This window comes from Eutrigla gurnardus (assembly GCF_963514095.1).
Source record: "Eutrigla gurnardus genome assembly, chromosome: 16".
In the NCBI taxonomy this organism is placed as follows: Eukaryota; Metazoa; Chordata; class Actinopteri; order Perciformes; family Triglidae; genus Eutrigla; species Eutrigla gurnardus.
In genome coordinates this window covers 7,334,404-7,401,966 of record NC_139927.1, presented here as the reverse complement: position 1 = coordinate 7,401,966, position 67,563 = coordinate 7,334,404, and the positions used below count along the sequence as shown (strand labels likewise).

At 42.7% G+C, this 67,563-nt stretch overlaps 4 protein-coding genes across 6 annotated transcripts; all 4 read right to left on the bottom strand.

The window, feature by feature from the left end:
* Positions 1-18,398: 18,398 nt before the first annotated feature.
* sox7 (SRY-box transcription factor 7) lies at positions 18,399-21,721 on the bottom strand. Its single transcript, XM_084031195.1, has 2 exons — positions 21,227-21,721; positions 18,399-20,144 (listed from the first exon to the last, which is right to left on the bottom strand). The coding sequence occupies exons 1-2, from the start codon at positions 21,456-21,458 to the stop codon at positions 19,192-19,194; spliced, it is 1,185 nt and encodes a 394-aa protein (XP_083887321.1). The 5' UTR covers positions 21,459-21,721; the 3' UTR covers positions 18,399-19,191.
* Positions 21,722-23,940: 2,219 nt separating this feature from the next.
* On the bottom strand, positions 23,941-43,174 carry pinx1 (PIN2 (TERF1) interacting telomerase inhibitor 1). Its single transcript, XM_084031333.1, has 7 exons — positions 43,100-43,174; positions 42,323-42,432; positions 42,112-42,204; positions 41,662-41,743; positions 41,157-41,249; positions 37,180-37,262; positions 23,941-25,403 (listed from the first exon to the last, which is right to left on the bottom strand). The coding sequence occupies exons 1-7, from the start codon at positions 43,167-43,169 to the stop codon at positions 24,732-24,734; spliced, it is 1,203 nt and encodes a 400-aa protein (XP_083887459.1). The 5' UTR covers positions 43,170-43,174; the 3' UTR covers positions 23,941-24,731.
* A 4,888-nt stretch (positions 43,175-48,062) lies between these two features.
* Positions 48,063-53,878, bottom strand: tdh (L-threonine dehydrogenase). Of its 2 annotated transcripts, none has more exons than XM_084030805.1 (9): positions 53,723-53,878; positions 51,813-52,007; positions 51,489-51,531; positions 51,279-51,349; positions 50,453-50,602; positions 50,168-50,340; positions 49,945-50,035; positions 49,493-49,762; positions 48,063-49,144 (listed from the first exon to the last, which is right to left on the bottom strand). In XM_084030805.1, the coding sequence occupies exons 2-9, from the start codon at positions 51,997-51,999 to the stop codon at positions 49,005-49,007; spliced, it is 1,125 nt and encodes a 374-aa protein (XP_083886931.1). In that variant the 5' UTR covers positions 52,000-52,007; positions 53,723-53,878; the 3' UTR covers positions 48,063-49,004. The 2 variants fall into 2 exon arrangements, with proteins under 2 accessions (XP_083886931.1, XP_083886932.1); XM_084030806.1 differs by lacking the exon at positions 53,723-53,878 and adding an exon at positions 52,737-52,795.
* A 2,112-nt stretch (positions 53,879-55,990) lies between these two features.
* Positions 55,991-64,833, bottom strand: mtmr9 (myotubularin related protein 9). 2 transcript variants are annotated; one of them, XR_014598582.1, is made up of 12 exons: positions 64,770-64,833; positions 64,163-64,349; positions 63,283-63,391; positions 63,059-63,184; positions 62,788-62,961; positions 62,486-62,703; positions 62,149-62,310; positions 61,900-62,041; positions 61,526-61,746; positions 60,977-61,128; positions 58,057-58,274; positions 55,991-57,501 (listed from the first exon to the last, which is right to left on the bottom strand). XR_014598582.1 is itself a non-coding variant. In XM_084031141.1 (11 exons), the coding sequence occupies exons 2-11, from the start codon at positions 64,342-64,344 to the stop codon at positions 58,111-58,113; spliced, it is 1,650 nt and encodes a 549-aa protein (XP_083887267.1). In that variant the 5' UTR covers positions 64,345-64,349; positions 64,770-64,833; the 3' UTR covers positions 55,991-58,110. The 2 variants fall into 2 exon arrangements, 1 of the variants encoding a protein (XP_083887267.1); XM_084031141.1 differs by having other exon boundaries at positions 55,991-58,274.
* Between the last annotated feature and the right edge of the window lie 2,730 nt (positions 64,834-67,563).

Below are 67,563 nucleotides of genomic sequence, written 5' to 3'. Positions count from 1 at the left end.
CCACTCCACCAACTTTGACATGGAAATGAGCGGCGGTAGTATAGAGATATGGCGACAGTTTTTTTATTTATTTTTTATTATTTTTTTTTTAATTTTTTTTTTTATTTTTTTTTAATTTTTTTTTTTATTTTTTTTTGGAGGGCGCTCGCTCATGCGCCCTCACATAGATTGCGCCCTGGGCGGTCGCCCACATTGCCCATAGCAAAAACCGGCCCTGGCTGTATATGATACATTATTAATGTGAAAGGTCATGTCCATTGATTTAAGATTAAAAATAAAATTGATACTGTACAGTTGATTAAGATAAATGTATAAAAATAGATAAAGAGATTAATAATAGATATAAAAACTGCTGCTCTATGCAGGTTTTTTTTGGTGTATGAAACGATTCTGATGGAGAACCCGAACCCGAGGAACGTGGAGCAGGACACTGGCTTACATGTAGGGATGTCCCGATCCAGCTTTTTGCACTTCCGATCCGATACCGATACTGTAGCTTTTAGTATCGGCCGAAACCGATACAGGCCGATCCAAGCATGCATTAAAGATTAAAGATATTTACTTATTTTGTTGTCAGACTCATGTTGAAAAGGGTTTTACTCTTAAGAACAACTAGCCAACTTAATTAGGTTAGTTTGAATAATCCACAATGTTTGGTAATGAGAAGCTGACCTGTTTATTCTTAACAGGGTTAAATAAACACAAAATAGACAAAATAATAAATAGTCAATTAACCACACAAACTGAATTGGCATCAGTGCTCTGCTCTTGAACAACAAGAGTGTAAACCAAGGCTTAAAAAGCCATCAGTGCATCAGTAGAAAATAAATAGTCAATTAACCACACACAAACTTCGTCTTTTAGGGTGAAATAATCCCACACAGCTGACATTTTTATCGATAACTTTAAATTCTTAGTGGGACATGCACAGACAAGTCCGTCTTGTTGTTGTTTAGGGGATGCTGGACAGGTCGCTAGGTGTGCTGGAAAATGCGGACCGGATTTTGGGGAAAAAACTGAAAAATATGGAATGGATTTCCTACATCGGTGCGCTGGAAAACACGGACCGGAGTTTTGAAAAAAAACTGGATCGGGAATCCGGATCGGGATTTTCCCGTGCAGGCCGATCCGATATCGATATCCATTTTTTTGCTAATATAAGTAGGGATGTCCCGATCCAAATATCGGATCGGGACATCCCTACTTACATGTGTGGAGGGTGTGACGTCGGAAACAGCTTGACCGTGCATCTGGAGAAAGCACATCTATCTCATCATACAGATAAGACACAAAATCACGCTACCTGGGCAGATAAACTGAGGTTTTTGAATGGTAATTTCCAGGTTGATTTAACTGGGTTTTTGATATATAGAACAAAATATAAATCCAGTCATAGCTGAACTATTTCCTCCGTTGCTATTGAAGAGTGGCTTTCTGCCAATAAAGAATATTTTTGTTACTCTTTTCAAACTGTTGTCCATGTCATATATACTCCCTGAGCGAAACTATATCTTCTGATTTTGGCCTAAGTTAAAGTACATGATAGTCACCTTAGCTCATGTACAGTAGACATCCGTTAAATCCCTTTGCTGTTAAGTGTGATGTATTTGTTTCTAAACTACAAACTTTCAACAAGATATTCAAAGGCTGTGCTGTGAAATACTGAAGGCTGTACTGTGCTTAAACATGTAGGCCTACATAGTTGAGAAAGAATGTAACGGCTGTATTTGGAAATATAATATGTTAATATCTGTTCTCCTTGCAACAGATCTCCTGACAATTTAGTATCTGGCAAATAACTGATCTGTCAGAAGTGGGATTCGAACCCACGCCTCCAGAGGAGACTGCGACCTGAACACAGCGCCTTAGACCGCTCGGCCATCCTGACGGTGAGCTAGGGTTGAGGTTTGGCCGGGTCTCTTCCCACGGGACCCGGCCAGGCACAGCCCGAATGAGCGACGTGGGCCCGCCCTCCAGTAGGTTCACCACCCGCAGGAGGGTTCAGAAGGGGCGGGTGCAATGTGTTTTGGGTGGCTGTCCTGGGCGGGTGCCCCGGCGACCCAATCCCCGGACGGTGACACTAGCCATGGGGACATGGAATGTCACCTCACTGGGGGGGAAAGAGCCTGAGCTAGTGCGGGAGGTAGAGTGTTACCGGCTAGAGATAGTCGGGCTCACCGCCACGCACAGTCTGGGCTCTGGAACCCAACTCCTCGAGAGAGGCTGGACTCTCTTCTACTCTGGAGTTGCCCGCGGTGAGAGGCGCCAAGCTGGTGTGGGTTTGCTTATAGCTCCCCACCTCAGCTGCCATGTGTTGGAGTTTTCCCCAGTAAACGAGAGGGTAGTTTCCCTGCGCCTTCGGGTCGGGGATAGGTCTCTCACTGTCGTTTCGGCCTACGGGCCAAACGGCAGTGCAGAGTACCGGGCCTTCTTGGAGTCCTTGGGAGGGGTACTGGAGAGTGCTCCAACCGGGGACTCCATTGTTTTGCTGGGGGACTTCAACGCTCACGTGGGTAACGACAGTGTTACCTGGAGGGGCGTGATTGGGAGGAACGGCCTCCCCGATCAAAAACCGAGTGGTGTTCTGTTATTGGACTTCTGTGCTAGTCACGGTTTGTCCATAACGAACACCATGTTCAAGCATGAGGGTGTCCATCAGTGCACATGGCACCAGGACACTCTAGGCCGGAGGTCAATGATCGACTTGGTGGTCGTGTCATCTGACCTCCGGCCATATGTCTTGGACACTCGGGTGAAGAGAGGGGCTGAGCTGTCAACTGATCACCACTTGGTGGTGAGTTGGATCTGCTGGCAGGGGAGGAAGCTGGACAGACTTGGCAGACCCAAACGTGTTGTGAGGGTCTGCCGGGAGCGCCTGGTGGAACCCTCTGTCAGGGAGGTCTTCAACTCCCACCTCCGGGAGAGCTTTGACCAGATCCCGAGGGAGGCTGGGGACATTGAGTCCGAATGGACCTTGTTTTCTGCTTCCATTGTGGACGCGGCTGTTCGAAGCTGTGGCCGTAAGGTCTCCGGTGCCTGTCGAGGCGGCGATCCCCGAACCCGGTGGTGGACACCGGAAGTAAGGGATGCTGTCAAGCTGAAGGAGTCCTACTGAACCTGGTTGGCCCAGGGGACTCCTGAGGCAGCTGACAGGTACCGGCAGGCGAAGTGTGCTGCAGCGTGGGCGGTTGCTGAAGCAAAGGCTTGGGTCTGGAAAGAGTTCGGGGAGGCCATGGAGGAGGACTACCGGTCGGCCTCGAGGAAATTCTGGCAAACCATCCGGTGCCTCAGGAAGGGGAAGCAGCCCTCAACCAACACTGTTTACGGTGAAGGTGGGGAGCTGTTGACTTTGACTGGGGATATTGTTGGGCAGTGGAAGGAATACTTTGAGGATCTCCTCAATCCCACTGACATGTCTTCCATAGAGGAAGCAGAGGCTGGAGACTCGGAGGTTCATCCACCCATCACCCGGGCCGAAGTCACCGAGGTAGTTAAGAAGCTCCCCGGCAAGGCACCGGGGGTGGATGAGATCCGTCCTGAGTATCTCAAGTCTCTGGATGTTGTGGGGCTGTCTTGGTTGACACGTCCCTGCAACATCGCGTGGCAGTCGGGGACAGTGGCTCTGGACTGGCAGACCGGGGTGGTGGTCCCTCTATTCAAAAAGGGGGACCGGAGGGTGTGTTCCAACTATCGGGGGATCACACTCCTCAGCCTCCCTGGGAAAGTCTATTCCAGGGTACTGGAGAGGAGAATTCGGCCGATAGTCGAACCTCAGATTCAGGAGGAACAATGTGGTTTCCGTCCTGGCCGTGGAACACTGGACCAGCTCTATACCCTCCGCCGGGTGCTTGAGGGTTCATGGGAGTTTGCTCAACCAGTGCACATGTGTTTTGTGGACCTGGAGAAGGCATTTGACCGTGTCCCTCGTGGCATTCTGTGGGAGGTACTTCGGGAGTACGGGGTCGGGGGCCCTCTGCTAAGGGCCGTTCGGTCCCTGTACGACCGGAGCAGGAGCTTGGTTCGCATTGCCGGCAGTAAGTCAGACCTGTTCCAGGTGCATCTTGGACTCCGGCAGGGCTGCCCTTTGTCACCGGTTCTGTTCATTATTTTTATGGACAGGATTTCTAGGCGCAGCCGTGGGCCGGAGGGGATCTGGTTCGGGAGCCACTGGATTTCATCCCTCCTTTTTGCAGATGATGTGGTCTTGTTGGCTCCTTCGAGCCAGGACCTCCAGCATGCCCTGGGGCGGTTTGCAGCCGAGTGTGAAGCAGCTGGGATGGGGATCAGCACCTCCAAATCTGAGGCCATGGTTCTTGACCGGAAAAAGGTGGCTTGTTCCCTCCAGGTCAGGGGAGAGTTCCTGCCTCAAGTGGAGGAGTTTAAGTATCTTGGGGTCTTGTTCACGAGTGAGGGAAGGATGGAACGTGAGATTGACAGGTGGATTGGTGCAGCGACCGCAGTAATGCGGTTGTTGTATCGGTCCGTCGTGGTAAAGAGAGAGCTGAGCCGAAAGGCGAAGCTCTCTATTTACCGGTCAATCTACGTTCCTACCCTCAACTATGGTCATGAACTTTGGGTCGTGCCCGAAAGAATAAGATCCCGGATACAAGCGGCCGAAATGAGCTTCCTCCGCAGGGTGGCGGGGCGCTAACTTAGAGATAGGGTGAGGAGCTCCGTCACGCGGGAGGAGCTCAGAGTAGAGCCGCAGCTCCTCCACATCGAGAGGAGCCAGTTGAGGTGGCTCGGGCATCTGTACAGGATGCCCCCTGGACGCCTCCCTCGGGAGGTGTTCCAGGCATGCCCCACCGGGAGGAGACCCCGAGGAAGACCCAGGACACGCTGGAGTGACTATGTCACCCGGCTGGCCTGGGAAAGTCTTGGGGTCCTCCCGGAGGTGCTAGGGGAAGTGTCCGGGGAGAGAGAAGTCTGGGCGTCCCTGCTCAGGCAGCTGCCTCCGCGACCCGGCCCCGGATAAGCGGAAGACAATGGATGGATGGATGGTTAGGGTTGATCGACTAAAGCATTAGTCAATCGGCTTATAAAAGTATTCGCCAGCTATTTTCATAAAAGATTGATTGTTAAAGAAAATGTTCCATGCAAAAATGTTGTTTTCTTTTCTGTTTTATCATATTAAACTCAATATCCTTTCAACAAGATATTCAAAGGCTTTGCTGTACATACTGAAGGCTAAATAGTGAAGGCTGTACTGTGCTTAAACATGTAGGCCTACATAGTTGAGAAAGAATGCAATGGCTGTATTTGGAAATATAATATGTTAATATATTATATATTTATATATAATATATATATAATAGCGCGACGAAAAGCGAAACCCGCTTTTTTTCATGGCCAAATAGGTCACTTGTGTGACTTGTCCAGATCCGAGGAGTTTTTATTTTTTGGGGGGGGGGGGCTTTGGGGTGAGTGAGTGAACTGCGAGCAAAACCAAATAAGTACCAACTGGGGGGGGGGGGGGACAAAAACTGTCGGCCAGTCCCGAAGGCACACCAGTGTGCTGCTGATCTATGATTGGCCATTCACCGCATCAATCGAGTCACGCGAAGACGCAGCTGAAACAAGTGATGATTGAAGACGCCGGAGCGGAGACGAATTCAGTGCTGAGATTTGGAGTACGAGTGTCGAAACATCAAAGGTAACGTTAATATTAGCTTTTTTCGTTGGCTGGCTATGCTTTGAGCATATTTAGCTTGGTTATGAACTGTCTTTTAGTCAATGAACGTTTAACCCAAAATAAAAAAAGGAATTTACCATAACCCCAACCCTAGCACTAACCGCAACCCCAGCCTTAACCCCAAACCTAGCTCACCGTCAGGATGGCCGAGCGGTCTAAGGCGCTGCGTTCAGGTCGCAGTCTCCTCTGGAGGCGTGGGTTCGAATCCCACTTCTGACAGATATTTTTTGAATGGAACATTTTCTTTAACAAACAATCTTTAATGAAAATAGTTGGTGATTACTTTTATAAGTCGATCGACTAATCCTTTAGTCAATCGGCTAATGCTTTAGTCGATCGACCCTAACCCAAAATAAAAAAAGGAATTTACCATAACCCCAACCCTAGCACTAACCCCCAACCCCAGCCTTAACCACAACCCTAACCTCAGCTCTAGCTCACCGTCAGGATGGCCGAGCGGTCTAAGGCGCTGCGTTCAGGTCGCAGTCTCCTCTGGAGGCGTGGGTTCGAATCCCACTTCTGACATATATTTTTTGCATGGAACATTTTCTTTAACAATCAATCTTTTATGAAAATAGTTGGCGATTACTTTTATAAGTCGATCGACTAATCCTTTAGTCAATTGGCTAATGCTTTAGTCGATCGACCCTAACCCAAAATAAAAAAAGGAATTTACCATAACCCAACCCTAGCACTAACCCCAACCCCAGCCTTAAGTCCAACCCTAACCTCAACCCTAGCTCACCGTCAGGATGGCCGAGCGGTCTAAGGCGCTGCGTTCAGGTCGCAGTCTCCTCTGGAGGCGTGGGTTCGAATCCCACTTCTGACATATATTTTTTGCATGGAACATTTTCTTTAACAATCAATCTTTTATGAAAATAGTTGGCGATTACTTTTATAAGTCGATTGACTAATCCTTTAGTCAATCGGCTAATGCTTTAGTCGATCGACCCTAACCCAAAATAAAAAAAGGAATTTACCATAACCCAATCCTAGCACTAACCCCAACCCCAGCCTTAAGTCCAACCCTAACCTCAACCCTAGCTCACCGTCAGGATGGCCGAGCGGTCTAAGGCGCTGCGTTCAGGTCGCAGTCTCCTCTGGAGGCGTGGGTTCGAATTCCACTTCTGACATATATTTTTTGCATGGAACATTTTCTTTAACAATCAATCTTTTATGAAAATAGTTGGCGATTACTTTTATAAGTCGATCGACTTTAACCCAAAATAAAAAAAGGAATTTACCATAACCCCAACCCCTAGCACTAACCCCAACCCCAGCTTTAAGGCCAACCCTAACTTCAGCCCTAGCTCACCGTCAGGATGGCTGAGCGGTCTAAGGCGCTGCATTCAGGTCGCAGTTTCCTCTGGAGGCGTGGGTTCGAATCCCACTTCTCACAGATACTAAATTCCCCACCAGAGACTAAATTGTAAGCGTATCTGTCAGGGATGCAAACAGGAAAAGCTAAAAAAAGAGAGAGATTTCCGAGGAGACAAATCTTCTCCTCAATATTGAGAAAAAACATCCCTAGTCTGCCTAATTTTACTTTGATCAGCATGGTAGATATATTAAACAATAAAAACTTGTTAAACTAGAAAAACTTATATTCTTAGACACCTAAGAGGTCTACCAAATCAATAAGTGACATACACAGGTTAAGTAATAAATTGTGATTAATCATTTCATAAAACTATGTACAAAAAAAATCTAGGGCTTTCCATTTACCAGTGAACTCCCAGTGGGGAAAAATTGCTTGTAGTAAGATGTGCCACAACTCCCTCTGCCAGGGTGCACAGACATTTACATTTGTTCATTTATTTTTTGTGATTTTGTGATGTTCTGCTAAGTATCATTGTGTTTTCTTTTTCTTTCTAGCCGCATTTCTTTGCTTAGTTTCATGTCTCTGCCGTGCTTCCTTCTCCTCTTCCTGTGCAGTCCTCTTGCTTTCTTGTGCATTTGCACAGGTTTTCTTGCAGCCATACTCCACCTGGAATTCAAATATTACATGATGATATTACATGATATTGACATGACTAGGCTATACAAGCATAGTCTTGTCTAAGAACAAGCTAACAACATAACATCAAGTAACAAAATAAGGCCTAATAACAAATGTTATTAATAGTGATCAATGTATGTGGTATTTGTGAACCAAGTACACAGTGTACTGTGTGTGTGTGTGTGTGTGTGTGTGTGTGTGTGTGTGTGTGTGTGTGAGTGAATAACGGAGAAAGCACTATGCGGACGGAGATCAAGGTCACTTGGTCGCCAAGACTTGCACATTAGTTCCTCTTTACTAGCTAACATTTAATGCTACCTCAAAATACATCATGACACACGAGGGCTATGCGTTTACAGGCTTATAAGGGGAAAAAAAAGATCTGTCAGAAGTGGGATTCGAACCACTTGGGGTTATGGTAAATCGCTTTTTTTATTTTGGGTTTGGGTCGATCGACTTATAAAAGTAATCACCAACTATTTTCATAAAAGATTGATTGTTAAAGAAAATGTTCCATGCAAAAAATATATGTCAGAAGTGGGATTCGAACCCACGCCTCCAGAGGAGACTGCGACCTGAACGCAGCGCCTTAGACCGCTCGGCCATCCTGACGGTGAGCAAGAGCTGAGGTTAGGGTTGGGGTTAAGGCTGGGGTTGGGGTTATGGTAAATTCCTTTTTTTATTTTGGGTTAGGGTCGATCGACTAAAGCATTATTCGATCGACTAAAGGATTAGTCGATCGACTTATAAAAGTAATCACCAACTATTTTCATAAAAGATTGATTATTAAAGAAAATGTTCCATGCAAAAAATATCTGTCAGAAGTGGGATTCGAACCCACGCCTCCAGAGGAGACTGCGACCTGAACGCAGCGCCTTAGACCGCTCGGCCATCCTGACAGTGAAGTAGAGCTGAGGTTAGGGTTGGTGTAAAGGCTGGGGTTAGTGCTAGGGTTGGGGTTATGGTAAATTCCTTTTTTTATTTTGGGTTTGGGTTGATCGACTAAAGCATTAGTCGATCATTAGATCACTAAAGCATTAGTCGATTGACTTATAAAAGTAATCGCCAACTATTTTCATAAAAGATTGATTGTTAAAGAAAATGTTCTATGCAAAAAATATCTGTCAGAAGTGGGATTCGAACCCACGCCTCCAGAGGAGACTGCGACCTGAACGCAGCGCCTTAGACCGCTCGGCCATCCTGACGGTGATCTAGTGCTGAGGTTCGGGTTGCTGTTAGTGCTAGGGTTGGGGTTATGGTAAATTCCTTTTTTTATTTTGGGTTAGGGTCGATCGACTAAAGCATTAGCCGATTGACTAAAGGATTAGTCGATCGACTTATAAAAGTAATCACCAACTCTTTTCATTAAAGATTGTTTGTTAAAGAAAATGTTCCATTCAAAAAATATCTGTCAGAAGTGGGATTCGAACCCACGCCTCCAGAGGAGACTGCGACCTGAACGCAGCGCCTTAGACCGCTCGGCCATCCTGACGGTGAGCTCAGGGCCCCAGAGTGCGACCATTTTGGTCGCAGACGAACTGCGACCAAAATCGCAGAGTGCGACCATTTTGGTCGCAGGTACTCTGAGCGCTTCGACGCTGAGCGCTTCGATTTTCTTTGAAAATGAAGAGAGGCAGAAAGCCTCGCCCCGAGACTAATTAAAAAGCCCAAAAATATGCCTTCAGACAGGACTGGTTGAAGCAATTTCCCTGGCTGATGTACGATGAAGAAAGGGACTCAATGCACTGCATTTATTGTCGGGAGTGCGGACAGCATTTGGCCGGTAATAAATAGTGCGTTTGTGGAAGAGTCAACAACATTTCGCATCGAGACATTGAAAAAGCGCAATATGTCCAAAAAGCATACTACATGCCGTGATAAGTGTGTTAATAAAGTGGCCCCTCATCCAGCTGCATTTCAGCGTCAGGCTGTATCAATCACGTCCGCTGAGGAATCTGAAATGATTATAAAATTCAACGTCGCATACAATATTGCAAAGGAGGAGTTGCCGTTCACTAAATTTAAGTCCGAAATTATTCTGATGAAAAAAATGCCGACACACTAAAGAACAAGACAGCTGCGGAGGTTGGAAACGCCACGTACACGTCATTCATGATTGACGGCGACACAGACGTCTCTACGGAGGAGTGCGTTATTGTCTACTGCTGCATTTTGCATAAAGGGAGGCCGGTCAACATGTTAATTGGACATGTCGTGTGGAGCATGGACACGCAGTGTTTGAAGGCCCACATTACAGCATGAGAGATCATGAATAGGAAATTGTATAGTAGCCTATTCCTAATATTATTATTAAAAATGAATAGCCTAAGTAAAAATATAATTAGGCTAGGCTAAGATCACATAAACAGTTTTCCATTTGCAATCTATAGACTAGTGACCTGTATGATCTGTTTATTTTTGAGGATTTTTTTCTGCCACAAAGCAAGCATTTACTGCGCTTGGGCATCAGTGTGCAGATTGGCTGGAGAAAACGGTTCCTCTGGGTGCTGATGGTGCTGCAGTTAACCTAGGCCATAAGGGGGTGTCGTTATGTAAAAGGAGAGCGATAAAAATGTGACTTTTTGGTGTTAAAGGCGACGCGATGAAAAATGTGGGTGCACCTAAATTTTGTGCTGGTGCACCTAAAAAAAAAAGTTAGGCGCACCAGTGCAACCAATGCAAAAAGTTAGTCTGGAGCCCTGGAGCTAGTGCTGAGGTTCGGGTTGGGGTTAGTGCTAGGGTTGGGGTTATGGTAAATTCCTTTTTTTATTTTGGGTTAGGGTCTTATAAAAGTAATTGCCAAATATTTTCATAAAAGATTGATTGTTAAAGAAAATGTTCCATTCAAAAAATATCTGTCAGAAGTGGGATTTAAACCCACGCCTCCAGATGAGACTGCGACCTGACGGTGACGCCAATGGCCTCGCATTATAGAATATATGGGTTAGGGTTGGGGTTTGGGTTAGTTTAACTTCCTTTTTTCATTTTGGCCAGCTTCTCGATAAAGCCTTGTGAAAGAAGTCCACTTTCAAGTTGTTTTGCAGCAACATTACCTTCTTGTTTTATCACATGAACACATAATAATGAAATTATACTTTCATATTGTTTTCTGAACTTTTTTTGTTGTTGGTACAAATACTTGATAATCAATTTCTAGATATACATGTTCATCAATTCGCCTTCTGTGTGTCCCTGAAGTCATTTTATATCCTGTTAGTTGGTAGTTTCAGGAAATTACATCATCTTTTTGGAGGGAACTCAAAGGAGTAAAGTAGGGTGAGTATAAACTTTCACACGTCTTTTTCCCTGCCCATGATCCATGATGTCATACCTTTTTGTCACACTTAAAAGTTCCACACTGTTGATGGTCGAATCAAAAACATGTTGTCTGTCTCTCTATCTATCTTAATGTATATGTCTGAGAGGCTCCACCTGTAGAATTATTATCCTACTGCTGAGCATAAATTGGTCAGCATATATTTATGGCATGAGTTAGCCTTTAAGGTCATGGGCTATTGTAATGAATAGGTTTTTATAGATTCTTAGATCCAAACACCTTGGGGAAACTGCCCTGTGAAAGTGCAAACTGTGATATTTTGAAGAAGCATAATTTACCAACTACAGGTCTACAGTCTTGCAGTGTATATACAGTGTGCTTGAGAAGATGAGAAAATATCTTTAAATAAATTGATCCTCATGTGCTGCTATTTTCAGAGCTACTGGAGCTTATATGTTATTTTTAGTCTTGTGTAACGTGGCAGCTTCTGTCTTGGAAAATAAATCGTACTCACACTGTATGTTGAGATGTTTAGCGAGCTCAGCCTCGTGGATACGTGACTTTAGCTGCTTGTATTTGCTTATCGGAGCTTTCAGCTATCAATGCTCTTAAGTATTCCGCCATCTGCAATAAACATAGACCCATCCGGTTCATATCCTGTTTTGAACCTGTCAACATGGTACTTTAGTTGAAGTGTCCGAACTCAGGGGACAACTGCGTGACTCATTTCCATGAATCTCATTTTTGATGTTGAGTCTTTAAGGAAATGGGGCCGAGCACCCAGCAGGAAAGGATTCCTACAAGCCTCAGACATCAACAACATCCCGAATATTACACCCACAACGTAAAGGTCGGAGGAATGGGAGTGAGTGTGGAAATGATGCCAGAGTGACCCGTTGCCAAGGTCAGCCGGGAGCGCTCTTACCCAGACATTCTGAGTGTAAACAGCACACATCAAGGCAGCGGAAATGCTGTGTGTCATGACTGACGCACTTTATCTGTGCATAAGCAGCTGTAATGGAGTTTGTTGTTCCTGTAGCCTATGTAGGAACTTGCATCACTGATAAGTCACCTTGCATTCCTCTTACACTGACTTAATACATTTGGGCTCACAATTAAATTGACTCTTGCCTGCTGATTATTTTCTTCGTTAATCAAGAATGATTTATATATGAGGACAGAAAATAATACCTATCAGTATTTCCTACAGCCAAAGGTGTCATCTTGAAATTGCATTATTGCCAACAGTCCGACACAAAAAGATATTTAGAATATAAAGTTGTAAGCTTATGTTTGATAATAAGTGATTGACACATGATCAAAAGATGTTGAAGAAGTTGCTGTTGATTTTCTGGAAATAATACAATAAATACATACGCGTATATTACGCTGTGACATTTTCATGAATATTTCACAAATTCAACTTTTATCTACATGCTATGACTTTTTACGACAAATTATCCTATGACCTTTAGACATACTATGCTTTTTATATTACTTTTTAGAAATACTATATGATGACTCTTTATCTACTATGACTCTTTTTGGAGATGCTATATTTTTCTGGCACACATAGAAGATTGGACCCACAGATGCAGACAGACAATGTTCAAAGCTCAGTGTCAGGTTTTAATGAACAGATCAGGTTTGGTACAGAGTTAGGCAGTCAGCGAGGGCAGTGATATATACATCCGGCAGTCAAAAACACAGAGGAGGTCAAGGCACCAACAAACTCACTGGGAAACACAAGGAAGGAACGCTGGATCTCACACTAGTGTGAGAGAAAAAAGAAAGTATTCACAAAAACAACAAGTTGTACTTATTGTTCAGAACAGAAACAATACTTTTTATGACTTCTCCCTGACATAATATAATTTGCTTTGAATTTGACTTTTTTGACATCCTATACCATGACATTTTTATAACTTTGACATACTATTCTGAGGCTGTTTTATGACTTTTGGACATGCCATAATATCGTTTTTTGAATCAGCATACTATATTACGACTTTTTTACTTTTTTTCCGACATACTGCAGTATAACTTTTGACTTTTAAACATATTGTAGTAGGACTTCTTTTGACAAATACATACTATGATATTTATATTTTTTTACTTTTTTGGACACAATACTTTTTATGCTATACAATGACCTTTTAAAAATATTTTTTCATTGTACTTTACTATGCCTTTTTCGATATATTATAGCCTACAAGGACTTTTATTGAGCTATTTTTCCCCTACATTTTTTTTCTTTACATATTATGCTACAACTTTTTACATTTTATACCATGACTCTTTGCCTTATTTTGACATACTGATTTTTTTACAATATTTTACAATGTTTTCAAGGTACGGCTTTTGATTTGTACTGTTAGGATAGGAAATTATATAAATAAATTCAACTGATTATATGATATCAAGGTTAAACAATATTTGTTAAAAATATTTCAAATTTATTGGCTCTCGAAATTTCTCACAAGCTGTCACCAGGCAGCCTGGTTTGCTTTGTCTATCCTCCAGTAGCTGTTAAAAGGGGCTCTCTCACACCGCTGAATTTATAACATCACTCATCTAAATCATTAGTGCGTCTGCTTCTCAGGATGCATGCTGAGTTAACTCTGTTGGTGCAGGACGACGGGGCCGGACCCTTGATGGCAGTATGTGGGCCCTCTAAAATGGAACAGATGGAGAGTGACTTAAGATCAAAGGCGAGTAGCCCTTGCCCTGTTCAAGAGAAATTCACTTAATGTTGTGGTATGGTACTATCTTACGTTTTCACAACCGTGAATGGGAAAGGAAGAAAACAGCATCATCGCAAAAGACAAAAAAACAATTTTAAGCTTTGCAGGAATGAGGAACATCCTTCACAGTTTAACTGCATGTCTCATCCCAGTCTTGACTAAACAAGTTTGTTAGAAAATGAAAACACTGCACTATATATTATAACTATGTCAATGAAAACAAGCCATCAAAAATGCATAATGCCATTTTATTCCCATAATATGGGATCACACCACACGGAACAGATAAGGATGTTCTTTCTCTTAAATGGAACAACCACATTGCAATTAGGAAGCACAATAGGAACATCCTCCTCCACATTGAGGTGAAGAGTTACACCACCCCAGGGAGAATCTGCAGCAGTCAAAAACAAGCCAGATAGCACTGCAGCATAGATACACCAGTGCAAGCCATGCTATTAGAGAGAGAAAGAGGGATCTATGCCGGCCAAGCGGTAAAAATAGGGCATGCACTCCAATTTTGTTTAAAAAAAAAAAAAGATATGCTAGTATTTCATAAGGTTTTATACCTCTTGACATTTCAGTCTGTTTCTTATTTGAGAAATAGAAAACCAGAAAAGTTTTAAAAGTGGGATGTTTACAGAAATGTTTTTAGAGTTTTGGAAGACATTTCTCAATCTTTTTTTTTGCACATCCTGCAGTAGTGCACAAGCTTTACCGCCTGTGCCGATTTGGTAATCAGGCCGCGCTTATGGGTAAATGGAAATCTAGCCTTCTCCTTCCCTGGATTGGCAGCCATGTGCTGGCCTCCCTCTGTGCTTTCGCTGGTCGCCTGTATCTGCTTAGAACAGGTGCCGGATGCCGTTCAGCTGCAGCATTCACAGCACAGGTACGGGTGGGAGGCCCTTGGCTGCTCGTACAGTCCCCCAAGTTTTCCAGGGGTCCCCATCTGTGTCCCCGCACATCCTCTGCCACATGGCACCTGTCCCTCGACGAGTCTGGTCCATTCTTCATCCGGCGACGTACACGCCTGCCTGCCACCCCACACTCTGCCTGTTGTTGAGCCACAATGAGATGAAGAATAGCTGCACCCATAATCCCTTGCTGTGAGATGTGTGTGTGTGTGTGTTTGTGTTTTTCTCTCCTTTTCCTCCTTTGGCCAGATTTAGGGCCAAGTACAAATTGTAAACAGGTTATTATGCTGCTGTAACACACTCCAACTGGAAATGCACTCCGACAACATTTACTGATGTAAGTGTGTCTTTATCCGTCGCACAGAGTAATTTAATTTGGTGTAAAGTTCACATTTACTGTGATGAGAATGCTGTAATGAGTTTTTTTTTCTATTTGCAAGGCTTAACAGCGAAAGATATGATTATTCCACCGGAATCACTTGAAATGATAACGTTGCTTCATCTAATTGCAAATAACGACTTGCGATAGCTGCTTGTTTGATAATTGTTAAGTGAGCCAACTTCGTGAGACAACAGCATAAGAACTCAAACACATGACACAAAGTATCTACAAGTAGGCTCAAAGGGCATCTCAGCATCAAGCATATGCCTTAGTCACGTAGTCCAAATCAGTCACTTCCTCTTGACCTACAGTTAATATGCGAATAACGTCATATTGCACAAGCGGTCAACCTCCAGATGTGACGCCATCGGACGCTCCATCGCCGACTACACAATGGATGCTGGACCAACCAGACAGTCAGCCTCCTCCTTGCCTCTGGAGGACACGATATTTAAAGTGATCACCGGCTCGCCTGGGGGGCCCCCAGCAAGCAGATGGATAATACTTAACACAGCTGTGCAAGCTATAGTACCCCATCCACACACACACACAAACACACACACAGAGCCTTACGTTGTTACCTTGACAGTTTGTGTTGAGTTAGACCGCCAAGTTGTTTGTTTGCCCAGGGAAGTGACATGACGGCAGAGGAGGAAATAGGAAACATAACAGACTACCTGACAGACTCATTCCGCGGGCTTGACCTGTGACTGGCACTGAGCCAGTCAGCAATCAGAGAGAAAATAACAAGAGGAGGCGTTTTGTTTGTTCAGCCTTTATCCTTGTATTCGCAAATATTCTCATAATAATAATAATAATCTTGCGATCCTGCAAATGTGTGATTCAATTAGTCAAATTAAAGGGATAAAGCACTCCCTTTGTACAGAATGGTAAATGGACCTGCATATATAAACACTTAGGCTTTACGCTAAGTGTCTACATTAACACATTCACTCACCAATGGCTCAGTCTTCGGATGCAATTTGGGGTTCAGTATCTTGCCAAACGAGACTCTGATTGGAAGAGCCGGGAATCAAACCATCATTCTTCTGATTGGAGGAAGACTTACTCCACCGCTGAGTCACATCCGGCCCAAGAAGGTGCTTTAAAGATAGTTCAAGTACAAAGTGTAAAGTTTTAAGCAGTTCACAACCATGTCAAGGCAGTGTTTGTTGACACGTTATTTCTCTTTTCTTTCTTGTTTGATTTATTGCAGCTAAAACAGCAGCGATGGCTGCCCCGGCTTTTCAGCAGAGGCCTCTAACTAACTAAAGGTTTGTTATTAAGATGTGTCAACTTAGTGGGAGGAAAGGATCGAGGCTGACAAGTTGAGTGTTTTGCCCTCACTTCCTGAAAACGTACAAGTCACATATCTTGCCAGATTTCTCCAGTCGGGCTCTTCTGGGCATTTTGCAGGAATATATAAACGGGTCATATGTATATACATATGTGTTTACGGTGTACAGTGAAAACCACATCTTCCTCCAATATTCATTTTGAAAATATAAGTGTTCCTTTATGGTTTCTATTTTTATTCATTGCCTAAATCTCTGTTGTGGTCATAATGGTTTTCTGAGTCATGTGGATGTGAACCACTTAAAATATCAAACTGTTAGGGAATAATATCCATCCATCCATCGTCTACCGCTTATCCTGTATTCAGGGTCGCGGGAGGGGATAATATGTGATGATAAAAACATTACTTTAATCTGCAATTTATGCTCAAGTACCATCTGTGTGTGCGTTAGTCTGGGCCTACCCTGATGATGCTGTGTTGACGCCTGAGTCTTTGTCCTTGTCCGCGCTACAGTGTCCTACCCGGAGGTGGTGGACGTGATTGTCGAGACATTGCAGTGCGTCTTTACCAAGGGGAGTCTGCAGCGGCACCCTGAGCTGACCCTCACAACTCCGGGGCCGATGGTGCACCGAAGACTGCTTTCTCACCCCGGCGTGCCTGGGGCTCCACCCGTCCAGCCCCCACATCCAAAATATGGTCGCATTAAAATGAACCCTCCACAGAGGGTTGCCCTGCAGGCACAAAAGGGTAATGATCTAACCCTGAAGAAATGGGCACGACATCAGCGAGGTGAAAACACTGGCGCTTGATAAATGTTGTCATTCTGGTCAGTTTAATCATAAGGTGTGTCGAAGGTGCACACTGATGATTGAATATAGGACATAGAGAGGTAATTTTAGGTACATATGTTCACCACAAGTGTTGTTTTGTGTTCTCAGAGTAGGAACCCTGCTCACCGCTGCGTGGATGTTTTTGGTGTGTGTGTGTGGTCAAGGTACGACAGGCCAGGTTGACAAAGCGTCTCCTGAAAAATGGTGGGTAAGTAAAGACGGGTAAGTAAGATGCTAATCAGCACAGCAGTGTTTCCTCCCGCTCGCTGAACGGCGGGTTCCCTTCCCTCTCTCTGGCTCTTTAATGCTGGGCCCAGCCAGGCCCAAACATCCTGACGGAGAGAGGCTTTTCCCTTATCAGTCAGGAAACACCGCTCCTCCGCCACATCCTCTTTACAAGAAGCACGACTCAACCGTTCCCAAAAAAAATGCAGGAAGACCAGCCAGACTCCAGGATTTGTCAAAAGCTCCCTGAATTCCTTTTATCGCAAAAAAAGAAGAATTCTAGAGAACAGAGAGGTTGAGCAGGGGGGAGGAGAAGTGGAGGGGGGGGTAACAAAAAAAAGAGAGAGAGAGAGAAAAATGAGGGTGTAAAACAGTCAACGAAGCCCCGGGATTTAATTTTTTATTTATTCTGCACAGATTACGAAAGGTCTGCATCAGCAAGATAGAACACGGGGTGAGGGGGTGGGTGGTGGTGGTGGTGGTGGAGGGGGGGTGGAAGTGGGGTCCGGAGTGCCTAAGAATGGCACCCAGAATAAGACTCCGGCAAAACAAAGGACGCTTGAGATGGAGGCGGGTGGCGACGGCTGTGCCTGTTTTACACTAATCCTCTGAAGCGGACTGAAATGAAAGCGAGAAGAGACGGATGGAGTAAGGATGATGTGATGGAGGGTGTAAAAAAAAAAAAGCAAAGCAGGGAAGTGGGTGTCAGAACGGGCCACTTGCAGCACACCAGCTAGACAGCAGCAAAACAAGAAAACGTGGTGCGACGCGGAATTTCAAAGACGGACAAATGGCACACAACATCCCCCGTTTGTGGATGAAAAACTAGTGTGTAAAAAAACATCTTTTCTTTATTTTATTCTTTTAAATCAGAAATGTGACCGTATTAATTAGGTATGTAAATGAGTAGAAATGTGTTTCATCTGCCGCCACACATTACCTTAAGCCTCAAGTGTATCAGTCACCAATACTTCACATCATTCTGTTGTTGTGGTAGGTTGTCTGTGGGCACATTATTCAAGCGGCAACCGTGTTAATATAAAAAAATTGAACTTTATTTTAAATTATTGTCTTTCACAAACCTAAATCAGCATACAGTTATAGTTACCATTATTATTTTTCATCGTAGAGGTTATGATTATATATTATTAAGTACTTGAGAAGAAGTATAAACGCCTTTTTTCTTCGTTACACACCGTTAAATTGCATAAGAAATGTCCAACTAAAACCTCATTCAATTACAACTACTGAGGTAAGACTCCCAAGCTAATGGGAGCGAGAACTTAGAGTACAAACATTCGAATGGAAAGCGTCGATAATAGCATTACAGTTAGCATTTATGCAAAACATCAAAGGGACTTAAATTAGCTCCTAAAGAGCATCTGTACATGCCGCAGTGGCAACAGTAACTGGTGACATTTACAAGTGGACGACAAGTCTTTGTTTACGATTGTTCTTCTGGTTTTTTCGAAATGTCATGACAACTGGAGGCGGCATACTATAGTGTTTTGTGTCTGCATCCCTGAGGTGTCCATCTCCCTTTCTTCATAATCCTCCGATTGCTCTTTGTTCTTTCCTCGGCTCCAAACAATCATATTGCTCAGTAATCAGTTCACGTTTTTTTGTTGTTTTTTTCCATCACGGTGGGACGATGTTGCTCATAGGTGCTAATATGGGATTTGAAATTAAAGAGGAAAGCACAGAAATGTTTCCCCTTACTGGCACCCAGGTTGCAACATCATCACCCGGAATTTCCTCACCCGTTTTTTTTTTTAAAAACCCCTGCAGTGTCTCTGGTCGGCCTCAAGTGGAATGGGTGCTGGGACCGAGTTTACGAGATGCCATAGTTGTTGTAGTAGGCGGCCGTGGCGTCGGCGAGCACCGAAATGAGGCTGGATTCCGTACTGGAAGCGGCGGCCGCAGACGCCACCTGGATGTGTCCCGTAACGGTCATGCCGCCGCCCTGCTCGGGGTGGAACCCGCCTCCAGTGGAGTTCAGGTACTGGTCAAACTCATTGCGGTCCACCTCACCCAGAAGCTCTGCCTGACTCAGCTGGTCTAGAGTCTCCAGGTGACCCTGGTTCTCTGGTGGGGGGGAGAGCTGACCCAGGTGGCCCTGGTGGTGGAGCCCGTGGTGGATCTGGGGGAAAGATGAGGTGCTGTAGTAAGACAGCGGAGGGCCGGGGATCAGTCCACCACCGGGTTGGGACATGTGAGAGATGTGGCCGATGTGTGTGCCCCCACAGTGGAGCTGGGTCTGAGGGTACTCAGTGTGGTACGGGGGCGGGCTGCCCATGTGTGTCTGATTCTGGTGGTGCTCATCTGGACAGGAGGAAGAGCAGGAGGAGCTACCGGATGTGGAATAATAAGAGGGGGGGACGTGCTCGTGGTCCATGGCATCTAAGGGGGACATCTCAGGGGGGGTGGGCAGGCCGTAAGGGTAGGTGTCAAAGCTGCTGTTGGAACCGGCTGGGTCCCTGAAGCTTCTGACGCTGGGCAGAGGACTGGGGCTGGAGAACCCGCCGCCGATACCGTTAGGTCTGCCGTCGTCTTTGTCGTGGGGGTGACAGAGGACTCGCTGGTCGGGCAGGGCGTTCTGATCAGGGGCCAGCCCGCCCAGGAGGAAGCCGGGGTCCACGCGCTTGCAGATGCGTTTCAGCTGTTTCTTCCGGCGAGGCCGATACTTGTAGTTGGGGTAGTCCTGCATGTGCTGCACCCGAAGCCTCTCCGCCTCCTCCACATAGGGCCTCTTATCAGGGGGAGTCAGGGCCTTCCAGGACTTGCCTGCAAGAAGAAAAGCTAGATTTATTTTCTAAATTTCTACAACAAATCTCGAATAAATAGATTTCAATAGATTAGTTTGATATTTATTTTTGTTTAAAAAAATAATAATACAAAAATGTAAATGTTAAAACATCAGAATAAACTAGTAGAATAATAAAAATGAAACACACACTAACATCTTCTAAAACTTATATACATAAGTATGTTCTCGATCATTTGTAAAGTTTTAGATTTATGCTTCTTATTTCCTTATTGGATAATTAAGATATTCAATTCCCTATGAATAACCTATAGGATAATAACATGTATTAACTAAATTAAACAAAGGTTAAATAGGACTATAAAACCCATATCACGGAAATAAGTCTTTCTTTAGTTTAAAACGAAAACAGATAATTGTCATTTACTTCTCAGGTGCGTGACTTTGTTTCTAAAAATGACGGAATTAACAGAAAAACTTTCACCGCAACTTTAATATTCAGCTTCCTTTCAAGTTCTTACTTGTTTTAATGGACTTTCCTTCGAGTAATACACGCCTTGTTTTAAGATAAACACAAGTGCCCTTTTTTTTATTCATTTATGAAAGCATATTTTACATGTGTCGCTGCCCTGGAATTAGCTTTAGGATTATTTCCGATGTTCGAGCGTGCCAGATTTTTAGCTTAACATTAAACGTAAATCCAACGCAAAATCATACATTTCAGTCCTTTTCTGTGTTCATAGTCTTAACGAATTTTACGGGTTTACAGAGACATTTAACTTTATTTTAATTCCGCTTAATTCTGAGGACGCGCTTCATAATATAATGGCTGTAAAGTTACGAGATGCATTTACTTTCTAACCAACTGCGATTAAACCCATTGATTTGTTGTCTTTTCTCTAACGCGTTTTTAAAATTATGATTAAATTAACTCAACTTTTTGCTGTTGGAAACAACTTCTAAACGTGCGTAAAAACAGCCGAGGCCCGAGGGGAACTACAAGTGTGAGTACGTTTAAAAAGAAGCTGTAACTACTAATGATAATACAAATATGATACTAATAAAAAAACTTGAATTACTAAGTTTAAAAACTTCATCTCACCCAACATTTTGCTGAGCTCCGCGTTGTGCAGGTCTGGATTCTGGACCGCCAGCCGCTTGCGCTCATCTTTGGCCCACACCATGAACGCGTTCATGGGCCGTCGGATGCGCGGCTCCGGCGCCTTGTCCGCGGGGGTCCTGTGCGGACCGTGTCCGTCGGCCGCGTCCCCGTCTCCTGGAGGACACTCGAAGGACTCCGGCCACGACGAGTACGCGCTGATGAGGGCAGCCATCTGCGCGCTCTCTCTCTCCTCTCCAAACTTAGGATGCGCTTCTCACTCCGTCTCTCTCGCAACTTGGAGAATCGCGACTTGGAGGCTGATTGAAAAGCTAAAAAAAAAAACTTCTACCTGAAATGTTTAAAAAAAAAAGCAGCTTGACACACTCACTAGATGTGTGGAGATACAGGAGTCAGATGCAGGTCTGATGAGAAACCCGCAGATGTGCTCAGGCAGCGTCTCCTCCTTCAGAGTTATGATTCAGTCTTTCCTGGTGGATGGGGGGAGCGCCTTATATTTGAGGAGCAGGTTCCAGGAGAAACCCCGGAGGACTCTCGGCTCCTCCTCGATTGCAAGTTGATCCCCGTGAAGAGGGAAGAGAAGGAGCGAGAGCAGCATTTCAACACCAATAACTACTTAAACTGGCCTCACAACAAAACAACACTTTCCCCCTGACGGACAAACTGAACTCATGAGTCACTGTGCAGATCCGGATTTTTTTTTAAATTTTTTATGGTAAATTGGGTTTTATTCACATGGGACCAAAGTTAATCAGACTGGAAACAAACATATATATTTTTTTTTATTTTACATGTAAGTCCATGCTGCTGAGGTGACAGAGGGATTTGGCAACATCAGGGTTTTATTTTCATAACCAACAAGGAAACTTCACCTTGGTGTTCTTATCCAACCTGTTTGGCAGTACACTCCGACATTACACATCAAACAACTGCTTGAGTGACGTTTTCAGATTTCCATTGCACTTCGAGGAATGCCAGTGTCATGGACCAATGCGAAGGAAGAGCACCTCATATTTCCACATAATTCCTACATCTAAAATCCTAAAATTAAAGGGTCCTCTTCAATGTGGAACCTCTGAACACATCTATGGACAGCAGTAAAAAAAAACACACCCACTGATCACACTCTACAAACAAATCAGTTTCCTTCTGTGGCCAGAGGCGGGTGCATATCAAATCCAGGAGTTCCTGTTGACAGGATACTCTTGGGCTGCAGCCACTGAATAGCTCACACTCACACACCGCTACTGATCTCAGGTCAGATAGTGTATCGGTTTGTAGTATTTAAAGGGAAGGGAATAACCTGAGCACAGATGGGGGGGGGGGGGGCTTTAAATCTCCTTCAACTTCCTTTCTCCAGAGTTAATCCAGAGGCAACGTGAACCTTAAATTGGAATAACATGAGTCGGTCGTGCATCCTCGACCATCAAACTGAAGTGTCAGCTGTAGCTTTGTGTGACTTTTCCCCCCTCCTCCCTCCCCACAGGAACAGGATACGACACCTGAAGCCACAGATAGTGCGTCGAGCCGACACATTGCATTTGAGATATATATATATATATTTATTATGGGGCCGTGCTGTTCTGACGTGAAGTCACTGGACCAGGAAGAGACATAACAGAAGTAGCCAGAGTGCGTTCAGTACAGCCAGACTGGCAACGCGAGAGACAAAAGTTTCACATGCTATTTGCAATTTGGATTTAAGCATGTGAAAGCTCTGAGCTGGGGGGGGTGGAGAGGGGGTTCAGAAATGACTAATAGCTCTATGTGTTAGCTGCTGTGTGGGTGGGAGCTCCGTCGGCCTGCTGTTGTTCACCCTTTCAGTGTAAAAGACATTTGGCTACTGCAGACTTGAGGAGGGGGTGTGGTGTGCTGTATATATAGAGATTTCACCACGGCAACGCAATTCCAGCAAGTATCTAAATCAGTGAATGAATGATAATAAATGTTATTTTTGGGTATTTCTCCGTCACACATATCCTGCTGTTTAAACTGCCTATGTATACTTTTGGTGTGATTTTCAAAATAAAAATGAGCAGCATTATTACGTGCAAATATGTGACTGATAGGAGAAGAAAGAAAAACATATATATTTTTTTTTTTATTGAACATAAAACATGATAGCCACATCAGTGTGAGAGTCATACGCCTGTTTGTAGGGATTTCTGATGTAAGAAGTAAAACAAACTACTGGACTTATGGATTTTGCAATAATCTCAATTGAAAACACAACTGCAAAACAACCACACCTGCACACCCGAGATGCTTACATAACAAGCCAGGGTGCGTTTGCATCAGCTGATGACGACCCAAGGTGTAATTTTTCGTAACGAGCGAATCTAAATTAGGGAGGAAGAACGCTGTGTTGCTTTGACGTGCAACACAACTTGTTTCCTTTTTCCTCCTTTGACTCATACCACCCACTCTCAGTGCTCAGCAAGACTGGTTTGTCAGTAGTTGGTCTGTCAAGTCATACCTTCATAAATCACATTTGGAAGTGGAAAAAGTGTTTTGAAAGCTATCTTATGTTTTTATCTATGTTTTTATCTATGTTGTCACCTTTTTGTTTGTACGGCTCTCACTGCTCCACGCGAGTAAACCTGTTTTTCGTAACGACTGTTTTCATTATTAACGCGTCTACACTTCACTCCACCTACGAAGGAGAAGAAACAAAATCAAACACATATGCATTGTTATTTGGGTTTATTTAAAAAGTGATTTCATCCTGTAAAAGCACCACAGTTTTCTTACAACTCATGAATGTCAGAAGTTTTTTCCCCAGAATTCTAGCAAAACATCAAATTACATCCGTTCAGATTTGTCATCTTATATCACATCAAGAAGACTTAAGTCTTCAATGTGCTGACAATGTCTCTGGGTCATTTTCAATTAAGGAAATAACTTTAAACTCACAAACTGGAATGAGATGGTCAAGTTATGGTATTTGACAAATGCATTTTTAAATCTTCGCAAAACACGCAATATTTTAAATAGTTTGGGAACATTTTAGTCCGTAAAACAGACGCATGACGTCACTCGTCCAATTTTTTTCTGAATTTGACGATTTTAAAAATACGTCAACTTATGTCTGTATGAAGACATCGTAGAGAGAAAATGATCGACCTAATGGATTAAAGGAAGAGTTATTTGCTTCTTGCCCATGGATAGATGAGCAGATCAATAGCACTACTGTCCGTCTGGATAGCTTAGCTTAGCTTCAAGATGTGTATTTCCCAAAATGTTTAACTATTTCTGTAAGCCAAGACATTTTACCATTTCAGGTTGGTGGTTTCACTGGGCAGCTTCAAGGTTTTAAACGTGTTCAAATGTCTGACCGTGTGTTCACTCGATTGTATTTATACAAGACACTTGATAGACTTGCTCATGAAGGCAATTCTTCTGTACACACGTGTCCCCATGTTTATGATAATAAAACATGAAAACTGAAGGACTGGTGGCATTGGAGGCCAATTCTATTGATGCCATCCTATTCTTGATGTTTCTTTTTCTTTTTCTTGTCCTTTTTGGATTTCTTCTCTACCAGCTCCTCGTCCGTTATTACTACCACCTCTCTGTGTTTCTTCTTCTTTTTGGGAACAGCTTCAGATTCTACCTGATCCTCAGTCGGTCCACTTAGTAGCTCAGCTTCCTGACATTGATGTTTATGCTTCTTCTTGGACGGACGTAGCTCCTCACAGTTCTGCTCCGCACCAGAGCTGGAGCTACAGTTCTCATTTGGAGCGCCTTCGCTCTCCACCATTTTCCTCTTTTTCTTCTTTTTCCCAGCAGGCTCCTGCTGTTCGTCGTCACCGTCCTCGATTACGATGATAGTGGCAGCGGTGCACTTCTCTTCTACCACTTCGAGATCATCTGCTGACTTCTTGCTCTTCTTCTTCTTTTTCTTTTTGGGGATTTCTGAGTCGATGAGGATGGGAGCGGGTTCCTCAGGTGGACCCGATGTCTCGTTGGTATCCACTGAGGGGGATGGACTCTGGTCATGCCCACGAGCCTTCTTCAACTGAGCCATTCGCTGGGCAAAATACTCCTGCATGCTGAGAGTACTTTTCACAGTGTTGGTGATGGTCTCTGTGTCCAGTTTGAAGGCCGCGGGGGTAAAAGGCACCTCCGCCTCACCGGGAGAATCACTGCTGTTGCTCTCCTAGATCCCCCAAAAACACACACGAGAAGACAGTTAGGATTTAATGCTGCATTTAGAGGAATCTACACAGAAATAGACAAGAGACACAATGGTGGACCGAGCAGCTTAAGTGATCTTCAATCATCATGCAGATTACCGTGAGTGAAAAGAGCCCAAAATAGGATGTGGAAGTAACAATAGGTGTTAAAGGATCATCTTAAAAATAAGCATCGCTGGACCTAATTGTCACACATGACATTTATCATCATCTTCTTAAAACACAATGGAGCTCCGCGGATCCAGCTGTGTGTCCTTGCATAGTCAGCTCCTTAACGGGCCGTCTTGTTCTCGGACCAGAAACGCACCTTATTTAATAAATTAACCTTGGTTCCAATTCACATTGTGACACTACAGGACTGCTTTGAGGCCGCTGAAAAGATTTACACATATTCTAGTCCAGTCTGGACACCGTCTCGTCTCTCCAGCCTTTAGGCTCCATTATTAAACATGGACCTCTTTTCAACCGTGAGGTACAACATGATTTAGTTTTTAACTCTACAGCGGGGCCAATTTGTCACCTCACCCCTGCGACCTATTTGTCTTCATTTTCCTAATGGCCTACTCAATGCATAATGATTGGTCCAGAAGAATACAGGAGCTCCTCCTGAGAATCGCGCCAAACAATGCTCCGTGTATGGCCTTAGAGATGGTGAAACGGACGGCCTTTTTTCAAACCCTACAGATTGGAGATGGATTGAAGACGCCGCGTTGTGTCGAGTCATCTCATGGTTTTGGCCTTTAAGACTTTACATTCAGATTACACTTCTTTGACCCTTTAGCACTGATTGAGATGGACAAGTTAACTGATGGGCTGGAAAAACAATGTGGATGTAGATGCGAACAGGTCTTGTGGGACCTAAACAGACATGCGGAGTGATGTTACTAAATATGCACAGGGCTTCCTCATACACTGCATCTATAGTTGTTTTTTAAGATAACAAAAAGTCCTAACCAAGCCACCGGGGACTTCAGTGAAACCCTACACGCCATTAGTCTTAACCCACTAGATCTTCATAGTCAATATATTTTCCATAAAAGAAAGAAAAAAAAACACATTTGTGGCTAAATTTATTGATTGATGATTTGACCAACTATAGGGATGGATACAGAAGTCCCACAGTCATGAACGAAGGAGGGTAAATGACAAGGCAGGTGTTCAAAAGGTCTACAAAGTTTTTTCTGCCACCTCAGACCAGAAGAAGAAAGAATCCTAACTTCTAACAAGGGGGATAAGGCCCTTCAGGTGAGGTGTCATTAAACAAAACTTTCCATCTACCCAGAGAAAATCTATACTCCCTGTTACTGCACAATGGCATCCTCTCTGCTTGGGAGAGGGGAGATGGGGCTTAGAGCTGACAGCGCCAAACAACATGTAACTGGGATTTGGGAAGATGGCTGGGGGCCACTTTAGAACTGCCTGTGAAATTACTCTCGAGAGGGAGAGGGTGAATGAGCGAGGGGGGGAAAAAAAAGAAGGGAGGAGAGTGACTGAGAGAGTAACATCTCCTTCATCAGGACAAGTGGCTGGAACTTGGTCTGTGGTTCGTCCTTTAATGCCTGGGGATCTCCATTAGACCCTGATCCGACAGAAAAAAAAACATACATGCAGTATGGGTATAAACCAGATCCAGTCAGCATTACTGGTAGCCCTGGAGATCGTTTGCTGGCGAGTGTTTTGAGGGCAGCATGTTACTAAGAAACAACTCGACAGCAATGTTTGAGATCTTCTTTCCCCGTTTCTAGGTACGTGTTATTTTATAGCCTGTTATTATCGCTCAACATTTCTGTGTGAGTGCCATACCATAAAGGAATGAGACAAAACCCTCAGACCAGAAGAAACATTCATTATATAGTATCTTGATAAACACTCCATGATAAAAAAAAACAATACAAAACAAAAGTCAAACCATATAGCAATAAATAACTTCAGGAATTTATAATATAATATGAAAAAATGGAATTAATGTTTAACTTTCTTGAAGTCTGGGTAAAAAAAAACTGTTAATGAAATTGTATTTAATAAAATTAGGTGTAACATTTTTGACAAAATAGGTATATTTTCTAGTATAAAACACTGGAGGCATGTCAACTCAACTTTTTTTTTAAATCAACATCGGATTGGTTTACTGGATTAATTGTGGCGGACCATGAAGGCCAGAGGTAGAAGCTAAGCTAACCCAGCTGGGACCTAAGGCTTCTCCACTAATCAGCCTACCCGTCTGATGTTTGGTAGGAATATAAGATGGATGATATAAGACTTCAGGTTAACCCTGAAGTCTTATTTCGGGAAGTCAGTGAAGGTTGTGTCCACATCTTTACAGAGACCTGACTCCATCCTGGCATCCTGGATCAAGCAGCAGAACAGAGCGCAGGTCTCTGATGGGACGGAAGGAGGTGGACTGTGTTTACATCAGTGATGCTTGGTGCTCAAAGATAGTCCAAGTTGATGGACAACCTTTTCCTCATGCTGAATCTTTGGTGTTTACATGCCGGGCCATGTTATCTGGCCAGGGAATTGTTTTTTGTTGCTGCTGTTTGCATTCCTCCTGATGCAAATTCAAATACTACAGGAATGCAATTTCTGTTTTGTTTTCGTCTCGTTTCTCTTGTGTAGCGATGAGTATACGACTGAATTTCACTGTGTTGCACAGTGACCAAAAAAAGTCCTTAAATCACACGTGTACATTTAGAGCATATACGACATCTTGGCCATCTCACTGCTGCAGGTGCATGCTCGGGACTTCACCAGGTTTAAGTTTGAAATTTGAAAGGGGATAAAATAATTCAATCCGTGACTGTGCAAGTCTCAGCACAAGTTTTTCACAAGCACAAGTGAACACACACACACACACACACACACACACACACACACACACACACACACACACACACACACACACACACACACACACACACACACACACACACACACACACACACACACACACACACACACACACACACACACACACACACACACACACACACACACACACACACACACACACACAATGACAGGCACACTGGCAATTGAGCAGAAGAACCACTGATGCCATGTGTTTTAGGTTTTATAGGGATGACTCCAGCGCATCTTCGATTCACAAAAGTGTTCTCAAAAATGATGAAAAACTGTTTTACCGTCCAAATCCACAATATACGACTATATAGTTCAGTCTCATCACATGTTATGAAACAAATCTCAGATTTTTACTCACTGAACTGGTTAGGTGAAGCCCCGGTTACAAAAGACTAAAGCTTTAATATACAGTGCATCGTGAAGTACGTACAACTTTCTCAATGCCAGTGGTTTACATTTATTTTCTTGCACTGCTGATCCTCAACAAAAACAAAATTAAAAACTTTTTTCTTTTTTACAAAATTTTGATGAGTAACATTTATTCCCATTAATAGTAAAGGCACTTTCAACATAATTGTTCACGAAGGGACACAACTATATTTAATGATAAAAAACTGTTTACATGATTGCTGGGACTAAGGAATGATTGAAAACGCTACAACACAGTGGGGTTGGAGAACACACCTATATCCAGTCGTGTCTACTCCTCCTCCACCTCCTCCTCCTCCTCCTCCCGGACCCAGAACACCAGGAAAAGGATGCGCTCACTGCACTGTGTGCAGTTCTGAGATAAGGCTCCTTCGGCAGAGGAGCGGTCTGGCTGGCTATCGGGCCCTTCCTGCTCCGCTCCCTCCCCTGGCGGGGGCTGGGGCTGGGCAGGGAACACAGGGAGGGCCCGCAGAGGGTCCCAGAGAAAAGGAGAGGGTGGGAAGACATTCAACAGGCCACCTCCTTCAAGACACTCCAGTTCCATCTCTCCCTGCTAATGTAGCCGATGGAAAGCCAACGGTAAGACATGTGCCAAGGTGCCAATGTACCGAGGCCAGCATATTCAGGAGGAGAGTCCATCGAGCCAGCGTAGGGATGATGGAAAGGCTTCAGGAGTGCTTGTGAAACTTTTTTGACTCAACAAGATCGGTAGAGAAATTCAATCGACAACTCACTAGGTCTGAAACCTTCACGGAATCAGTAAATCTACTTTATGTGTACTTATTTCTAAAGAGAGAATAACATTCCTGAATAAATACCTTCAGGGACATCCTTATTAAATTTTTAGCCCCTGATCCCAATCCAAGGCATCAACAATTAAGTACTAGCATACATGAAAATAGGCTTTTCTTAGTAGTAAATCAGCTTTTTTGTGACAGCTGAACGCCTTTAAAAATGTCTCCCTTTAGTTGTTTCCTGTAGTGTTTTTATATATTCTGTTGCGGCGCCTGAAATCTAGCAAAATATAACAAATCATCTTTTTGACGCTCGCAGTCAGGGTGAATTTCATTAACTAAAACTGCTGGCTGTGTTTAATTTATTTAGAACGAACAATTTCACAGCTGGAGACGCGATGGGTCATAACAAAGGACTGGACTGTGCGTTGCCAACGGGGCCACAGTACACGCCTAATATTATAAGAGGGCAGATCATGATCATATTCTCCGTGTAAAATCACGTTATTGATCTCTGTGGATTTTAACTGTTGGACAAAATAAGGAATTTGAAGACATCCATCCAACTCATGATGATCAGTTGACATGACTTAATGGTTAGTTGCAGCCCTAATTCCAGGCATTGCCAATTTAGCCATTACTAATAACACTCCCTCCAATCGTTATCAGGAACACAGGTCCTGTAAAATTGGGTAGCAAAGCATTGGTATTGTAGCCACTGATTCTCCGCTGCAACGATAAAACCAATGAATGATTGCTTACAAAATGGGAGTAAACTGGACCATATAAGTAGGTTTTATGTACAGCAGCCCAACTGACACATACGACATAACATTTCAAGGTTAAACATTTAAGGGAAAGGTCAAATAATTAACCCGCCAGATTTAAAAGAGGTGTAAGTACTTGTTGAGAGGATTACAAACATTAATGATGCAAGACAAACCCCCTCAAGGTATGGGTATGAGGTTTAAAAATAAGAAAGAAATCATGAATAATGACGGGATAAATACTGAATGTGGAGATAATGTGCATCAGTCCGGGAAAATAAATATCTAAACTTCACGCAGAGGTGTAAAATTGAGAAATGCAAACTGATTCAATTAGTTATCTTGTTCTAAGTTTTATCATAACGTTTAATACATCTACATCTGACCAATCATCTTTTCAAAAAGGTATAAAGTCACTTTCTGGCTTACGTGTTAATTAGCAGTTGACAAAGCTGCGGTTGCCCATTTATTTTCTATAAAAACTGCCCGTTTGCATAACTTGCCGGTTTTCTTTCTCCAATAATTTCTAGCCAATATCGGTTGGGTCTGTAATTGCACGAGTGTGCCCTCATTGTCCTGCCACAATAATAAATTTGGCGATACTCAAGGTCTATGGATCAGGCCCTGATTAGCCAGCTGTCTCTCCCTGATGAGCACACAAGTCCAGCAGCCCATCCTTCATGAGCCTGACGTGGGCGGACAGAAAAACAGGTAGATGCGTTATTCCCGGATAAATAAGCCAACACTTCGGTTGGTCATCAATATTTTTTCCAAGTAACGTCACCGCCTCCAATGTGATCCTCATATTCCACATCCTTTACTGCAGAAATAACCTTTCCACAACGCGACACAGTTAAAAACTATAAAATGATGGACTGTAAGCACATTAAAACGCCACACATGGAAGCTTCCACCAAGCAATACTTTTGCTAAAGGCATACTTTCTCTGCGTAGTTAAGAGAAAACACACGGGTTTGAAAAATTGCACTTTGTGCGAGAACGTTTATCATAAGTAACAAATGAAGACAACATTATGCATGCAGCATGACTGCCCTGCGCTTGTTCAACACTGCAAACGCTTGCCGACAATGCCGCCCCCCCCTCAAGAGCACAGGGTACCCCTGCCCCAACCTCAGAGAGGGAAGATGCAGTGATTATTTTTCCAGGCTGTGATTTATTAGATTAAAGAGTCAGTGATTAAACGGTAGTCGGCGGCTGTAAACAGCCGAGAGGGCTGGAAATCTTTGGGCGGTTAGCTTCACCAGGCGGTAATTACCTTGGCCCCATGTATTCGAGCTTAGGCCTGTAACTAAGAGACGGACGCCCTCTTTTTCTTTTTTGTCCTGCGCTAATCTGTAAGTGTCAGCGAGCTGGCATGGCCAGGAGGGAGCAGTCCACAGAACTGCCAGTGAGGTAGGTGGTAAATGTGTGTGTGCGTCTTTGCAGCAGGGGGTGGAGTGAGGAAGGGGAGGGGGGGGGTCGCTTGGCGGGTCTTGATATTTTCGGCGGTAGAAGCAAAAGGGTCCGTCTACAAACATGCTCGAGTAAGGGAGAGCTTTTGCTTGAGGCAATTAGATGTTATCTGAGACTGAATTAGAGCTCTTCTGCTTCACAATGAGCTCAGCACCCTGCAAGAGTGCACAGGCCCATTCAAACGGTGCCAACCACACCGCGACAACACACGTTTACACCGGCAGACCCCTTTCAACAGATTGATGCCGAGGTTGACGGACAACTGAGCCAAAAACTCTAAAACAAAATCTCCGCTTTGTTGCTGTAATTCTATTTATATTGTCAATTATACAATGGACTGGAACATGTCAAATAATCTTGTTAGCAATCAAACTTGCAGTGCAGCATAGTTAATAACACAGTTTGATCATGATTTAGAGATTAAAATTTGAGGAATGGATGATAAAAAGCAGTAAAAAATAAAAAAAAGTCAAGCTGAAATAAAACCACCATCCTAGTTTGAAATGATTATAGGAACTAAAGATATGTTAATGATGCCCAGTCACTAATAATGTTGACGCACTTCTAAAATAACAATTCAACACAACCCAACACCTGTGAAACTCATTCTCCAGTTAAAGACATTTTCTGGAGAGACATTTTGCCTCTGCGCTGTCAGCAAAGTTTCACTGCTCGACTCCGCCCATCGGCTCCAGAGCGCCTTGCCGACGCATCTGCCAAACGCTCGAGGCCACAAGCCGCGCCGCCCCTGCCCCATATTCCTTAAGATGGTGGTATCGGGGGAGCCCCCGCTGACGTGCGATCCTTCATGTGGACGACGCGTGGGCAGGGAAAACTTGCAACAGGTGCCACCCGACGAGGCCGGATTCTCAGCCCTTTGTGCTCGAGCTGGAGTGGGAGTGGGAGAGGCCGCAGGGGTCATGCTGACCCGAGAGCAGGGTGAGACATACCGACTGTCTGACTGGAGGGTTCAGACGTCAAAACAAGCCCTGAACCACATTATGCTCAATCATTTTTTTTCTCCTTTTCCTGGCATTTCAGAATGAGCAAGAGGTCAATGTTACAATTTTGAGGTTTCTAATATTCTGTCAACTGTAAAACAATTCATTATAGATATGGATGTTATTTATGTATTGTACTGATTAAGAAAATTCTGTTTGCCGATTGCATTAAGCTACAGTTAAGTTAATAATAATCCTGGGGATTCAGCATAAAATCCACATGAGAAAGACTAAATGCAAAAACCGAAATATTGAAATCTAATTTTATTTTCTCCAAAATGTATTACAATTCAATTTGAATGTCAGTATCCAACATATGGCCATTTTACAATAATAATGTAATTTTTATTAGAAAAGCTTTAACATTAGGAAAAATAACAGTAAAAAAAAAAAAAAGATCACAAATTGAACAACTAACCCCAACACCACCAAAAAGGAAAAGTCGAAGCAAATGTAGGTGGAAAAATAAAACTATGGCTTGTTTCCACTTTTCATCCGAGCTGGCGGGTTTAAAAAATGACTAACTTTTGTTGATATATGAATCGGCGGGGAGTCTATTTATCAGCAGGCCCTCTGCGGTCGCCCGCTTGGGTCCCTCAAGTCACAAGCCGCGTCGCTCCCCTTTGACTGATTAATTAGCCAATCAGAGGACATTTTTCACTGGGCGGCAGAATGGTTTATTTCAGCTAATGCCGGGCTTTCGAGCTGAGGCCCGTTGGAGCCTCGTCGGCTCTTTCGGCCTGCCTGAGTGGCCGGGCAGAGGGGCAAGGGAGATAAATCAAGCCGGGCTGGCCCTCCATGTGGCTCCCCTAACTAAACCCCCTGAGGAGGGCACGGTGGTGTAGAAGGAGGAGGAAGGAGAGGGGGACACAGGACGGCCAGGGGCACTGCTCGCCCGCCGATAAGCACGGGGAGCACAGGGCTGCCAAAGTGCCTTCATTTAGAAGTGGCCGGGGCTTTTTGATATCTCGGCAGAGAGAGCCTGTCGTTTGTCATGCTGTGAGTAATTGTGTTGAGGGGCACAAGAGGAAGGAGGGGATGGAGGGGGCTCGCGAGCGTGGGATGGGTGATGGATAACAGAGAGCCGTGTAGATGGACAGGTGCTCCACCACCACTTGATAACCCTCACTGGTCAGGGAGTGTAAATAATGGTTTTAAGCATACATTTTCAGGTGGCTACACACAGTAGAGTGGAATGAGGTTGTGGAAATGTAATTCTATATTTATAACCGAGGTTATGGTTAGTGGTGTTGTTGACCTGGACAGAATTATATTGAGGTGTTTCCATTTTTTTTTTTTTTTTTTTCCTCTCTAATTACAAACATCATGGCCAGAATTCTAGGAGCACGTCTATAATATAATGCAGTCCAGCACAACACAAACTATATAAATGATTGAACATTATCATCAACTATGAATAGTGTAAATTAACCATGAGATGCTTGCTTAGGCTTGTTCCATTTGTCAGTTTAAACCTATTGAGAGGTCGGACGTTGACGTTGTTTTTAGGGGACACAGGTAGTCTTATTTGATCATTTTCTTTTTCCTCATGCATCTATGGCTGAATATCAAAGTCTCATTACATTTTAGTTTCAATTCCAAAAGACATTGTTATACAAAATACGGCATAAATGGAAAATTTTAAATATTTGAAAGTTAACTTCAAAATAGAAAGACGGACAGTTTTACTGTCAGCCTGGTAGCTTTATACCAAAACAGACAGCAGATCACGTGAAACTCAATAATGAATGAAACTGGCAACTTGTATAGAATCGATTAATATGAAGGGGTTAATAATCTGTCTCAATTTCTCATTTGGTTTATTCAACACATCCAGTGCTGCCTTTGACGAACAGGGGCATGTGGGACAGCCGAGTGTGTGTGCGTCTGTCTGTCTGCCTTTTAGAGCGTTGTGAGCAGCGATAAGAGGCAAGCAGGAAACATCACTATGGAGGAAGGAAAACCCCAGCAGTGGGGGAATGGTGGAAGGCAGACTGGAGGGACAACGCTGGGTGAAAAGCTGGAAGATTCATGAGCGAGAAGGAGAGCAATTCAGATTTGGTTTGGGTCTCCTGGCCTCCACTTGGATGCAGATATGTGATAATGCGACTGGTGCAGACACCTGCCAATTCACTCCACCACTAAACCGCCCCTAATATAGTCACGACTTAAGAACACAACACTTTTGGGTACTGAGATTCCTGCATGTGTGTGAATTGTAGAGCACGTTCTGCGCTGTAACAGTAATGGTGGAGTACTGTAAGCACAGATCGGGGTGCACCACGGGTCACTGTGGACACACTCACAGGAGATTCTGCACAATGCCTCGAGCTTGATTGGTCCATCACCCTCTTTACCTCTTCCCAGCAACCTCAGATGTTGCTGGGCTTCAACACAAGGCCTCATGGGATGCCATTGTAATTGTGTTCAGTGTTTTCGATATGGTCAATGGTATCCCTCCTGGCTGAAAAATAACAACCCATAACCAAACGATTAGGGAGAAAATGGTGGTGTGTATTGCTTGCATTTCCAATGTTAATCAGCGAGGGAGCAGCAGCCATTGTGATGTTATGGCTCGGCACCTGCACAGGAATAGAAAAGGTTTTTCCTCGTGCAATTTATGGATTTTAAGATGCCAATTTCTTCAAGCCAAATGCTTGAGATAAACAGAGGAAGCCAGCAAGAGGCTTTTCTGTGTCTCTGCATCCAAAAGCTACATTTGTCATTGTCCTTCTGGTTCTGTATGGAGTCAGCAGAAGTTGTGACACCAAAAAAAAAAAGTTTATTAAATGAAAATGTATTAATTCATAAGAAAATACAAAGTTTTGTCTACGTGTATCATGTCTTTGTAATGAAAATCTCAGTTTTTGTTAATGAAAAAATGAATAAATCTCCAAAAAAGTATTTACAAATCTTCAGGTGGGATTATTTTGGATTTTAAATATGCTAATACTTCTTTACTTACTCATTTAACATTATTTTATTTGTTGGTATTTTTAGTTCAGTGGGGCAGGTCACCACTAAATGTGGCTCCAGTACTGTAGACTTTCTGTTAGAAAGCTCTTTCTGGCAGCATGATTTGGAGTAATTGTATTATAAAGAGTGACAAAATATGTTGAGTGGGTTAAACTCAGGACTTTCACCCAGGAGAACAGGGTTTGAAGCCTGTGGAAATAGAAACCTATTTTTACACTTGATTTATAATTTAAATTCCTTATTATTTTGTTAGCTACAGATCTCGTCTCTGCCATGATATATGGACCCGATAAGAAAAACAGCAACAATGGTTATTCTGCCTCGGCATAAAGGTATTGCGGACTTCTGACATCTGGGTACAAATAGCATTTTCCCTTAAAAATATGTGTAACTGTCTTTAGGCAACTGCAAGTTCAATTAGCAAAAACAATTCAAAAGACAACATGCAGGTTAACTAAATACTGAGTTTTTGTGCCACCTGTCTGAGGCTGTTAACTACGCTTCAAAAGCAAGAGTGTCGGCATAATGCCAAATGGCAGTGACGTTTGAAGTGACCAACCACAAATGCCAAGAGCAAAAAGAGAACTTTTTTCTGCAAGTGTCATCACTTAAGATTTGTGCACACCTCATCCCAATTTTCGATTTGCCTTTAATAATGCCCGCTGGCATTTGTAGCTACCTGATGTGAGCGCTCCAAGACAGGTAGAGGAGTGCAAAGAGCAGAATAGGGGGTTAGAGTGCAAATCCCTTAACTGGATTTAGGTGCTCTGGCCGCCATCAGTGGCCTGTTGGCGGTGTTAAAACTGCATGATGGGACATGGATAATCTAGGGCCACAGGCTGCTCAGGAGCTGGACGCTGTAGAAGCACACGGGTCACATGATACTGCAGTGATGATGAGGCCTCAGCATCAGTGGTCACCCTTAATTACCAAGACAGAGGCAGATAAGCCCGAGCCACCTGGCCAGAAGTATCTCCTTCCCCATGCGAACTTGACATTGACTGGGTTAAGAAAGATCACAGGCCAGGATATATCTCAAGAGGAAGTAATAAAATACATTTCTGTATCAATATATTGGTCCACCCCTAAGATTGACTGGATCTAATGACTATAATCTCAAATCAGTCAATAATTTGAGCACAGAAATCATTTAATCTAACATGAAGGTTTTTTTTAAATCATGCTTTAAATCACAACAATTACATTGTTTGTTTCATGCCGTTTATAGTTAGTATGTTTTGTGTTTCTGCATGTCCATGTTGGATTGATTCCATCTTTTTTGGTGATTATTTGGGTGTTTTATGTGTAGGTTGTTTTGTGACAGAAATGAAACCAAGCCAATGGGCAGTGTGGAGTGTTTTTGGATAGGATTAAAAAAAATGTTAATCTTTTAATAAAACAATGACAAAAAAGGAGATATTTTAAATGGAAATTTGGGGGAAAAAAACATTTTAATTGTGGATAATGTTATTAAAAATATGGACTCTGGATGCCTCTTACCTGCTCTTGTTGTTTGGCAGAATTTCCTCTCTTCCCAAAGATACAGTTAAGATCTGTTTCACTACGGGAGGACAAGTCTTTTCCTATAAAAGGGGGGAAACACAAAAACATATTTTCAAAATCACACAGTAATGTTGAACTCAGCTTGGCTCTATTATTAAGGCATACAGAAACAAAAGGCGATTTAAAACAGGATAAAATGTCACAGAAATTGCCATTCTGCAAATCAAAAAAACTAAATTAGGTGTTTACTTTTGTTAAGGTACCAAAAGGTGATCAGAAATGCTCCTTTGCTCACAATCCCAACAAACACCAACAAAATAAATAAATACATTTAAAATGCAGACATCTAAAGGGCACCTGTAATGGTTGCAGTTGAAAGTGTGTGTGTGTGTGTGTGTGTGTGTGTTGGGGGAGGCGCTATCTTGAGCAAAGAAAGGGGAGGTTAGCGTGGTTTACTTCTTGCTCAAGGGATAAAACGCCAAAGAAAAATAAACCAACGACAAGGTCTGCCACGCCAGGCCTCCGGATTCCAATTTTCAAGCCGGGCCTCAAAGACTCCTGGAGCACACAGTCGCCTGTCTCAAGCCGGGTCCTGTTCGTACAGCTGCATCCTCTTCCTTCAGCGGGGCTCTGATAACATTCGGTTATTTATTGCTTTTAAACCTCTATCTCCCCTACTTTGGAAGTCAGTGCACATGCAGGTCTAAGAAGTAAAACCAAGAAAGTATGTTGAAAACTAAAATAAATGTGTGTGTGTGTGTGGGGGGGGGGGGGATCTGTGGTGTTTGTCAGGTGTTGAACTCGGGTCAAAACGTAAAATTATGCCCAATCTGACCTCTCTGCTGTTCGAGTGAGGAAGTGCCTGTCAAAATTCTCAGGCTGCAAATAACAAGTTTCTGATAATAAAGGAGCTTAAACGTTCAAGAGGTGGCTGAATGCCATTACGCAGGATGTAGCGTTGGCGCTGCTGTCGTGCAGTGGAAAGTGTTAGTGGATACACGCTGGTTTCCAAGGACACCGTTGAAATGGCAACAACCGTCAGATAACTAGTCAAACCAGACCACCAGATCACCGAGGATCTAATGAGACACGCAAAGAATGTTTTCCTTGTGTCACCATTTATTACTAACTAGCATAACTGAAAGCCTAAACCAACCCCTTAGCCTTTCAGCTCGATGATATTTAGTTTATATGGTCTGACCTTTCAGATCACAGACTCTGGCTGAAATGCTGAAAACGTTTGTTTTTGTTAGAAAAGGACCTGCGATAAAGCAATGGATGGAGAGCTGTAGTTAAAATTCTGCATCAACCACTCGCGCTGCCGTGACAGGTGATAGATGGAGGTAGCAATTAAAACTGGGTTACTGGTTTATGCTGTGGGCCGCAGACCTTAGCAGCGGAGATTTTGGTGCCTTTCCCCACAAACAAAGGCCATCAATCCTCAGAGCTGGCAGTGAGGGAAGCAGCCTGAACAGGATATCAATAAAAAAGCAGGAGAGAGTAAGGAAGAGGCTACGGAGAGGGAGATGTTGGGAAGGGGCTTCTGTGGATGGATGCTTTTTTCCCCCAGAATTCATATCAAATAAACAAAAAATAAATGAGACAAGACTACTATTTAAGAAGCAATGCATTGAATTTAGTAAACTCTTATAGACTAGGCAGAACATAAAGGTCATCTCTTACGTCGTTTATGACTGGACATGGAATCACGTTTTTAAGTGGGAGATTAAAACGGTTGACCTCTGTTCATCTAGAACTACGAGTTGTGCCTGACTCTTTCAACTTCTCATGTAACGAGCTTAGCAACACTAAATCTATTACCAAGCCTTAAGTTGGCAACAGCTTCACAGGGAGGGAAAGCAGGCATCAGAGAATGCAGTGGAGGCATGCAAACAGGCGTGACTGGTTATATGTTGCCAGGTAACCTTTTTGGTTGTCCGTGCCAATCCTCGCCACAAATTGGGCAAAGAATGGCAACCGAAGGAAATGAAAAAATACAGAGAGAACTTAATTTGTTTACATTGCTTGTAAGTGTGTCTAATAACTGCAGGAGGACCATACATATTTCCTGGATAAAAAAAACTTTAATTTCAAGACTGACAGTTTCAGTCAGACTGTAGTGACAGTTTATTCCTGTCAGACCACTTAAAGAAGGCGGAGCACTCTAATCGAGTTATGAATCGTTGGACAAACAAGTAGGCCAAGCGTCCCTTCTGTTGCGCGACAACGGTTGCCGACTCTTTCGTGTAGAAACAACCGAAAGTGGTGTTATGTTACTTAAGACTTGTTTAAGATTAAATTCCAGTTCCCACCTGCCTCTCCCCTAAACCGCCTCCTGCTCTGCAGTGTCAAGTGCTACCTGCTCTTTAGCTTCCTCCGTATTTTATAAGCAGCTGGTGCTGATAATGGAAGGACTCTATTAGAATTTAAAGTCCTGCAAACTTTATTAGTTGATGTCATTAAATGTCACGTGATAAACAATAGACAAATGTGGTTGTCCAAAAGACAAAAACACTTCGGCAAGGTATTGTTTTCTGTGCTTCTCATCGGGTCAATGAGGCTGTTGGGGGATATTTAGAGATGGTCTGGATATATTCATAATCAAAGCAGCAATCGGATGCAGACTCACAATCTGGGATACCAACTGTGGCAAAGGTGCCTCTGCACGAGTTAGAAAAGTTTCAACTTGAGAAAAATGTGCAGTTATACCAAAGTGTATGACTTCAATAAAGTATGTATAGATTGTGAGGGTCAAAAGAAAAAAAAAGAACATCGGGAGTAAAATCATCACACCCTTAAAAGTCCCTGCTTTATGTCTTAAGTGTGTATGTTGCATCTGATCCACCGGGACAAAGTCTTTTTCTGGCTGTTGCCAAATTAAGCTCACAAAAACAGGGTGAGAGGGTCTGGGGAAGAGACTGAGGCCACATTTTATCTGGCAGGGTCATCTATTGGGTCACGCAGCCTCTGGGAGGTGTTGTTTTGGGGGGGGGCCAGTAAATGGACATGCCAGATGCCCCAAACAGGAAACAGGAAGTTGCTATTGAATGACGTAAAATATAAAAGGCCCTTCCAGGTGAGGCAAAAGTTGTTGCTGACCTGATGAGGCACATTTGAAGCCAATAACAAAGACGATTATAGAGTAATTACTTTAACACATAATATTTGATGAGCTTGCACTTCCTTCTTGTCAAGACAACTTTGAGAATTACTGTAATAAAAAGCACTTATATTATTTAATATAAGCTACGCATTGCGAGTCCAACATCAAAACACCATTACTAATGAATACCCGGACAATCTTATTAAGAAATTGTGCTTCCAGTCAGTCAACTATGCTCCATTAAGCAAAGCAGCTCAGCAGTAAAATATGGACTAGGGGTTATTTAATTCTGTCTTCAGTGGTCCTGAACACCAAATTCCTCCTCGTCCGTATCTGTGTACTGGCCTTGACCAGCAAATTTTGACTTCCTGACATGTGAAGGAGTAATGAAAGTAAAAGGAAGGGTTATTAATAACCTCCCCTTGCACTGACCGGGCCAAGTGACCCAGCACAACCTGACAGAGCTCTGATCAGCATCTGTGGTCTGAGCCAAGTGCACAAGGCTCAACGAGGGGTTATGGAGGCTTTCTGTCCGTCTGGGTGGATTGTATGAAAGGTGAAAATCTAAGAGTGGAGCCACACACTTGAGATGTTGTGTGCATTGATTTAAATGCTGTGCTTAAATCGGTACATGGTTTCCCTAAAACAATTTTCTCTAAAAACACATGCATTTTCAGAGAAGAATTTCTGCTACATAATGAACAGTTCATTAAACACAAAGAAAAAGAAGAAACAAATGTTGAGAATGAGAAAAAAAAATAACACAAAGAGCAAATAATGTGTACAAATAGCATGCTCTCAAGCTACGCTTATCCCTCTGATCTCTGTCTGCTGCTGTAAAGACCTGCTGGATGCCAAAAGACAAACCCACCTTTAGTGAACTTCATGTAATGGACCCTCTTTCTGGAGGTCTTGGACTTCTCTTCCAAGCTGAATCCCTTTGGCTCCTCTGGTGTTGGGGTTTCTATTGACAAAAATTACAAGAATAATATACTCAAGGAGTAGTTGCACATTTAAGATGTTCAGCACAAATGCTTAACCATCTTAGATTAAACAGTTATGCACTTTCCCACATATTCAAGAAGAGTGATATTGAAGATGTTCATTTTTACAGTAACTGCATTCAAATGTATTTCTCCCTTAAATGTTGCAGTGCAGCACCCTCTACTGTCCAAAACATGGAACAAACTAACCCAAATAGCTGCAGAGCAATTTGGTGTCATAGTGTAGTTTTGAATATTTTATTTCTATTAAATGTAACTGGTAAAATGGTTTGTGAAGAACAACATTACACAGTACCATCCTATGAAGTTGGCCATCCCCAATAAGTGCTCAACCTGTTTGTATAAACCCATTTTGATGGTGTTTGTACATACCAGCCGGGCTTTTTTGACCATGGCAGTTGTTCAGTTGAGCAAGGAGGTCATTGAAATCATCTTGGTGGGCGATCCAGTTATCCTGCAAACAAACCAGATGTCAACACAGTTGACAGCATATCTTTATAGGGTTTTAAGACAATTTAAATTGTATTAATATGGACTTTCTGCCAGTTTATTAGGTACACCTAGCTAAAAACGAATGCAGTCTAATACAACAGTACTGGCATAAATCAATCCTTCATGAAGATTATTAGATTGTAAACAACTTTTTAGAGAAACTCTGTATAATGCAAAGTAATACTATGGTGCTTAATCAGGTATTAAGAGGAAAGTAGTGGTATTGGTGAAGCAAGACTAGCTTTCATATCTGTACTGAATTAAAAATGGTGAAAAATGAACCAACTAACAACAACATTTTTTAAATCACAAAAGGTTAAATGTGCTCACCTCATGGCTGGCGTTGGTTCCAAGACCAAGGTGGTCGTTTTTAACTTTAACTTTGATATTGTCAGTGGAGCCTTGCTCGCTTCTGCCCAGGCCCTTAACACGAAAAGAGAGGACATAACATATGACACAGATGTTCACCAACTCATCCACTCACTGCCAAGTGTCTTGAGAAAGAAACTGCCGTTGACCCGACCAGGAAGTTCCAGCTCACCTTGCCCTTGGACCAGCCCATTCGCTCCATCATCTTCTGGCCGAATTTGGAGTCATCTTTGCTCCAGTTGCTGTTCCTTGGGTCAACAGACCACTTCTGTTTTCTCCGGGCTGGATAGAGAGCAGCAACGTCATTACATTACATCCAACAAGACATTACATGACGAGCAAGCGGGCTAGACCTCACGTCCCCCCCCCCCCCCACACACACACACACACACTTATTGATTATATAATTGGTTTATAGACAGTGGTACACATCAGATGCAACAGCTGTGATAGTGTCCAGTACCGTTTATCATTTAAATACACAGTACACATTTTGGAACATGATCGATCGTAGTCAATAAACCAGGTTTTGGCCGAGATTAGGAGGTGTCACGTGCATGTAAACACACTGGTCACCTACTGTCCAACCATGCTTTTAAAGAACAACATAGCAACACGTTTATTAGACAGAGAACAGACCAAAACACACAGATGTTTGCCCATAAAGGACTCTACGTTTAGCTAAGCTAAGCTAAGCTACTGACAAGTTACTGCAGATGCAGTAACAAGTTAAAACACGTGTTTACACTGACTGCTGTAGTAATGCTAATGCTAACGTGAGCTACCCGAAGAGTTTAACAAGTACGAAATACCGAAAACTTTCTGGGGAAAAAACCTCGCGACAGCTGTCGGCGGTGGTTTTTATCGAATACAAAAACACAAAAAACATGCCGTTACATTGAAAGTAAAAGTGAAATAGCCGTCAAAACTGTAGAAGAATTGTACATACGCTCAGCTAGCATGGACATCCTGGGGTCCTTAAACAGTTTGACGTAACTCACGTAGGTGTCCCAGAACATGCCTGAAGACAATATATGACCACGCTGTTTTTTGTGTAAACATATCCTGACAAAAGTATTTCCCGTGTGTCGTATTTCAATTAAATATATTCTATCATTCATTCTATTGTATCAACAATTTATATTATTGTTTTTTCATTAGTATCACTGCTAATGGTTATGTTCGCCAACAGAGAGCGCCACATGCACAGCATAAAAACATGCCACGTGTGCTGGGTCACCCAGGTTCAAGGAACCAAAACCACAGCCCAATAATATTATATATAGGCTGTATCATATTGAAAAATAGAATCATAGTATTCACCATGAACGTCATTACAATTGTATGTGAAAGACAAGCGGGCCAATCACAACATATAGGCTACAAAACGTTGCTGGAGAAAAAATGCAGACTCAAAATATGTATTGACTGCATATATATCTTCCAATAATATCAACAAAGCATTGCTTAATGTTGTGTTGCAGACAATGTCATAATGTTTCTACTGAAGTACGTTTCAGCAGTTTTTTTGGCATATGGCTGCTTCTTCTAGGCCTACTGACAGAAATAACAACTACAAGTTATAATGAATAGCTCAGTACAAGGCAGAGATTGAAGAACCTGCTTAAAATGATGGGAACAAAGAAATAGATGATAGATGAAATAGTCCTCACTTACAGCTGTTGATGATGTTGATGCCTTGGGCTTTTTTCAGCTTCCGTTTATTAACCGATGAAAACTTAAACTGTAAAAGTGAGTGTCCTTGAGCTACGTGTGGGTTATGAAAGCTTCCTGGACATTAATAAGCCCTATCAATACAGAAAACTTTAGTTGCCAATGTTAAAATGTTTCCTGTGCCTAAGCAAACTCTGCATGGAAATAATATTTATCTATGCTAAAAATCCCCGCCAAGATATTTGCTTTTTACCAAAGTTACCTTCAAAATGTGGTTTCTAAAGAAGGAGCCATTGTTCAACAGGTTTATGTCACTTAGGAAATTATTTTTTTCCCTGGGCATTCTTAAAGAGAAAATACAGTGTCAAAAGAAGGTTAAAAAGTGATTAAAGAGTGCAAAACAGTTTGCTTCACGATATCAGCAGGGACACATTGACAAATCAAAAACTGAACAAACATTACAGTACAGCAAATAATGTGCCAACCTGCAACACTCTGAATCAGCATGTCAACCGGATATATCGACTGTACTTTTAATCTCCGGCAGGAGGATTATGCTCACGTGTGTGCATGTGTGAGTGTGCAACCCTGTGTCTGTCCACGGCTAATCTTGCATAATGCTAAAGCAAACCACATAATATTTTGTGTGGTCAATTACGGCTGCATTCTAAAGGATCTTTTACGGTTGTTGTTACTGAAAACACCTTTATATGCTTGTTTTAAACTGCCACTGAATGAGTCCTCACTCTGTTAACCGGCCCCTTTTTGTTTTTTTCAAGATTTTACAAAATATCTTACATAACGACTGCTAGTCTGCATACATCGCTACACTGTCTTGAGTTTGAATGAAGGTTTATGACACTTTATAGCCGTATGAGTGTCTTGACAGGAGGTTAGCCAAATGTAGCTTGTATTCATTTAATTGCATAAAACACCTGTGGCTGTTGCAGACACACCTCCTAGTTATTTCTTTAATCAACAAATTTAGAAATAAAACAATCACTTAAATGATATTGAATATGTGAAATCCCTTATTCTTGATTTTTTTTTGTTGCCTATGTTCTACCTAAACATTTTGTTTTTTGGTTTGGAGTTTCAGCACTTAAATTGAGATGCTGTGCTTCCAAACACATCTTGAAAGTGTATCCCCTTTGAAATTAAACTGTTAAATGATAATGATTAGCATACAGTTAAACCATGCACTCTATAAGGTCAGATACAGATCTTGCATGCCACAGAACATTCTCCTGATTGCACGTCTTGACTGTTAAAATGAAGATCACCCTGTTGGTTTGTTTCTATAATGGTCATGGCTGAGTATTTTGAAGCTCTAATCTGACCCCAAATCTGTGGTTAAAATTACCGCGTCAAGCACGGGATTAAGGTGAGGTTGTGTAACTGTGCTGGAAGCCTGATCGGTGACAGAAGATACTGTCAATCTGACAGTGTGCTACAAAGAAGCCAACATCTCATCGTACTTGACAGTATCACTGCGGCCGATCTTGCTTTCTTGTTGTTTCTATTCTTCTTCTTCTTCCTCTTCCGACCAGCCTTGAAAGAGTTATCTGTATGTTACAGCCATTATACCCTGACGCATTGTAAAGGTCAGATAAGGTCAAAAACATAATTCGACGTTTCTAGTTCACTCATGGATCACTGGGTTTGTGCTCATAAATGTGGCCGTTATCCATATGTAAAAATGGATTTTCTGACCATCATAGTATCGGCCCTGCTCCAGTTATCTGGAGAGAAAAGGCCATTAAAATGGTTTGCAGATCCACATTAACAATTTAAGCAATCCGTAATAAGTGCTAAAAGGGAAATCTGGGAAACTTTGTCACACTAAGACTGTACTGTTTTGACTGGGATGAATGAAAGTCTTTAACTCTAAAGGAGTGAGATACTGTAGGTCTTTATGTTTCTCTTGAGGCTCGAGGGTGAGAGGAAGGTGGTGGCGGGGTCTTGGGCTCCATTTCCATGGCAACAGGTCTTCGTGTGGAATAACAGCTGTGGCACAGAGTGTTATGGCGTTTCTGGCCCACTGCCCAGCCTTTTCCCTCCCCCGGCCGTCTTTATGTCTCGTCCTTCACGTTCTGCCCCACGGCCAAACGTAAGCTGTTGCACACTCTCTGAATCTTATTACAGCATGACGAACAAAACACGGGGGGCCCAGGCGACCGAGGAAGCCTCCTGATTGGCCGGTGGAAGGCGGGCCTGCAAGTGTGTGTACACACCCATGGCAGACTGTGTTACATAACAGGTAAGGTTTCCCTCTTACTCGCTAGAGAACAAGAAGGAGAAAGTGAAGGTCCCCCCCCCCCCCCCTCCCTGTCACATGGCTCTTTGTTTCAAAACACACCCCCACCCTCCCCCCCATTGGAAAGCTTCATCCACAAGGCCGGCATGTTCACATTCACATCCAGGCATGCAAAACAAAATTTGCATGTTGGAATGTGTAGCTCATGTCTTGTGCATGTTTAAATTACCTCCAGTGGAGTCAACATATGTTGATTTTCCAGACTAGTCTCACTTCTTTAAGGCGGTTTCACCCGCAGGCCAAAGAAAAAGAGACATTTTTCCCTAAATAAGACGTTGGAACCATTGCAAAACAGCAAATATTGATTTTTTTCACTTGCAATTCCACATTGCTGCCAAGCGCCTGAAGGTGGACAAACTACATTCTTTCATATGAGGGAGTCTTATATAAAAAGGGACATTAACAATTCAAATGGTTAAATTACCATCATAAGCACACTGCTCGGTTCCCTGTTCATTGTCTCATCTTTCTTTGTGTTATGAATGCTACGATTAACAAAAGACTACACACAAAAAAACTCCCAACAAAACATGTTTCCATTGCTTTCAAGGACCAGTTTTGTAGTCATGCCAGTAAGTATTAAGGTCATTTGGAGTCCATTTCCATGAGGTGATAACATTCTTTTGTCTTCTCCACAAGCTGCAAACTCTATATGTATTTGCAGAACTTGGGGATGGATTTTTTTGAGGTTTGTCAAAAATCTGTGATGAGAAAACGGAGCACACCTGCTGTTTTATTGTATTGAGATCACAGTTTGGTTGAAATGACATGCTGTGTCCTCTTCAGTCTAAAGGTTTCACCATCAAGACTGATTGAAAAAAGCGCCACACCTTACTTAACATTCGAATTCAGCTGGCAGCCCGTCCCCCTCTGGGCTCCTTTGTCTCTGCAAAACAACTGCAAAACCAAACACAACAAGGTCACCCGGAGCCGTTCCAATTACTGACACGGAGAAATTGAAGAAAGGCTATCAAGCGTATAGTGAAGGACATTGCTGTCCTCAGGGTAACAGTTTATGATCCCATTCGAGGAAGAAAATACAGCAGCTTCAGTTCACTGAATGTATTGATGTGCTGAGGTGGACACTTTTCTCCTCTGGGTTCGTTTTTTTGACTATACGATGGCTTAAATATCAATATGCTTGCAATATTAACAATAAGGACCCCCTAATAAATCATTTTCATTGTATCAATACACATTATATAATTTTAAATCTGCAATGACATTCAGAATGAAGAAGAATATCACCATGACAGAATTATGGGTGCAGCCGCTCAATGATTACGGGCCAACTGTGAAAAAATAAAAATGCACCGAGAAAGACGAGCAAAGCGGGTTCACGTTGGGTTAAAAACGCTCCTGGAGGCAGAATGTTCTCTTACATACCTTCATATGTACATCCCGACTCTTGGATTTGTCTTCAAAGTCATGCATGCAATGCATCACTTTTGGTTTTGGAGAGTTATTCTCAGATTATAATTACAGGTTTTCGCTGCCAATGGCACAAGATCAAACCTTTACATAATGCAACGCAACAGCATCTGTTCCTGTTCAGAAATGCAATCTCTTTTTATTCCAATAGGGAGCTTAATAAAGGTAGAATTTGTTGTAAATTAGAAAATTGAATTCCCATCAAGATTGATGCGATGCATCGTATATGCGGTGGTTGATGCACTGCCAGTAGAGCTGTAAGGGATATCCACCCGATACTCGACAGCTTGCATAACACTAAAATAAGACTGCTTGACTTTTGGACACTATTTTAATATGAAATGAGTTCAAATCAAGAAATTTAAAACCCTTTCCGTCTTGCCTGCGAGGACATTTTGTACTCAAAAGTTTTCCACCAGCTGCAGTAAGAACAGCTGGCGGCAAAATGATGTGCTTAAGAGTAATAATGAACTTATGAAAAGGCATGGTCTGTGGGAAAAAAAAAGGTTTTATTGTGCTTGTGCAATTGAAAGAATAGACAAGACGTAGAACTCAATCATCAGCATTTCTTTAACAAAATATTGAAACACAGAAACCACCAAATGTGGCCGAACCTAAATGTGGCTCACGTTTCCCCCTTTTGTGTCAAACTAATCCCACAGAGTTAAAAATAAAAACAGAAAAGTGGACAGGAACACTTAGAAACAAGAATGCTTTCACTCGAAGCTCCCGCGTGTTTTAACGTCAACGGACAGAATAAATAATGTGTGGAATAAACAGAAGGACAATGCCTGAAATACAGATGCACCGTTTTTTGGAAATCGCCACCACAGGTGATAAGATTCCCTTACTTTATCAGTCATTTTAAGATACAAATCCGTCTAAAGTGCATCAAAGGACGCAACTTGTGTATTTGTACCCCTCTCAATACAAAATTCCCTTGATTTCAGCCCCAGGAGCTTTAAGGCCCAGAATACCTGAATTTGAAACACTTTAACCAGAAAACGATTTGGAATTCCAAAGAGAGAGAAAAAAAAAAAAAAACAGGTGGAAAAGCTTGCAAATACATCAATGCAACAGTCTCAGTTGGTTAAATCGATTTTTTGCAAGTCATCTTTTTCGATTCAAACACGTTTTTTTTTTAAACAGGCCACGTTGTTATCCCTTTCCACTGACAAACCGCTTCTTGCCGCAAATCTCCAAGCAGAAACATGAGGGAAAAGAGCCCAGCAGGGGGAGATAGACAGGAGGATTGTCTCGCCCGCACCGACTGTTACATTCTGCCGACGTGGTAGCCACAGGCAAGCAGAGCCCTTTCTGATTTTACAGAGAGAAGTGAGAGAACGACTATGTACAGGCCAAGTTTCTCTATTCTCCTTGTTAAGTCTTTACATTATGTACAAAGAATACTCGGAAAACGACGTCCCCCCCCTCAGTTGGCGTGAGCCATGCGCCTCTCCGCACTGAAGGAGTTCAGCATCGTCTGGACGAGCTCCGGGAGGTCGTAGTCGTGCTTCCAGCCCCAGTCCTTCCGTGCGTTGGAGTCGTCGAAGTTCATTGGCCAACTGTCAGCTGGAGAGAAAACAGAAGAGCGTGACATTGAATTTAACTTCTGGTTTGGATTTACGGTGCGCATCGGTTTCTGATTAAACTTCACATTTGTTTGCTATTAGCCTCCATACCTAAAAAGACTATTGAAAGAAGAAAGACTGTCTTCCCCTTATGATTTTATGAGATATAAAACGCACCATCGCTCAGTTTAACGCACCAAAGAGGTTTTGCTGCTACAGACTCACATTGTCTGGTATGACCGGTAGCTTATGGTGGCTAACGTTAGCTTCAAATTGCCATTAACGAATCTGTCCGTTCTCTACACCTTAACGCCTTTAAAAGCAGCCGTGCATGGAAAAGGTGACTTACCGATGGCCTGCCGTACGTTGTCGACGTCATACGTGACCTCCAGCTCGGGCATCTGCTTCTGCAGCTCCTGGGCCAGCTCCTCGGGGGTGAAGCTCATGGCGTTGATGTTGTAGGTCCTCATGGACAGCGTGTCGGCCGGCGCCTCCATCACGTCCAGCGTGGCCCGCAGGCAGTCGTCGATGTACATCATGGGCAGCCGCGTGTCGGGTCGCAGGTTGCACTCAAACTTGCCGCTCTTGATCGCGTCGTGGAAAATCTGGACGGCGTAGTCTGATCGGAGACAAACGCAAGCACGTTACTCACATTATGAAATAAACTATAGAGAAAAAAAAGGGAAAGTATTTGCTGTGGTTGTTCAGACAAGTCAAGTTATGAAGATTAAGATGCAGCTCCTGAAACTACAAGTCGTGACAACTCCCTGGAAAAGTCAGTTGCAGTTGAATCTCTCTCACCTGTCGTGCCGCCCCCGGGCATGGAGTCGGCAGAGATGATTCCTGGGTAGCGGAGACAGCGGAAGTCCAGTCCGTAGCGGTGGTGGTAGTACTGTAGCAGAACAGGAAAGGAATCAATCACTGATAACATGGACAAATATGCAACGGGTTCTTCCAGCAAACCCCTCACATTATATTTAATACTCCACCTGCTGTTTAAATGGAGAAGTGAAAGAAATCTTACCTCTCCCATCAGCTCGGCGTGGACTTTGGAGACCCCGTAGATGGTGCGGGGTCTCTGCACACAGAGATCTGGCGTGGGGTTGCGGGGCGAAGTGGGGCCGAAGGCACCGATGGTGCTCGGGACAAACAGGCGCAAGCCGTGCTCCGCCGCGATGTCCAGGATGTTGTGAAGCCCTGGGGGAACAGACAGAGAGGCGGACGATCAGGCCACCGCGCCTTCGAGTCGGGGGGCAAATAGTTTAATTCAATAAAATCTTTTAGAGGATGAAGTTGGCGAGTGCATTACCGGTGATGTTCACGGAGCGTGCCAGGGCCACATTGGCCTCCCCGACGGCGCTGAGGAGGGCGCTGTAGTGAACCAGCCAAGTGATGCGGTTGTTCACCACTATTTCCCGCAGGTTCTTGTAGTCCAGGATGTCTGAGTAGATGAAGGGGCCTGAAGGTGATAGAGGGGATTTAATAAAGCAGCTGTTATCACCATTAAGATAAGATAAGCCTTTATTAGTCCCACAGTGGGACAATATACAGGGTTATAGCAGTGTAGCGCAAATAACAAAGCAGTGCAAAATACAATAAAAAATACAAAAATAATGCACTTATTAAGCAGAAATATATGCTTCCTGCATTGGTTGTCCTTCCTCTTCCTTCGTAGGAATTCACAATCTCTTAATCTGTTTCCTGCTACATGCACTTCAGTGGAATTGAAGCCATTATGTTTTGGGACAGCCACCATGCGTCATCTATCGATTTGGAGGAATTTATCAACATTTTTTTTCCTTCAGAAAAACACTTCCTCTTGCGCACGCACGAAAGAAAATCAATAGGGTTTATTTGCCAACGCGGTTGTTCCATTATTTGGCAATAAAGCTATGGCACATTTGTAACAAATTAACAACCTTCATTGCCAAATGAAAAGATTTAAAAAAAAAAAGGAGTGTGGCAATATTCATAGATGCAACTTTGTCCACTTTGATGCAATGACATAAAACGACATGTTGTGACATCAAGGTCTTTTTTTTTCTTCTTGAGGTTGAATGCACTTAAATGAAACGTGGCCTGGCTGGGAATTAAAACCGCAACTGTAGATCCTAGCCCAGTATGAGAAGACTCACCGCTGTGGAACACATTGCTCGGGGGCTTCCTGATGTCAGACAGAATGACGCTGTTCTTTCCAAACCTCTTTCTGCGAAGCAGGAAGTCAACGTTATACAACTTTAAAAAAAAATGCATCAGCATACTGTTGCAATGTATTTGGCAATTCATTGTTTGCCAGCTGTAAGCAGATGATGTGCAATTTGCGCAAACAAATGAGAAATCCTCACCTCAACAACTTGGCGAGACCGACCCCGAGCTGTCCCAGGCCGCCTGGATGGAGAGAGACAGAAACACTGGAAGTCATCCCGTTGCACACATCAACAATCCAGCAGCAGCTAATTATCATCACTGCTGGTTTCCATGGAGACTGAAGTAACTTAGAAAGACAGTAGGCCATAAGGAAAAAAGGTCAGAACACTTGACGCCTACACTTTGTTTTTCATAACTTGTTAAGAATCCTGCAGGTCCTGAATCTCCGAACAGCACAAAAAAAACCCTGTTGTGCTCCACAGATCTAATAGACGACCATAAAAAACACAGATGCTGCATACCTGTAATGAGCACCTTGGGGTGGTCCGTCTCCGAGAAGGACACCGAGTGGAAGCTGGCATCAGAGGTCACCTGCCGAGGGGAGAAGCTGATGTTGCGCACGGCCACGGTTAGGGGCTGGCAGCTGCACCCCGGGGTGCTGAGCAGGGCCTGCTTGGCCACCTTGCTGAGGGTTCTGATGACAGGCATGCTGGTACCTGGTAGGGAAAAATAAAGGATGTTCACGCTTGAGGGTGAAATCTGTCAAATTCCACATGCATGAGTGAAATCCTGTCTGGATTATGTCTTTGCTTCCCTACAGATTTACACAGACATACATATACATTTTTAAAACCAGAAGGGATGACGTTTCTGAGTCAAGAGATGTGGGCTCGTCTCCAGACCTCAGGCGCCAACGGACAGACAGTCAAGAGGACTGGACGACCAAAGTGGCGCAGAGGGAGGAGATTTACTTTGACTTACTTCACTGCTCTATTTTAAACGCATCTGCGGCAAAACGGCGACAAAAATGTACAGAAAAAAAAAAAAAAGGCGAGATGCGAGAAAACGTGCCAGCAGAGAAGACACGTAGGCTGCACTTAGACGCAAATGATAGGCTGGGGCTTCCAACGCGCACACACACGCACACGCCACACACACACAGCCGAATAACTTTTTTTTATTTATTTTTATAAAAACGCGTGCGGGACGGACACCATCACGATTAAACTCTTTTTCAATGAACACGTGACTACAGAAAAGATGGGAAACCGAGTCAGCGCATTGAAAGCGCCGCACAGAGGTGCAGCCTGCTATCATTTAAAGCATTTAAAGTCTAACAAAAGAGGTTTAATCCGAGGTTAAGATGACCTGCTCCCTTTGTTCATCACTGAAACGCCTCGACTTTTGTCATTTTGTAATTCATCCTTTCAGATGTGTGCGCTTACCGTGAGAGTCGCGAGCGTCCAAAAAAAAAAGGAAAGAAGAGGGTAACTTGAGAGCATTTATACAACCCTGCCTTCACCGAGAACCAATCAGGGACAGAGGGCGTACAGTGGCAAGAACGACAACAGTGCCAAGAACTGGCTCGGAAATCGCTGCTGGGACAGGAATTTGGAGATGGTTTTGGGGAACTTCAAGGACACCTTGTGTCTCGGATTTGGAGACCATACTGTAAATGCAAGACTCTTCTTATTATACACTTATATGAAGAGTTGCATAACATGATCTGATTTTACAGAGTAAGTATTAACAATAATTACAAAATGTCATTAAATGCTATTTTGCGCGCAAAAAAGAAGAAGAAAAGAAAACACCCTGCGCCCTTTTTCCATCTCGTACGTGGCTCTGACACGTTGCCCCATCGCAGCTGGTGTCAACACACGTCATTTTGGGGGGGGGGGTGTCTGGTTCTTGAATCGTCTAAGAAGGGGGTCTAGACAGTTCCTCAAAAGAGAGGGGTTGCCGATCTCCATTTAGTGTGGCTTTTCTTCCGCGTCACGGTGCCGATGAGCAAGCCTGGGGGAGCTGCTGGACGATTTTAATGAGTGACATCAACCAACATATATATATAATTTTAATATAACCTATATAACTTTAAATTGGGGAGGGGATGTGGATCTATGAGGCGCAGTCAGACACCCAGACGACTGGACCAGACCAGTGCGCTTGGAGACTCCTGGCGCGCTGCCAGAGCTCAATATGTCACTGTTAGACTCGCAACCTGCTGCCTACGATATAATGAAGAAGGGGTCTTCGCTTTGCCCCCCTAAAAAATCACATTAGACTGATATAAAAGAAGCTGATTAATAGAGGCAGCACGTGGTCGCGGCAGACAAAGCGAAACCGGATTTCACACATTAAATCAGGTTGAAACTGTTTGAAATATGGTCTCTAAATGTGAGCGGGCTCATACAGGAAGCGCGTTACTCACCGGTCGATGTGCAGGACTGAGACGCACAGGCTGTCTGGTTCGGGTTCTGGGTGGATGAGATGTAGTTTTCCGCCTTTTTCGGGGGTCTACAGCGTTCTCTGACGCGATGCCTGTGTTATCTCCGGACAGTGTTGCATCAGCTTCGCCTTCAAAGTATATATCAGCGACCATCTGGTTCCAGGGGAAGCCGGCTCTGCCTCGGATTGGCGGAGCCTCGGAGGTGCGGTCCTCCCTCACATCACAGACCACGCCCCCCCAAGTGAGTCAACGTCACGGCAGTCTTCAGCCCGGCTTGTTGCCGGTCAAATCTGCAGCCACGAGTCGGCTACGCTGCGCTTTTACGCGTCGTCTCCAAAACCCCGGTTCACTTGGTGGAGGCTAATCAGTGATGGAACTTAATGGATGTAAACATGTTGGAGTGGATGCTTACTCTATATTTTTATGTTATATTATATTTGGATTCAGCTTCCAATTAGTTTTTTTTTTATTAAAAATTTAAATATATTGCTTTTTCAGACCCAAACTATGTTTAGTTTACGACTAATCGAACATTTTGGTCAATTAGTCAATTAGTAATTCTCTCACACTGAAGGCCCAATTCCCAAGCGACTTGTGAACACATCTCTGGCAAACACAAGATTTAAAGTGGTGCTTTTGTTAATCGATTAGTCGACAAAATCACTGGAGTGTTAGTCAACTAAGAATGTGTTCGGTTGAGGAAACCAGCAAATATTCACATCAAGCTGAATGAATAGAAAAGTAACTACGACTATTAAACCTAATGCAGATTGATTTACTGTGGATTGAACCAATGGATTGACAAATATTACACTCCACAGTACAGGCTATATAGTTTAACGTCTATATTTGCTTAAAACGTGAGTAAAACTACGTTTACCGATAGGGTGTGTTGATAAAAACGATAGATGAAAGCCCCAATAATAGGAATTTGATTTTTCCAAGCTCAAGAGCGAGCAAGCAGACAAGTTTAAACTACAGGATCTGAGTTCTTCTTTCACCACTGACAGCAGAAAAGTAACAACGATGCAAAATACTAGACTACTTCAAACGCACATGAAGCAAAAACTAATCTGATGTATCCTTGTTGATGTAAATGATCAGATTATATTGTTTGTTAAGGGACGCCGAATCACTGTGGCCGCGCTGCAGGATTTGTAATCTCACAGGGAGAACGGGAGGGCCTCCTTGATTTGATCAGAATCCCTTCATGTTTATCAAGTGAAAGGTGTGTTGTGTCCGCACACTCTTGTTTGACTTTGAGGTTTGTTTGCAGTAGATAGAGGAGGCTCAAGAGGGTGGTCAGTGGGTGGGCTTAATGTCGGTGCTGGCATGCGAGTGGTGGATGGGGTACACACCCCCGCGCTCGTCATTCCATGGAGCAAAACAAAACAAGTTCAACTGAAAAATAACTTCAAGGAAACGTTTAGATTTGGATCCACTTCCTAAAATCTGACATTAAGTCGTCCACTCTTCACTCCCATGAGAGGAAAATAACACCTGCTGACTGGGATGTGACAGTGTTTCTAAGTGTTGGGTGTCACGTTGAAGCAAGGTCTAACCAGAGGGCAGCAAAGACTAAAAAACAATTACCACGTGACACTTACGTGAGTCTCCACACTGTTATCAAGAGGATGTCGAGGCGTTCAGCCATGAAATCAGAGTACTGACTGATCCAAGGCCACGATCGGGAGAAGACTGACGGCTGATCACACTGACCGCCGTCACACGGCCCCGTGAATCACCTGATCCCGGCTATTTATTCCCCCCCTCGTCTCATCAGATGATCGTTTCGTCACAGCGATGGCTTCGTGAGGTGGCTGGGTTTCTGCTTACTAATACTCCTCCATGTCATAACTGAATGTAACCTGCTATAAGTGGAAACTGTAATGGCAGTTGACAACAGTAATAATGTTAGAGGTGCTGGATTATTTACACAATATTATCATGTATTACTGACATGATATCAACATTTCTTTGAACAACTTTGACATATTTATCACCTTATAGAGTTTGAATGTTAATTCGGCATATCTGGCTTTCTAGCTGCCAAACTCTCCCCTATGTTCATCCATTAGTCACTACTTCAAACTGGGGTTGATGAGAATTAAAACAAGTTTAGTACTGTAACACTAATGCATTAGCAAAGTTCATCAAATAATGAATATATAGTCGATTAAATTAACTGGAAATTACGCAAATCTTGCTGTGAGAATAAAAAAAATGATTAAATAACTTAAATCCAACATATTTGGTGCTATATAGTTTTTAATGACTTGAAAACTTTGAAAAAACAATAAACCTTTGAATAAGATAATTTTACAGAAACAGCGATAAAAGGACTGAAATATTTATGATTTTGCAGTAAGGCATTGAACAAACACAGTAGAGTTATGTTGACATTGACAAAGCAACGGTCATTTTAAGGATAACATTATGCATAATGCAAGCATAGGAAATTTGCACAATTGTAAATAACAGCATTACCTTGATTTAATGCATTGTTCCATTCATGCACGCTAGCGGTCGCTTGATTCTGGCAAAAGTAAAACATCTATATAGTGCAGCTATAAAGAACTTTTTCCTTATATAAAGCGGTTGAATGTAGTGGCTGGAATCAGTTCAGTTTAGTGTGATCATAACAATATTCTCGAAGCAAAACAGATTAAATGCATGAAGGTGACGTGGACACAAGCAAAGAAAATGCAATTTCTTACTGGCAAAACACACACTTGGCCAAGGATTACCACTGTGGATTTGAATGAACCACATAGTTGTTATGTAGTTTGTAGTTAAAGTGCAGCATAAAGCTTTCTTAAACGTATGATGATAATGGAGGCTCCCTTCCCACATGCAGCACTGAGAGATGATGTCACTCTGCCAACTTTTAAACACGTTTAGCTGCTTCTTTTAATGAGTCAAAGATGTCATCGACCCGACGTGAATGTCACATTTAATATTATGTCCTTGTCTAATATGGTGACAGCTGGTAAGTACTGGCAAAAAAAAAAAAAAAAAAAATATATATATATATATATATATGCTACACAAATTATAATTATATCTTTCTGATACTGTATACGCCTTTCACACAAAGTGCATTAGTTCTGGATCTGAAACTACAAAACAGCAGACGTGCATTTTGTTGAATAACATACTGGAGCACAATTATATAGCTGTAATCACACAAAAAATATGAAATGGTCTATAAATAATATCTCACGTTAATGTAATATTTTCAAGCAGACAAGCCTCCATGTGATCAAGTCTTCAATCATGTGACCAACATGGCCAATATTACTGTGGCAACAAGACCCTCTTTTTTTTTCCGGATCATACACGCAAACATATTTGACTACGTTAGTATTATGCTAAATTAATTGTGAAAAAAACAAACATTTTATACGTTTGTGTTAAATATGTGTTCCTTACTGGAATGTCAAGTAATGATCAGATAAACATATATGATATTTTGCTCAAATCCTTATTAAAAAGCCTCCGGTATCATTGCAGAGTACAGGTGATGACCCTACCTACGCTTGTTATGGCATCTGATCGTGCAGCAAAGTCACACGCTGTCTTACGTCACCTTATATGTTGCCATAGTTACTCTGCAGTGCGTATGCATTCAGCAGGATGTTGGGTGAGAACGTGTACTCTGTAGTAGATTCCCTCCCGAACAAGATCAATGCCCCAAAACACGCTCACACGTATTAAAAGGCCGCTGGGCGAAACAGGAGTCGCTCACTGAAAGTTTGCATCTGTTGGATGACATGAACAATTATTTTAATTATCATTTAATCTGACAATTATTTTTTTAATCGTTCTGTTTACTCATTCAAATGTCTAATTGTTTTGTTCCACCAACAGTCTCAAAACATAAAGATATTAAACTTACAGTGATGCATGACTAAAAAAAAGAAGAAAAAAAGCAGCAAATTCTTACATTATATAAAATGACACCAGCCAATGTTTGGCATATTTGCTTGAAAAGACAACTGGAATTATTAACGAAACATCTGACAATTATCTTTTTGGACAAATTAATTGTCCAATTATTTCAGCTCTGGGACATTTTTTACTCTTTCCCTTTCACACCTGCTTACTTCAAATGACACACATTGTAAAGTTATCTAAAAAAAAAAAAATCAGTTTTTATGACTGTAAGGTGTCACTCCCTTAGCCTGCATGAATGCAAAATCAAAGATGGTTGATTTTGAAGTGAATCTGGGTTTTCATTTCATAATTCATCTGTGAGCAAAGCCTAAAACCGGGACATTGATCCATTTTTCATTTATTTACACATTTCTTTTTACCTCTTTACATCTGGCTTCCTCTGTCTCTCTCTCTGTCTCTCTGTCTCTCTCTCTCTATGGCGTCTGCAGCAGAGGATCTTCGGTTTCCAGCTGGGCCAGCTGCCTGCGCAGGCTGTTGACTTTGTTCTGAAGCTCCTTGTTGTATTCAATTATATGTACCATTTCGTCGTAGGCCTCGTCCAAACACTTGGAGGAACGGTTCCAACGAAGGAACACTCCTGCAACAGAAGTGATGGTAGATCCATGTGAGCACAAACGTATTATAAGGAAGTGGTATCTCATTCCTTTTAAGCTAACAAGTCGAGTCTAGTCACTCTGCTTTGATCCAAACGCTAAAATGATCCCAATCCCAACATGCTGCTTGGAGCAGTTATACCATCTATCGTGTTCACTGTCATAGTTTATCATGTTGGAACTGAAAGTAATACACACACATAAAACGGCTTGATGCAAATAATGTTGAAAAGCTGAACACCGACTGTGTGAGCCGACTTCCTCTCTCACACTCCTCTGTTGTGTGTGGGTGGGGAACTTTGGTAGATAACGTTGTGGGACTGATAGACTGGAAACACAAGTATGACCTCAGAGAGTTTGGCAATGACCTGAGCCTTTTCAAATCGAGTCATACGTTTCCCCCCCTTGCCTTCTCACTCCCTGTTTGTAAAGCACTTTGAGCTGCATTTTATATGATGAAAGGTGCTATATAAATAAGGAGTATTATTATTTTAAAAGCATGTACATAACAGGGATTCATGTGCATCCATATGGCTAAAATGTCCCTTAAGCGGCTCATTATTGAGATACATTTTCTGTCATGATTTTACTCATTTATATTAAGGTAGATAACTTTTTGTTAAACTATAAACAAACAGGAAAGTTCCTTTAACTTTCTTGAATAAACCCATAAATAACAGTTGTGCCTTTTAATTTGAAATGGAGGATTGCAGTGTTCATTTATTGTTTGATTCCTGGTTAGCAGGAGACGAATACAGACATTATAAAATATTGGCTGGGGAATGGGGGATAAAGTTTGAGTCTATGAATCAGACATTACTGACATGATTTCAGCATCTTTGTTCCTGAATTACAAGGTATATATATATTAGGTAATATACAGGAGCAGTGTGGAGCGAGCCCAACGCGGAAAAAACTGCTCTGGAAAACTCTTCTCGCAAACTTCGGTCCAAATTTAAACTACCCACACAAAACCGTACATTGAAGCACAGCTTATGTGCCCTCAGAAATAGTATGTAATTGGTGTTCTATAAAGCTAGGATCCAAACCATCAGCTCCTGCTGGACCTTCCATGGTGTCTTTGAAGTTTGCCCAGGAGTTAGCGTCATTCTCTATGAAAGGCTTGCGTAAGCAGGATGTCTGTAGCATTTCACGTGCTTCAGTAGTTTTCATAGTTCGTACAGAATGAGGGCGTGACTCTGAGGCTTATGGCAGGAAGTGGGCCCCTGGAACAGGTTTGCTCGAACCTAATAACCCCTCATCTGTCTATACCCCCTCCCCCGACTTCTCTTTATGAACGGCGTTTGCTTTGAACTGATTCGAGATTCAGCAATTTCACGCATTGATGCCGCTGGGACTCTTTTTGGGAGTTAACGTCACTGAACCCACAATTATGGAAATCAACTCAATTCCTTCTCTTTTAAACATTTTCCAAGCAAAAAAAATAAATAATATATATATATATATATATATATATATTCCTCAATTAAGTTTTTGATGGAAAAATAAAGTTTTCTGTATTTAATGAATGTCATTTAAACATTTAAAAATGCGATTTCATATCCTAGAATTCATGAAATGTTGGCAAATGTATTCAGGGTTATCATGTTATCATAATTCAGACATCAAATTAAGTTTAAATAAAAAGGCTTCTGATTCTATTTAATGAATTGATTCATGCACTACCTGTAACATGAGTCATCAATTATTGTAATTTATATTTTGTGGCGCAAAATAAGCCTACAAATGAGCCATATGAGATACAGACAAGGAGAAAAACATGCCGCGGGACTAAGATTAGCATGCATATGACTAGTAGTAAACCGTCTCTGCCCCCGCGTCACTGGGCTCAGGTGTCAGAGAGGACACCTTCTGTGCAACCTAAAATTAGACAAATAAGCAAGCCAGACACGTCATCGAGATGCCTGCGATTTAATTTAACCAATGACAAAAATGTAAATGTGTGCTGGCGGCCATATTAGGAGGTAAAAGTCATAGGAGCTAAATGGTCACATTAAGACGTTGACCTCATGGAACAGGGTTCATAAGGCAGGGTGAACGTTCAATGCCGAGGTCAGGAAATGCTAAAAGTCTACAGAGTATTTCAAACCAAACACCAAATCATATCATTCCTATCCTCAACATTTTGTTATAGCTTTGTACTGTGAATAAAATGGCTTAATTGTAGATAAATGTTTGTTATTTACTGAATGTTAATGTTCACAGTTGGAGGTATCTTCTGTGGTTACACAGTCATGTTATGTCAAAAGGTCATGTAATTGGATGAGGGGATAAGGATGACCTGCTGTGTTGATCATCGTGTGCGGTTGCTTGTGACCAATTTCCCTTTAACATAAAATGTATTTACACCTGCATTAGTGTATGTTATTTTGTACAAAGGGACAAAAGCAAATAGGAACCATATAATATATGTTGCAGTATTAAAGGTGCAATATACAGTATATAGCTGTGCAAATGGTGAAATCAATGGCGCCCCCTTGTGGTGGAATTACAGACTGTGTGTTGGACCAAAAATGGAATAAAGCACAATTTATGGCAACACAATTATATTGAATGTTGAGACAGACCGTTGTTTATTGTGGGGTATTAAAAATGTAATGACGTCTTTCCCATACACAGAACTGTCATCTACTATATCTCACTCACTTGTGTGTTGGTTTCTTACCTTCCCACAGCAGCAGACTCTGAGGGGCCACAGAGGGCCAGATCACAAGACTGTTGGCCTCGTAGAGGGGGTTGGTGAGGCGCTCCAGTTCTTGGGGCCGGTTCACCCATGACCAAAGGGACACGGTCTTCTCAGACAGAGACAGTTTGACTCTATGAAGAAGATGAGTGGGTGTTAAGGTCAATCAATAAGAACAGCGGTTGCCTATTAATAACATGTACGATGACAGGTCCCAGGATGAACAAGGAAAATCTCCTCCTTTTACATTGGGAAAGTCACCTAATCCATCTTAATGTTATTAATGCTTCTTAGTGGTCAGCAATGCATCTTTACATCAATGTCATGAATGGGACAAACCACACTTACAGCCTGCATAGTGTATAAACTTCTATAAAGTTTACTGTTTTATGTGGATATTTAATCTGATTGCATTAGATAATAAAATATTATTATTGGTGTGCATGGCAGTGTGCATTACAGACCAATCCCAAACAAAACCAATGAGCATATGGCTGACATAAGCTGGCAGATCAACCTCAAGAGACTCACCTCTCAGCCGTAGTGTTGCCCAGGAAGGTGCCAAACTGAGAAGCATAGGCGTGTTCAAAGACCAGCACCAAGAAGCTCTCGCTGAATTCAAAGGAGCATGGAAACTGGCGAAGGATCTGCCACACACAGTCCAAGAAGAGAAGGAAGACGGGCGCCTCTTGACGAGGCTTACTGTTGGAGTAGGCTGACTGGGCGCAGCGCTGGTGGAACGGATGACCCGCCTGAGACAGACGACCATAGAGGTGAAAGGGGGTCATCGCAGTAAAAACAAATGCATTTCTAAAATGAGATATGCTTTAGAATTATCAGTATTTCATCTTTTCACAAAAGGTGAAACGGATTAAGGCTGCGCGCCAAAGGTCAGATAAGCTTACCTGAAGCCATTCTCGCTCCACCAGGCCTTGGAACCCCCTGATGGTCCTGCAGGCCGGATCAAGGATGATCTGGGCCAAGGAGGTCACCTGCAGGGTGGAGTCTGCCCCCTCTGTGCCATGAACCAGCACTGATGCTCCCTCCCTGAGACAAACACATGATGACACTTTGTCATTGTCACCTGCTACGCTACTGTACACAAAAAAAGCAACTCTGATTCAATACAGCAAATCAAAACATTGTTCCCTGACCTGTCGATACACTGGGCAGCCAAGCAGGCAGTGGTGAGGATCTCCTTAACATGACTCTGCCAGTTGGAAGCCTCCAGCTTGCTTAACCAGCGGTCCATGCTGTTTGACTGGTCGTTACACGCCTCTACCAGCTTTATCATGCTCTCTTGGAGGATGTTAGACCTGCAAATTACAGAGTTGTTTGAGGAAACGTCTGATTATTTCATAGTTTAAATGTCAGTCATAGGGATGTTGAGAAACAAAGTTTAGCTGACACAAAGTAGCTGTATCACAAGACAACACCTTGTAGAACTCAACACAAAGAGTAGTTATTGCTTCAGAGTTATTGACCACTCACCTTTCTATTGCCTTGTGAATCCTCCTCCATTGGGGGTAGTTAGCCTCAGACTCGAATCCTCCTCCTCGAGCTTTGGCCTGCTGGGCGACATTGATGGTGCGCGTGTCGATGATGTAGCCCCGTTTGCCTGGCCGCAGGGTGGCATTGATGAGCTTCTCGTCTTCCTTGCATCGTCGCCCGTTGGTGCCCGTCAGAGGCTGCCCTGATCGCATCATCACCTGAAAGTGGAAGTGACAGACACTTAAATCCACAAATAATATTTTGCAGCAGAATCCCGGGAACTCCATTTCCGCGGTGCTCACCATGCCGTTCTTCTTGTGGTAGTAGCTGAGAACTGGAAACCGGCCGCTGTGACGGAAGGTAGCTACTTTCCTCAGTGTGTCGTCATCAACATCTTTGGGCACTGCCACTAGAGGGGGGTATGATGGACACACATTGAAGTCCTTGTTGACCTCACTCAGTCTCCACTCATCTGTCTGATAAAAGGAATGATAACAGGTTCAAAGAATGGTGTACAACATGAACAACAGAGGGCCGAGAACATTTTTTTAAAATCACTAATCTTGTCCATACCATGGACTCCAAATCTTTAAAGGCATCTTCTGGGAGAAATGAATTCCAGCCATCCTCTATGACTTCAAACATGGGCCGGTAGAAGAAAGGGTACATCAGGGAGAGAGAATCAAGCGTGGAAAGAGCCTAGAGAGGAAAGAAGAATATGTATTAGTTGAGTTTAAGCTGGCATTAAAAATAGGACAATCTTTTCAGTAAAAGTAAACATTTTGCACAGTTTTTACTTCAATAGAGCTGGCAATGTTGAGACACTCCTCCATGCCAGGGATGTCGAGCTGGATCACCCTCAGGTCTTTGCATTTGACTATGATGCTTCCCAGAGAGCCCACAAATCTGAAAGGGAAGGCGAAGATTTTACTTAATAAGCGAGCTTTAAAATAAATGAAAAGAAAAATGACAGGATGGCCCTTTGGCACTGACTGTGTCTTTTTCTGTGTGGAAATAGCATGTTATCCTCATGTTGGGTTTGCTCCTTTCATTCTGAATTTCCCCATTTCCCCAAAAGTCATACATGTTAGCTCCTGCCTGCATTTGCCCAAGGCAGAAATCTCTGAGCTTGGTAGCTCGTAGCTGCTCCCAAATGTGACAGATTCAGAATCAGCTTCATTTGGCCAAGTAAGCATGCACATAGAAGGAATCTAACTCTGTTTCTTTGCATCTCACTTTGTACTACACAAACTAAATCCTGAGTCAGCAAGAAAGTCTGCAGTGACAGCCCACAGTCAGACTCACACTTCCTGTCGCAACAGTTTCACATCCTCTCTGTATAAGAGGGCATTACAGAAGTAGGTGGTGAAATGCTGAGATCTGGTACAAGAAATTATATAAGATGCATTGAAGCGAGTTGTAAGCACAGTTACACCCAACTGTACTTTCACTGTTTCCTTCCTCAAAAAATTTTTAGCAACTTTGTGGCCTGCTTATCATCCTTTATTTTCATAATGGGTTTGTATAAAGACGTCACACAATCCCCAAAGAACATTCCAAAACGTGTCCTTTTAACATGGCTAATTAAACTTCAATGTGATAGTGACATTGCCTGGAAAATATAATTTAGGAGAGAAGTTGTAAAATCCACACAGCAGTTATTAATAAGCTCGTCACCTTTTCTCTATGGAGTCGATGTTTGAGTGAAGCAGCCACAGCTCCTCGGTGTTGTCCTGTCTGGAGGAGAGAATCAGGTGATGGCCGGTCAAACACAGGGTCCCCTCCACGGTGGGCAAGAAAGGCCGATGGAGGACAACCCCATCCACCCTCGGTGTCTTTATCAACTCTGCAAACTCCATCTGACCTGAATGAAATACAGCTGTCAGCCCAGAGATACACGGAGGGAGGGAAGAAAGGATACGGGTTGTTTGTTTTTAAACCATATGGACAATTAACGTTAGCTATGGATCAGCTAACGTAAACAGCCGCTAAAAAAGACTAACTCAAGTCCGACTGTGCCGCTTTTAAATGATGACACTGTGCAAGCCGAAGCTAATTAACAGTAAAGTAATGAACGCTGCGACAATGTGTCAGCTAACACTAGCATAAGTTAGCTTGATTCGGGAACGAAGTGGCTAACGTTAGCTAGCTCCCTAACCGTGACAGGATATGAATCGTCCGTCGTTTTTATATTTACGTCAAAATGGGAACACCACGCTCTTAAGTTTACGAAACAAAAATAATTTTTTTTTCATTCACGTCAAATTGATATGTCGTAGATTACCTGACTATCTTTTCGTTCTATTTGTTGTTGGGCGAGACTGGTACGTTCACATAAACAAGCCGACTGGAAACAAGTGACGTCGGTGATTTGGCCCAGGTCACTTTGCGTAAAGCACATTCCCCAAAAAAGGGAAACCATGCTTTCAGATCTTAAACATTAACGTTACATTTAAAGTGAGTTTATGACGTCAACACTGGGCTCGATGAGACAACACATTTAGGATGACTGTATGGTTTATCTCATTAATCCAGGTAGTATCTAAGAAGTCAAGTCAAAAACGATATTATCCACTAGTTACGCGAATGAGTTGAAGACTTTTCATCTGTCACGTGACAGTTTTGTAATTTTTGTACAAAATATAGGTTATCAAATGTAATTAAAACTAGCCAAAATATGTCCTCCATGGCACTGTCACATTTGCACATTCGCGTTGTGCAGGCTTTGGAGGCTGCTTTTATTTTATTTTTTTAGGTTAGTCCACGTATCACATATTCATCACCTGCTGCATGAAATAGGCTTCTCACCATTATCAAAAACTAACACTAGGTGGTGACATTGAAGTACTTTTTGAGAGACTGTGTGGCCCCATGCAGTTACACCTTGATTTACTGTAATGAAGACGCCTGAAAATCTGCTTGATCATGAGGAATTAATTGTTATAAAGGAAAGAGTGTGTTGTTTTGATAAGAAACCAGAGAATTTAAGGGGAGTAAAGCATCTGAAAGGAGACTTCAGAAAGAGACCCATCTCTTCTTAGATAGATGGGGAAAAGGCAATTACAGTAAAATTTAAAAAAGTGAATCTAATATTAAGATCTCCAATAAAATAAGTTGAATCAAACATTTCCAATGCAAAAATGTTCCCATTGTTCCAAGCAGACAGGGCCAGGTTGGTGCAGTAGGCTAGGGGTTGAGGGGGTTAACGTCAGTAATCCTTCTGAGGATGTGTACTATGATAGAGTCGGCACTTTGGTCAAGCAGAGGGAAAGGTTACTTGAAAGATGGAGCCCCAGTTCCTCCAAACGGCCCCAGAGAAAAGAGCAGCACAGAATCCAAGATCTGAGGTCTAACACAGTGAGCAGTGACTCACCAGACGGGACCAAAGTTCAGTATCCTGACACACAGGGAAGAGGGGACCTGCAGGTTAAGAATGACTATTTATTTGACAGGGACGGTGTATTTTCTCAGAGTTAGCTAATTTACATCTGCAGTCCCTTGGCAGGTAAATGAGAATAACATACAAGGTGGTATAAAAACATGTGTGATGGGTACATGATGGGGCTCATTTTAGCCATGATTTCATCTTGAATTTAAAATCAGCAACGCTGCAGAACTCTCTCGTCTGAGCTCCAAAAAGTTTGTTGCTCTAATGGAGACGACTGATCCTCCAAACTCAGCTGTTTTGCACCTCTGTCGAGTTCAGTGATATGAACTCTTTGAATGGGGGGAGGAGGAGGCAGATCAGAGCTATAGTGAATCATGTAGGATCCCAACAGCTGAACGATGTCCTTCATCACTATTGCCCAGCTCAAAACAAACAGCACTTTCCTGCATTATAGAAACTAATTTCTGGATTAATCAAAGCTATTCACACTGATAGAAGAGAGGTAATAAAAAATAATACCGGTCTAGATTTGAAGATCATAAGAGCAGCTGGGAGTTTATGCGTTAAAGGAAAAAGCTGTTGCCTGAGGATCTTGAATGTTTAAAGGGATAACACTCGACGTAGCGCTCTCTGCACACTGTGCCCCGGAGGAATACGAATATAAATAAACACGTCAAACACAACACTACATGTTCCATTGAAAGTACGTTGGATGCAACTGTCAAACTGTGATCTGGTTGCTATCATTTAGTCTCAAAATGCTGAATGCTCGAGACATTTTCCCCACGAGCTCTGAGCTTCTTGGAACATCATCCGGCAGCTTTTAGGGATAGACAGCTTGTGCCCACACACCCTTTGTACAAGCTCATCATTCAATTTCTTATAAAAACAATGTCTCATCCACCCTTCTGTTCTGAATGGCTTGGTGTTTGTTCTGCTACGTGGTGTTATTTTGGGCACGTCCAGTGAATCAGAGCAGTCTGTCACGGGCCGGATAATGATGACTTACACGTGCGTGCACAGTCTAATACCAGCGTTAGTTGTGTTAACTCTGCCTGAAAGTTTGGAAATTCTTATCAAATGAATAAGACAAACAAATGTATTAATCACAGTTTAATTAATTTAATTGTCATGCTTTTCTTTTGGGTTCATATACAGACAATACAGAATGAGGCTGTATTGTCTGTTACTGGTTGTATTTATACGTTTATGTCACGTGAAAGAGTTTTACATTGAGACATTTACAGCTACAGTAATTATCGAAAAATATTCATCGCCAATTACTTTTTTTGCATTATTTAGTTTGTGTACATGCCACAAATGTGCCGCTGTAAATATTTCATGTTTTGAGGGCTTGTTTTCTTTCCTTTTTTTCTGAGAACTCTGTTTTATATGCAGAAGAAATCTGAGATCATTTAATGGAACAGAATAAAGTGTGATTTGTTGCCTTAGATTTGCACAAATACAGATTTGTGCATTCAAATTAAGAAACAGATTGAATGCATGACCTCTATAACTGGCCACAAAACCTTGCGAAATGTAATATGTTCATTTTTGTTGGATATTTATCGTTAGAATGTCTTGAACTATATTGAAAAGGGCATTATGGGGGGTAAATGATGACTTTGATGCTTGTCATCATTCGGATAAAATCATATTTTCTCAGTTTCATGCCTCTACAGTTTTGGTT

Bases quoted from the DNA above. Each gene is read 5' to 3' on its own strand.
- sox7 (XM_084031195.1), bottom strand. From the start codon at position 21,458: ATGGCTGCCCTCATCAGCGCGTACTCGTCGTGGCCGGAGTCCTTCGAG. The intron at 20,145-21,226 runs GTGAGATGAAGT...TTCTTCTTGCAG, and splicing joins GGAGCTCAGCAAAATGTTGG to GCAAGTCCTGGAAGGCCCTG.
- pinx1 (XM_084031333.1), bottom strand. From the start codon at position 43,169: ATGTTCTGGGACACCTACGTGAGTTACGTCAAACTGTTTAAGGACCCC. The intron at 41,744-42,111 runs GTGAGCACATTT...GTTTGTTTGCAG, and splicing joins GAACCAACGCCAGCCATGAG to GATAACTGGATCGCCCACCA. The intron at 25,404-37,179 runs GTAAGAGGCATC...TGGGGGATCTAG, and splicing joins CTGCCAAACAACAAGAGCAG to GAGAGCAACAGCAGTGATTC.
- tdh (XM_084030805.1), bottom strand. From the start codon at position 51,999: ATGCCTGTCATCAGAACCCTCAGCAAGGTGGCCAAGCAGGCCCTGCTC. The intron at 50,603-51,278 runs GTGAGTCTTCTC...TATCACCTTCAG, and splicing joins GAGCAATGTGTTCCACAGCG to GCCCCTTCATCTACTCAGAC. The intron at 49,145-49,492 runs GTAAGTCACCTT...TTTTCTCTCCAG, and splicing joins CAACGTACGGCAGGCCATCG to CTGACAGTTGGCCAATGAAC.
- mtmr9 (XM_084031141.1), bottom strand. From the start codon at position 64,344: ATGGAGTTTGCAGAGTTGATAAAGACACCGAGGGTGGATGGGGTTGTC. The intron at 62,311-62,485 runs GTGAGTGGTCAA...TGTAATTTGCAG, and splicing joins ATTCACAAGGCAATAGAAAG to GTCTAACATCCTCCAAGAGA. The intron at 61,129-61,525 runs GTGAGTCTCTTG...TCTTCTTCATAG, and splicing joins GGCAACACTACGGCTGAGAG to AGTCAAACTGTCTCTGTCTG.